At 35.5% G+C, this 70,660-nt stretch overlaps 8 protein-coding genes and 1 pseudogene across 10 annotated transcripts; 5 read left to right on the forward strand and 4 right to left on the reverse strand.

Annotated features, from left to right (window-relative positions):
* Positions 1-512: 512 nt before the first annotated feature.
* LOC145069170 (putative aquaporin SIP2-1) lies at positions 513-1,885 on the forward strand. The gene is made up of 3 exons (XM_079016125.1): positions 513-1,037; positions 1,202-1,462; positions 1,567-1,885. Exons 1-3 carry the CDS (start codon positions 756-758, stop codon positions 1,726-1,728), a joined length of 705 nt encoding a protein of 234 aa, XP_078872251.1. The 5' UTR covers positions 513-755; the 3' UTR covers positions 1,729-1,885.
* Positions 1,886-3,634: 1,749 nt separating this feature from the next.
* LOC145070620 (Chaperone DnaJ-domain superfamily protein) lies at positions 3,635-5,438 on the reverse strand. Its single transcript, XM_079017577.1, has 4 exons — positions 4,853-5,438; positions 4,482-4,551; positions 4,053-4,196; positions 3,635-3,907 (listed from the first exon to the last, which is right to left on the reverse strand). Exons 1-3 carry the CDS (start codon positions 5,254-5,256, stop codon positions 4,134-4,136), a joined length of 537 nt encoding a protein of 178 aa, XP_078873703.1. The 5' UTR covers positions 5,257-5,438; the 3' UTR covers positions 3,635-3,907; positions 4,053-4,133.
* Positions 5,439-23,354: 17,916 nt separating this feature from the next.
* On the forward strand, positions 23,355-26,788 carry LOC145071283 (PQ-loop repeat family protein / transmembrane family protein). The gene is made up of 13 exons (XM_079018190.1): positions 23,355-23,504; positions 24,270-24,527; positions 24,597-24,639; positions 24,730-24,756; positions 24,851-24,943; positions 25,027-25,157; positions 25,252-25,399; positions 25,502-25,630; positions 25,713-25,835; positions 25,934-25,954; positions 26,091-26,149; positions 26,273-26,363; positions 26,500-26,788. The coding sequence occupies exons 2-13, from the start codon at positions 24,292-24,294 to the stop codon at positions 26,575-26,577; spliced, it is 1,179 nt and encodes a 392-aa protein (XP_078874316.1). The 5' UTR covers positions 23,355-23,504; positions 24,270-24,291; the 3' UTR covers positions 26,578-26,788.
* A 5,937-nt stretch (positions 26,789-32,725) lies between these two features.
* On the forward strand, positions 32,726-36,697 carry ZIGA4 (ARF GAP-like zinc finger-containing protein ZIGA4). Of its 2 annotated transcripts, none has more exons than XM_079014142.1 (12): positions 32,726-33,128; positions 33,836-33,897; positions 34,059-34,146; positions 34,230-34,291; positions 34,386-34,482; positions 34,562-34,981; positions 35,065-35,652; positions 35,734-35,823; positions 35,895-36,002; positions 36,082-36,168; positions 36,283-36,365; positions 36,446-36,697. In XM_079014142.1, the coding sequence occupies exons 1-12, from the start codon at positions 33,033-33,035 to the stop codon at positions 36,501-36,503; spliced, it is 1,839 nt and encodes a 612-aa protein (XP_078870268.1). In that variant the 5' UTR covers positions 32,726-33,032; the 3' UTR covers positions 36,504-36,697. The 2 variants fall into 2 exon arrangements, with proteins under 2 accessions (XP_078870268.1, XP_078870269.1); XM_079014143.1 differs by having other exon boundaries at positions 35,737-35,823.
* A 1,222-nt stretch (positions 36,698-37,919) lies between these two features.
* PS1 (Presenilin-1) lies at positions 37,920-40,030 on the forward strand. The gene is made up of 2 exons (XM_079015856.1): positions 37,920-39,531; positions 39,719-40,030. Exon 1 carries the CDS (start codon positions 38,080-38,082, stop codon positions 39,382-39,384), a length of 1,305 nt encoding a protein of 434 aa, XP_078871982.1. The 5' UTR covers positions 37,920-38,079; the 3' UTR covers positions 39,385-39,531; positions 39,719-40,030.
* Positions 40,031-43,387: 3,357 nt separating this feature from the next.
* On the reverse strand, positions 43,388-45,685 carry LOC145070186 (surfeit locus protein 1-like). Its single transcript, XM_079017127.1, has 7 exons — positions 45,531-45,685; positions 44,988-45,269; positions 44,747-44,841; positions 44,409-44,647; positions 44,155-44,338; positions 43,761-44,044; positions 43,388-43,678 (listed from the first exon to the last, which is right to left on the reverse strand). Exons 2-7 carry the CDS (start codon positions 45,172-45,174, stop codon positions 43,609-43,611), a joined length of 1,059 nt encoding a protein of 352 aa, XP_078873253.1. The 5' UTR covers positions 45,175-45,269; positions 45,531-45,685; the 3' UTR covers positions 43,388-43,608.
* Positions 45,686-46,244: 559 nt separating this feature from the next.
* Positions 46,245-46,365, forward strand: LOC145071827 (U2 spliceosomal RNA; annotated as a pseudogene).
* A 4,681-nt stretch (positions 46,366-51,046) lies between these two features.
* On the reverse strand, positions 51,047-53,350 carry LOC145068622 (RHOMBOID-like protein 1). Its single transcript, XM_079015616.1, has 6 exons — positions 52,879-53,350; positions 52,215-52,378; positions 51,948-52,111; positions 51,610-51,869; positions 51,402-51,528; positions 51,047-51,316 (listed from the first exon to the last, which is right to left on the reverse strand). Exons 1-6 carry the CDS (start codon positions 53,232-53,234, stop codon positions 51,194-51,196), a joined length of 1,194 nt encoding a protein of 397 aa, XP_078871742.1. The 5' UTR covers positions 53,235-53,350; the 3' UTR covers positions 51,047-51,193.
* Positions 53,351-66,878: 13,528 nt separating this feature from the next.
* On the reverse strand, positions 66,879-69,278 carry UNE7 (Core-2/I-branching beta-1,6-N-acetylglucosaminyltransferase family protein). Of its 2 annotated transcripts, XM_079015886.1 has the most exons (4): positions 68,583-69,271; positions 68,374-68,449; positions 67,838-67,953; positions 66,879-67,508 (listed from the first exon to the last, which is right to left on the reverse strand). In XM_079015886.1, the coding sequence occupies exons 1-4, from the start codon at positions 69,091-69,093 to the stop codon at positions 66,982-66,984; spliced, it is 1,230 nt and encodes a 409-aa protein (XP_078872012.1). In that variant the 5' UTR covers positions 69,094-69,271; the 3' UTR covers positions 66,879-66,981. The 2 variants fall into 2 exon arrangements, with proteins under 2 accessions (XP_078872012.1, XP_078872014.1); XM_079015888.1 differs by lacking the exon at positions 67,838-67,953 and having other exon boundaries at positions 67,305-67,508; positions 68,583-69,278.
* Positions 69,279-70,660: the final 1,382 nt, after the last annotated feature.

The following is a 70,660-nucleotide window of genomic DNA, read 5'->3' on the forward strand; positions in this document are numbered from 1 at the left end:
AATAAGAAAATAAACCAACTAAAATGGGATGCAGCATCACCAAACAATCTTTAATTCCTCGTTTTGGTCAATTAGTCGAATGTATGAAATCTTTAATTCCTCATTTTGGTCAATTAGTCGAATGTATGATATTTAATAGAATAATTGGAGGTTTAATGTTTAGTTGACATTCAATGGATTGAATTTAACCACCACGATTCAATGACCATTGAATTTTTCGATGAGGGAATAGAATTCTATAATACAAAATGATCGACAATAAAAAAAATGTTTAAATATGTTTTGTAGAAATTAAATACAAATTCAAATGGTAAAATTATATGAAAATGAAATAATAATGTAACAATCTACCGTATATTTTTAATTGATAACAATCATTATGGTTATGTATTTTAACCTTTTATAAGTTGTTTAGATGTTTAATATATTTTTTTAGATTATGAATTATGAATTTTTGAGGGTTGTTTCCACAAGTTCTTGAATGGTAAATTCATACAGCGGTTACAATTGTAATGGTAGAAATGGGATCAAATCCTCATCTTAGAAACGGAAAACGACGATACTTTCCGGTGGTAGCAGCAATTTTTTGAAGAATGCAATTTCGCCATTTTTCCTCTTACACCCACGAGCCTTCATATCACATTTTTTCAATGTAATCGATAGAATTCACTGAAGCTACATACAATTCGTCAAACTGAACCCGTTTTGAGGAAAAGAAAAGAGGGTTGTCAAATCGAAACCAACCACTTCTAAAAATGGCGGGAATGGCGCAGCTGATGATCACAGACATGATAATGTCTTTCATGTGGATTTGGTCAGGCATTATCATCAGATTAATTGCTCACGTTGTTTTAGGGCTGAGCGGTCACGCTTCTGAATTCGTTAGGTCTGTTCTCACCATTCTCAACATGTTCTTGTTTACTCATCTGGTTAAACTCACCGATGGCGGGGCGTACAATCCCATTGTTGTCTTTACATCCGCCATCAATGGAACTTTTACCACCTTTCTCTTCAACATCGCAAGAATCCCCTTTCAGGTCCGTTACAGTTTTTATCATTTTCTTCTGATCTTTTGCGATATGAATTAGGGTTCTGCCAATCCCGTTTTCCTGGTATCGACTCAGATTGATCCTGTCTTCGGAATGGGATTAGATTTTTGTTAGTTGAAGGTGGTTTATGTTTGATTATGAACGAATGACAGGTGGCTGGATCGATTGTTGGAGTGAGGCTTATCATTGAGACATTTCCCGAGCTATGGCGTGGGCCAGCGCTGGTGATCAACCTCCATCAGGGTGCACTGACAGAAGGATTGTTGACATTCTCACAGGTGCTCATCACACTTGGTCTTGACAGAAGCATTAATGGCAGTTTCTATATGAAGACATGGATTAGTAGCATCTTAAAATTTTCTCTTCATATACTCGGATCTGATTTAACTGGTGGATGCATGAATCCAGCTGCTGTAAGTATTAGTATCCTTTAACTTCAATTCTTGTCCCATTAACTTCAGTCTTTTTCTTCAACTTGACAAAAATTGACAGTTATTAGCTTTAATAAATCTTTTAGGTAGTTGGATGGGCGTATGCATTTGGTGTTCATAAAAGAAAGGAGCATATAATTGTTTATTGGTTTGCCCCAATTGAGGCGACTCTATTGGCATCATGGACATTTAGGTTGCTCACGCGACGTTCAAAACCAGAGAAGAAAAAGAAACAGAAGATCAACTAACCAGAGTTTTTTTATTTTTTATTTTTTGAGGTTTGTAGAAAATCAATCCTTCTATTTATGATGAGAATTCATCTATACAAGTACATTTTAGATTATAGATTTTCTTTCTTCACATTTGTGTTGCCTTTATCTAAGATTTAGATAATTTGACTTTTTTCTAGCCAAACAAGTATTATTTGGGTATTGTCATTACCAGTTAGTGTAGAATCAATTTTTTAATAAATTTGGGTTTTGGTTTGTTCCAATCAGATTCCTTCGCTATGAGCCTATGACACCCGTACATATAATACATAACTACGTATGTATATACACATATACATTAATACTATCTTATAAAAAACTCTTAAAGTTTAAAAAATACAAACTATAAAACATTATTTGTGTTACAACCTTTGAATATTTGGTTTTAGTTTGGTTTATTTTCAAAATGAATAGTTTGAAATTTCTAGCCAAAAAAAGGATGAACAAGTAATTTTTTCTTTTAAATACGTATGCTTCTATTGGTTCATATACTTGAATTAAAGAATCAAGGGTTCATTTTGTTAGGGAGGGCATTTTAAAATGACTTATTACTTTATTGGCTTTTCAAAAAGTCAATAAATTTAAAAAAAAATGTTTGACAAATAGTGATTTTATAGGTAAAAAAATGGTTTTTCTAAAAAGTCAGAAATTTTTGGTTTTTTCAAAAAGTCAATAAGCATTTTAGGAGGTGTTTGTGATTGTTTTTATGACAAAAGTCATTTTTTATTTTTTTGCTTTTAAAAAAAAATAGTTTTAAAATGTGTTTGGTTCATCTTTTAACTTTTCAAAAACTAAAAACTTAAAAGTTGCAAAAAGTCAAAAACTTATTTTTGTTCTTGCTAAAAAGTTATTTTAAAACAACTCCCAAACATCTTTTTTTAACTTTTAGCTTTTTGGAAGTTCTAAAAGTTATTTTAAAAGATTCATCAAACATTGTCTTAAGAAGCAATTGGTTTTTACAAAAAGTCAAAAAGCATTTTAAAAAGCAATCACAAACAGACCCTTAGGCTCCTTTTACAACACTTTTTTACAACACCCAAGGGGTGGAGAGATAAAGAAAGAAGAGAGAGAAAAGGGGCACTCCCAATTCTTGCCACGCTCCCAAACCGCACTTTGAAACCGTAGGGAGGGGGCGGTGTTTCAGTGTCACATCAGCTGAAACCGCACCCCACACCCTCCAATCTTAGTCAAATGGTGAACCTAAATTGTTGGGAATGATTAAATTTTTGGATTTTCCCTTATAAACTAACCATTGTTTTTTAATTTTAGTTTAAAAGACATTTTTGTTTGGTAGCCTCATGGTGGGATTTTTGCAAAGCTAATATTGTGTAGTGTAGAGAGTAGAGTATAGACTAATAAACCAGTAATTGCCATATCAAACTTTTCATATATCTGGAGTTGTTTACACTTTAAAGATATCAGTATCTAGTGTTGTTTACACTTTCATATATCTGTTTATGTGGAGGATAGAGTCTTTACATGGCGTGAATTCAATCATCATTTAAAGATTTCACCTATGTATGCAATTTGATCATCAGATTTGTTTGTCTTGTTTGTTTGTATTTGTCACAAAAATTCATAATCGAAAAAGAATTCTTCATTTATATTCGTGAACAAAAGTTATTGTTTATTTATCGAGTCTCACCTTTGAGATATTGTTTATAGGTTTTGTAAATAAAACGGTTATTTATATGCTTGATAGAATATACAAATATGGAAAGAATAACGAAAAAATCCAAGTGTAAAATCGCATCTTGGTTATCACAATAACCAAAACCTGTAAGCGTTTGCATTAGTGAAGTTTACAATAAACAAAATTTTATCTCTGTTGGTTCCACTACACAGTTATACAACTAGTAATATACATAAAACATAGATAGATCACTTATTGGTTAAATTCAACTTCTGTAATATATCATACTCTTACACTTTATTTGAATTGACATCAAAATAACATAACCAAATGCACATAAAGCCTCATAAGTCATAACATACACATCAATGTCACACCTACACCTACATTTATATTTATATCTCTATTCATTTTCTTTAGATACATTTATATAACATCATAGCTAAAAATTGTTGTTGACCTTGTTAATTATTTTTGTACAACAAATATTGTCCACTTTTTCTTTTGCAATAAGCTCCCTCTTGGCTATTTACCCAAAAAAAAAAAGGAGGATGTTATTCTTGGCTGAAACGATTATACTGGATTCCAAAAAGTAGAGGTGAATAAAATTTTCCAGAGATAAAAACTAAAAAAAAAAAAAAAAAAAAAAAAAAAAAAAAATACAACTTACATTTCAGATTCAATGCACCATTGATATTTGTGTTCATCTTCTGTTACTTGTGTAGAATCTGGAGAGTATTACACCTCCTCATTATTCCTTTTCCTTCACTGTTTTTGTCTTCTGTATAGATTCCATTGCTTCTTCAAATGATTTCTTCACACAAGAAAATGCACAACTGTCAATATCACTCTCACCCATTATCCTGTTTATGCAACAAACTCAACCACTTGCCAATTTATGCATGCATACATTCACATTTCACACATTGGTAAATGTTGGCAGCATAAATTTGTAAGAAAGCCACTCCGTTGTGTATTTTGTTGCATAAATAAGTCACAACCCCAAATGTTAAAGCAGAATGATTTTCACTTCTGAACTGTAAATTTTGGGTATGCAAACACTTGAAACATAGTAAGTTACAAAGGACAAGTAACATACACCTGGATTCTGCATCTTCCAGATTGCATCTCTGCCTATTTCAACAACCGCTAGACCACTTAATATAGCCCTGCAGAAAGTTTCTATATCACTCAGTTAATCATCATTTGGGAAACAAGTTTGAGCATACATGCAAGTTAAGATCAACATCACGATTCATGATCATGCATACTTTCATGGTCTTCAAATTTACAGAGAAAGACAGGCATGTGAGATATTGAACGGGAAGCAAATAAGATGTGGGAAGTGATCGCATTATCATGCTTTTTCGGAAAAGCGGTAATCATCAAAAGAACTAAAACCTAGAAACATGATTAATTTCAATTTCAAAAGCAATCATGATAATTTTAGTTCAAGAGACAGAGAAATACCCAGCAAAAGCAACATTGAGAAGGAATGCACGACTGTTTATGTATCCAAGGGCGATCTGAAACCTAGAAACGGATGCCTTCTTGCTGTAGTAATCATAATTAGATGAACGGTTCTTCCTGCTATCATATGTGTACCCATATCCATACCCGTACCCGGAACCACTTGGGCCGCCCTGATTGCTACGATTAGAACGGAGATTATAATCAGCGCGCTTGTGATCATCGACTAAAACCTCGTAAGCTTCGGATGCTAGCTTGAATCGGACGGTGGCACCGTCCCTGACGGATTTCGGAGACGCAGAGTGCTTATCGGGGTGGAATTTCTTGGCTATATTCCTAAATGCTTCTTTGATTTCGTCTTTGGTAGCGTTGCTACTCAGACCCAGCACCTTATAATAATCCATGATTCAATCGATTGACAGAGAGAATTGGGATGAATTTGACATAACAAAGACCAGAAGAGGAATCAACAGGAGGTTACTTGAGTGGTCGGGAACACGATCTCGTGGCCAGGGTACAACCATACATACATGGCCGCAAACCACCTCGCCTAAAACTTACTACACTAGGCTAGAGCCTACGAGGTGTTTGGGAGCCTTTTGAATGCTTTTTTTTAGAAGGGTGATGCTATTAACACATTTTTTAGACATTAAGTAATTATTTTTAATTATTTTTTTAAAAAACAATGTAATTTTAACCAACAAAAAAACCTTAAAAATTATATGAGGTGTTTAAATGGTAAAATAAAATATCCATTTAACCAACCTTTTTAGAATAATGTTTATTGGTAGGTTTTCTTTAGGGCTTTTTGTTTTTCTATTTAAATCTACATTTTGATTTTTAACTTTTCTAAAAAGTTAGAAATGTTTAAAAGTTGTTTGTTAAATAGAAAAGTTTTTTTTAAATCAATTTTTAGCAAATCACAAAAACTAGTATTTACAAAAGTCATACATGCTGATTTTTTGTCTTTTTGAACTTTTGAGGCTGGAAAAATAAAAAATAATCTCAAACACTTTTTAAACAACATCTTTTGAAAAAAACGTCTTTTACAAAAAAATCTTTTACAAAAAGGACTTTTCCCTTCGAAAAAGAATCCCAAACACCCCCTTAATAATATTTTTTTAGAAATTGTTTTGATTAGCTTTTAAGCGGTAAAAGTTAAAAATTCAATAAATTATTTTTAAAAGTTTTTTAAAAATATTTAACTTAGCTTCTACCTGTAAAATGACAAAAAAAAATGGCATGCTTTCATATTAAACTTTTTTTTTTTTTGCAAAATATATAATATAAAATTTTTTAAACATTTTTTTACCATGATAATATTAAAATTACGTCCATACAAAAGTAGAAAATAAATTCTAAATAATTCATAAAAAATATCATATGTTACGTCATATTGCATTCATCTCCAGAATTTCATTATATATTGTGAAATAATATCTCGTATCGATGTCATATACGAGTTATCATTACTCGTGTGATGTGTATTTGGACCTTCTTCGTCACCTTCGCTACTAGTACGATTGTGTGTAGGAATGTAGGATTCTTGTTGTGCCCTATTAAATGTTTCATCAAACTTACCAGTCTTTATAATATAGTTATGGATCGACATCGATGCAATCACAATACTCGCTTGGTGCATGCATGTCTCTTAATAATGCCCACCTAACTTTCCATACTTCAAAAGTCCGTTCAATGATATTTTGCAATGATGAATAGTAATAGTCAAAAAAAATCGGTCCACGTGGTTCACACATAGCAACAGTATGTCCACGTCGAAAATCCAGTATATAATAACGAATATTAGTTGCTTTATATGGAGTAAGATACTCTCTAGTATTTGGGTATCCGACATCAACAACATAATATTTATCTATAAAGAAAACAAACATTTGTTATTCGTTTCAAACAAGTATTAAAAACTTAAAACTCGTGTTACCAAAAATTTATACTAACCACCCGTTGGAAAATGGAAAATGAAGATCAGGCATCTGCCCTAACTTGTGTCTTGTCTATAGCACCAATGCAATCCTACAAATACTAAAAAGATATTATAAATAAATCATTTGGGGAAGTAATTGAACACTGGATAATACCTTGAACATCGGATAATATCGATGATTGTTTAATATATATTCAGGAACTTCATCATTATAGTTTGCGGCTAGCATGATGATGTCGATACTCATCTTAGGCACAGTTGCCAAAACTGTATGGAAATGCATATGAATTGTTTTCCCAGAATGATCAAAGAGTTCTTGCACAAATCTATTGCTACATCCATAGGCCAAAGTCATAAAGAATATTCTTACTGACTCCTCGATAGATATAGTCCGTAATTTGCAGCAATATTTATGCATAGTTGTCTAAAAACTGGTGCATGCAGTCTAAACATCTCGTAACACCGTCTAGGATGGTCATTTAATACTTCATTAATAAATATGTTCCCCATGCAGTCTAAAGTGTGACATGCCTGCGTATGTTACAAGCTAGTATTATCCTTATCATAGCTAACCCACATAACATTTCGAATTCTCTATTCTCTTCCATCCAACATTCCTCATTATCGTCAGATAAATTAGAGTCATCACTATCCATCCTAAGACGGGTAGGAATGGGCCACGCGCACCCGTGTTACTCTGACGTGGTACGGCACACCACCCCCGACTTGCGTTTTTCGACGATAGGGTATTAGGAGTTACGGTGACAACGGGTGGAAACGGGGCTGCATCCAATGGAAAATTGCATAACGGTAACTATATATATAATTTCGACCGACTATATATATATATATATATATATATATATATATATATATATATATATGTGTGTGTGTGTGTGTGTGTGTGTGTATGTTGGTTCTCTTGAGAATAATAAAAAATTAGAAATTGTGAAATAGGTGGATAGCCCTTTGATTTTATGATCTTTATTTGTAAAATCCGGCGGTGGCATAATTGTAAATAAATAGTTAACTATTCAAATTAACGCCGTTAGTAACCATGTTTGGGTTGGTATTGTAATTTTACAAACAATCATATTAGTTTTGCAGATGCTATGATATTGTAACTGCCTATATTCTTCTTTCCTTTTTCGGTCAAAATCTCACTTAGAAACTCTCACAAAAACCCTCTTTTTCTTTCTCTATCGCATTGAGACCTAGTTTTTTCGTTTGTTAGTTATGCAAATTAAGTTTGAAAAATCAGTAAATGTCTTCAAGAGAAAATCTAAACGAAGTCGCATCTTCATTAATTGAAATGAAAGGTTAGAATGCGAGTAATTTTTCATTTTATTGATAATGCATGTTTGGTTTAATTAGGTAACTATAGTTCTATGGTGATAATGATGATTTTTTGTTTTTGACTCTGTAACGTCCCAAAAATACGAGCCAAAAATTTCATTTTTAAAACATATAATTAGCAAAACATTAGAAATAAAACATTCACCGATTATATCATTTCATCAAAGATGTGCGTGTCTGGAAACCAGTTTATAAAAACATAACAACGTCAAAGTACAAATCCCCAGGAAGATCTCATAGTGCGGAATACAAAGCGTGTGTGTGATGTGCCGCTACCGCGCCAGCTCCTTCCCCTTCGAAGAAGAGGTACCTGAAACCAAAACTGAAAACTGTAAGCACGAAGCTTAGTGAGTTCCCCCATCATACCACATACCATACAATCACATATCATACATACTTTCGGGCAATCCTAAGGCGCTCGACCTACCCGGTACGGCCATTCTGGGGTGCCGACCTACCCGTGTCAAGCCGTTCCGGGGTGCTAACTACCCATGTCAAGCCATTCTGGGGTGCTGACTACCCATCGATCCTAACAACCGATCCTCGGGGACTATTTCACCCCCTACTGCTACTATCACATATATCATAACATAGCATGTAAACATATCATCACATACTGTCAGACATATCTGAGGTATCTGACCTACCCTTCGTTCCTAACAACCGAACTCTACTACTATCACATATAAATATCATGCCAGCATATAACATATCAGGTAGTAGCAAACCTAGATGATATCACAAAGACAATCATCTAACATACAACTCCTACTGGTGGGCCGACATTTTGGCCGTAGACCCACCGCTACTGGAAGGTAACTCACCTCGTAGTAGCTGTTGATCTGCGTGGGAACGGTCTGTCTGCTGCTGCTGCTCCAGAAATCTTCCGGCTGTAATTCCCACCAAACACTTAGTCAAATGCTGCTAATCGACCTCAGGGTAAATGACCATTTACCCCTAACCAAACCAAGAGTCAAATTCAAAGTCAACTTCCAGTTTACCCGACTCGTCGAGTTGGCCTGCCAACTCACCGAGTCCCTATCCCTTTGTCTGACCATTGTCCCGTCTCTACTCGTCGAGTTTGACATAGACTCGATGAGTTTTCCTTCTAAACTGATGACTAAACGTCCTTCATCCTACTCGCCGAGTTGTATAAACAACTCGTCGAGTTCGTCTTCATCCAAAGAACACTCTATGCTGAGACTCGCCGAATTGTATGAACAACTCGCCAAGTCTGTTCCTGAGGCAAGAAGATTGCCTTGAACTCGCCGAGTCATGGCATTGACTCGCCGAGTTACTACATGAGTGAGTCTGGCTTCCAACCCACTGAGTCACACCTTATGACTCACTACTCCAACCCGCAACACAAAAAGGGGGAAAAACTCGGGGACTCGCCGAGTCAGATGAACGACTCGCCGAGTCTGCCACATTCAAATACTATACACGTGATTCTGCTTGAATCCAGCTCATACCATACATAGATCTGGGTTTCTAGGGCCTGGTTAACACGTAAAGTTTCCAACTTTACATGTAAATAAACACCAATGAAGGTTTTAAGGCTCAAAATGCACTAAAAGGGTAGATCTAGGGCTTTCATGCAATATGGCTCCATAAAGGCAATAGATCCAAGCTCCTGGAGCTCAATCATGCATAGATCTAGAGGCTAAACAACTTATTACAAACCCTATTACACAAACAAGATTGGGGAAAGGCTCAAGAAGGACTTTCATGTAGTTACAAGGGACAATAAGCAAGAAAACAGAGGGAAACCGAGTTATACCTCAAGGAAATCACTGAGATAACACAAGGATGTTTGGCCTCCTTCTTCTCTTCTTGATCTACTCTCCTTCCCTCTCCAAATCTTTGAGAAAACACACCAAAATGCTTCAATCTCACAAGGAACAAGGCTTGGACGAAGTAGAGAGCTCTGAGGGTGAAGGGGGCGAGCTTGGGGGCAGATAAGAGGGTTTAAATAGGGTGAAAACCCTTGAAATTTAGGGTTTCATCAGACAGCGGGGACTCGCCGAGTCCATAATGTGGACTCGTCGAGTCGCCAACTTAAACGTGCTCCCAAACCCGTCTCTACTCAGCGAATCGGGCCTACCACTCGCCGAGTCTAAGGCCAAAATGAAAAATACTTAGGTAAATTTTTACGTACCAGGAACCAGGTGCTACAGATTCGGTAGTTTTTTCTTCATTTTTACTTGATTTTGATGATCATTTACAGTTCATCTGTTTTTTATTATGTTTGTTTGTGGTGGTTTTTTTATCTAAGTAGTTATTTATATTTTCACATATAAGGATTTCAAAACAAACTATGTTCGAAAAAAGTTCAAAATCAATATATATATATATATATATATATATATATATATATATATATATATATATATATATATATATATCGAAGACGGTAGCAATGGTGTTATTTTCAAAGGTATAATTCAAAATTTTGTTGTTCAAAGAGGTTTCTGTAATGTTTTTTGTCGCATTTTCTTCTATTATTTTTTTATTCATAATCGATTATCATATTTTGTGGTTTTGTATTTCTATATGTCAAACGTGAATATGAAGATCTTTCTAACGAAGTTAAAAATAAAATTTCAAATAAAATAAATGTTTTAATCACAACTGATTTTGTGATTTTTTTCAACGAATTTATCATAATCTTTAGTTATATGTTTATTTCTAGTTCTAATCATAAATGATTTCATACGTTTATTTTGTTTTCTTTTTTATTAACACTATTTTTCTAATAAAATTTGTAGTTAAAAAAAAAGTAATTTTACAAACATGTATCAATAGACTAAAAATTTCTTTTTAAAACATCACTAAAACCATATTTATAAAAACGTATCATAAGTCATAGCATAACTTTTGAGTATTAAATTCAAAACATAATCTCATTATCAGAGTAAAACATTCCCCAGGCTAACTGACTATGGTGTGTGCACTACAATCTCTCCGAGCTCCTCTTTTGAAAACTGAGTACCTGAAACCAAAACTGAAAACCATAAACACGAAGCTTAGTGAGCTCCCCCAAACTACCACATACCATACAATAACATATAAAACACATACTGGGCCTTGCCCACTGCATCGGACCGAGGTCCGGACTAACTGGGGCCTTGCCCCTTGCATCGGACCGAAGTCCGGAAACTGACTGGGACCTTGTCCCATGCATCGGACCGAAGTCCGGACTAACTGACTGGGACCTTGTCCCCTACATCGGACCAAAGTCCGGACTAACTGGGGCCTTGCCCCTTGCATCGGAACACCCTGGTCTAACTAATCTGCCGATATCTGGGTTACCAGACTCCCACCGATCACTACACCCCATCGTAACCTCTTAGTCGCTTCCAGCGACTTCTGAAGATACTCTGACTATCTACAACTGTTCTATCCACTCTGTCATTCATACTGAATCGATGCTGCTGGAACCAGCCTGCTTATCTCTCATCTGACTACTCAACTCCCAATAACTCGAGCCTTCCATCCTGAAAGAAAGGCTACCTGCCTAATTATCCGTGCAGATCACTTATACTTGGCAGATGATTCAACTGGTCCTGCTGTGAGAGACTTGCCATTTCCAAATCAACCAACTATATTGTCAGCACTTGCATTCCAACACGAATACTGATACTGTCCATAACACTGAAACTATCTGAAACACTGAACTGCCTGAAGCACTGATTTGCCTTATGGCCGTTTCCCAAAATATCTCGAGACCTTCTTGGTCTCCAATCATTCATCGGTTATCTACAACACCGAGTTCCAACTCAACTGTGGAGTCCAAAGACTCATCACTTAGTCTCTCCCACGACTTCTGAACGAATCTTTCTCTGGAACTAGTTTCCACTAGTTATCTTGTCGTTGTGGCTCTATCAACCTCCCAGTCCAACCGACTAGGTCCACGTCGAAACCTGACATTATCAAATCCAAGACTACAAATGATGGCTCCCAGACTAACGGTAGCTCCTAACATACATGAACCCAAACGGTCCACTGCTACCCTGATCTCATAACTGTGGTGACGATCCAACTGACGAATCGCCGACTTAACCTTAACTGAACCATTTGGGAAATCCAAAATCTAACCCGTGGATTCCCATATCCTTACTGCTTCACCCGAACTGGTGTTGGATTAATGTCTAAGTCCATAACTATATTTGGTATGTACTTGACCTGACCCGGCATGGTCCATTTGGGTTGCACTTCACCGACACAATTTATATGGATAGTCTTTTGAGAATAGTATATTTATGATTTATATTAATATATTATAAGTTCTAATATATTAATATGGAATCATATTATTTAATTAGTATTGATCAAGACTCAATTTAGAATTAATTAAGTGATCAAAATGAACTAATTAAATATGGACTCTTATATATATGGATTGGGCCAAGTTCATTTAGGTTGGGCTAAGCTTTCATGGATAGTCCATGGAGTGTTTAACCCATGGATCATATGAAATGAAAGGTGATGGGTTTAACCCTAGTCTCCATACTATATAAAGATGTCCTTGGTTAGTGAAATTGGCACTAGTGGGTACACTAAGAGGGCTAGCCAATTTCACTAGAGAGAACCAAGTATCCATATTCTCTAAAGTCTTCCAAGGTGTTTTGGTGATTTGTGATTCCATTTGAGGCTTCCACACTATTGGGGCTAAGCTCTTAAATCTTGAAGACATCAAGCTACACCAAAAGGTATGTCATCTAACTAGTCTTTGTAGTATAGTTCCTCATAGTATGCTAGGTAGGATTAAAGCCTTGGAAAGTTCTTATTTGCATGTATAATAGAGAAAACATAGATCCAAGGTTTATAGGGTTGCATGTACACCATAGGAGTGTTAGAATGCTCAAATCCCAACAACTGGTGGGTACCACTGCTTCCCCCCGCGTCCAAACAACGCGCTCATGCTCTCTACTAATGTGACAAATGCTACGGTTACATCCGCAGACTTACAACTCCCTAATATTATCTGGCTGCTAGTGAATGCTACGGCTACCCCCGCATACTTACAACACTCTACTACTATCTGACTGCTAGTGAATGCTATGGCTACCCCCGCAGACTTACAACACTCTACTACTATCTGACTGCCAGTGAATGCTACGGCTACCCCCGCAGACTTACAACACTCTACTACTATCTGTCTGCTAGTGAATGCTACGGCTACCCCCGCAGACTTACAACACTCTACTACTATCTGAATGCTAGTGAATGCTACGGATACCCCCACAGACTTACAACACTCTACTACTATCTGTATGCTAGTGAATGCTACGGCTACCCCCGCAGACTTACAACACTCTACTACTATCTGACTGCTAGTGAATACTACGGCTACCCCCGCAGACTTACAACACTCTACTACTTCTGACTGCGAGTGAATGCTACGGCTACCCCCGTAGACTTACAACAATCTACTACTATTCTGAGGACATCTTGTCTATCCCTAGTCCTGCTAGTAATTCCTCATCCTGATTTCTCAAAACCAGCCCTCAGTCATCGAATACTGCACCAACCTCGACATCTTATATCCTTGATATACTTAGCGTTCTGTCGAGGAATTCTTTGGTTTGGTTCCCAAACCAACCGTCTACTAATCCGGATACATGAACTATTGTTGGGAATTTTTAAAACTCCCAACTCCTGAATCTACATAACCCTACATGCTGTCTCTGCCACTGGCTATTAACACTGAAGCATCTCTTGCTAACCTTTCTCAAGATCCTCATTTCCGACTCACTAGAGTCATATAGACGATCCTCCAATCCTAGATTCCCAACCAGCTACTAACCATCTCAATATCATGAACTAATTGTTAGGAAGTTCCTCAACTCCCAATCCTGAACTCCTCAATACATCCATCGTTGTGCTACTATCTTTTCTTCTTAGAGGTCGCGTACTCATTTTGGGTCTACGTGCTCTTATCCTTGTATACTCGGAGGGTTCTCCCCCACTGGGATCCGGCTAACTCCTTACTGCTCACTTGTTGAAAGGATTTCCCTATCCTTCCTTCCATGAAAAGGGCGATCTGCTGACCGCCAACGTTTACCTTTGTCGGTGCTCCAACTAACTTTTACCAAATCCGAACCATTCTTGCTGTCTAACTGAGCACCCTTCAATCCTTAACTGTGTTTGCTTTAGGGACTACATCATGAGAACCTGCGTTTGGGGTGCACATCCCCAACCCACTTCCCTACTGTCCGTTGGCTACCTCACTAGAAGCTCTAGATTGTCACTACTAAGGATCTAACTGATCAATCCCGAATGGCACCTTTCGAAAATAGCGAGGCATTACTGATTCTTACACATACATGCTACAACTGCTGCATTCGAAGCAACCTGATTTAGAGGGGACGACCACCAATTTGCCATTCTAATTCCAAGGTATGCAGATGGCATAAAACTCCGACACAAACATATAATATAATACTCACGGTTACATGCTTACTAACATCGATGCAGTACCATAATAATAGAGTTACTACAAAAGGGAAGAATTCAAATTACATACCTGCGATCTAGTGCGACTCGATCTTGACTTTTTGCGGAACGATGGGCGCCTGACCCTGAACTCTCTCCATCACCAAAACGGGACATCGAGACTTGAAATGACCCGGCTGGTGACAATGAAAACATCTCTGATCCTGCTTACAATCTCGATACACATGTCCCCTTTCTCCGCACTTGAAACACCTGAACTTGTGACAAGCAAACCCATGAGTCCCTCCACACTTACCACACACCTCTTGGTCCTCCTGACCTCCAGTGCCCAAGTCAGTTGAGTAGGACTCTACACTTCTTCCCAATCTCCTTGCAACACGCGCCCACTTCCTTTTTCCGAGTTGCCCATCCAAACCACTCTCCTGCTCTCGAGTGACCCCGACTACTCCATCAACCGTATGAACACCAGTTGGCTGTCCCTGGAACTTAGCGTTCAAACGACCAGTGACCCGCTCAATGATGTTGGGCAACTCCTCACGAATGACTAGCGAAACCTCATTAACTACCCAATCATGCAAAGGTCTCTCCTGGAGACAGGGTGCCCCACTCACAATTGTTCCCTGATGGTAAGAGCTAGAAATGGGAACTCCCTTCCTGATGAATCCCTAAACTCCATAAGCATCAGGCTCTAGACGAGCCCCAAACTGTCCTGAAACTATCCCGGCCCTAAAGGCCTCAAGATGACTGTCCATAAGCTCCATGATGGCCTCTCTAACCGAGCCGAAAGTCACTGGAGTCTGATCAATGATGTTGCGCATAATCTCTGCGGAAATGAAATCCCTCATCTGATCATCAAGCTGCCCGACTCCAGAGCCCGAGCCAGATCCCTCCCCGGTACCTGAACTGCTAACTGGTAACTCGCGCAATGTCGCCATGCTGAAAATATAACACTTCCTGATCAATATACACACCGCTGCTGAGGGATCTCTCACACACTCTAAAAGTTCCTTGGTCTTGTCTCGACCCCTCTTGGTTCGAGTACGGATCCTCTACTTTCAGTAGTACGGGCCCATACTACCTTCCACATCTATCCGTACTTTCCTCAAGAGTTACCTCAACACCACCAAGTCACTCTACTGCTACTGATCTCTGCTACTACCTTCCTAGGCTTACCCTAGGAAAATTCTGACTCCACCCAACCAGTCCTCATCTGCTGAAGGCCTCCTTGTAATGCCAATTAGCCACCACCTGAATACCATCACATGCAATGAGGCTCGGATAATCCTTCGAGTAAAAGACTCATCCTTACAACGGTTGGACTCATACAAGAGCTGCGCAATAGGGCCAAATCCAACACTCTGAGTTTATTCAACCCTGCTCACATGTGATGTGATGTATTCACCTAATGGCTAACTCTCATCACTCAGAGTCCCACAAAGCAAGCAACATTCGGACACAGGAAGTTACTCAAGCAAATCTATTCTCATAACGAGAAGCTGTACTAGCATACATTGCTAGGCTCATACTATCAGGCATAACCTAAACAATCTATCCTACTACTTCTACTCACTACTAGCATGCAATTCTCATAAGGCTGAAACATATAAGCAGGCACATAAAGCATCCTCCTAGATCCTTAGTCCTATACTAGCATGTTGTTCTACTGAAGCTGAAACTGAATTGAAACTGGAACTAAAACTGATAATCATAAACTTGTATAGGTAATTTGGCAGTACTTACTTGAGCTCGGCTGATTGCATGCACCACACCCTTTTTCTCTTTTCAAGTTATTTTCTTTCTAACTATTATTTTCACTTTTTCTAAAACTCTTTTTCTTTTCCTCAAACTCCTTTTTACCAAAAATTCCTTTCGAAAATGTTTTTCTTTTGAAAACCATTTACCGTTTCCTTAGTTTGAGTCCAGACACACTCTCAAGTATGTCCGAATCCCTCAAACCAAGGCTCTGATACCAACTTGTAACGGCCCAAAAATCATGACTAAAAATTTCTTTTTAAAACATTACTAAAACCATATTTATAAAAACGTATCATAAGTCATAACATAACTTTCGAGTATTAAATTCAAAACATAATCTCATTATCAGAGTAAAACATTCCCCAGGCTAATTGACTATGGTGTGTGCACTACAATCTCTCCGAGCTCCTCTTTTGAAAACTGAGTACCTGAAACCAAAACTGAAAACCGTAAGCACGAAGCTTAGTGAGCTCCCCCAAACTACCACGTACCATACAATAACATATAAAACACATACTGGGCCTTGCCCACTGCATCGGACCGAGGTCCGGACTAACTGGGGCCTTGCCCCCTGCATCGGACCGAAGTCCGGAAACTGACTCGGACCTTGTCCCCTGTATCGGACCGAAGTCCGGACTAACTAACTGGGACCTTGTCCCCTGCATCGGACCAAAGTCCGGACTAACTGGGGCCTTGCCCCCTGCATCAGACCGAAGTTCGGAAACTGACTGGGACCTTGTCCCCTGTATCGGACCGAAGTCCGGACTAACTGTGTCGGACCGAAGTCCAGAACTAACTGAACAGAACAGAACATAAACATATCAACTAGCATGAACACACATATACTACATACTGCATCGGGCCGTAGCCCGGAACACATAACACATAAATCCTGTCTGAGCCACGAAGGCATCAAACATACTAACTACTGCATCGGACCGAAGTCTGGAAACTATTGCTAGCTAAACGGGCCGACATTGTGGCCTTAGACCCGTTCCTACTGGAAGGAAACTTACCTCGTGATGCTGACTGCTGAACTCCTGAATGAGAAATCCCCGACTACTGCTCCGGCTGCTTCCCAGCTATCATGGGAAAATAAAATACTAATTCATAATAGGGATTCTCCTATGGGTAAAATGACCATTTTACCTCTGCTATGGCATGGGTCACAACATGGCCCAAAAACCCTCAATTCCTTCTAAGCCCATCCATGGCCCCACTAAAGGCCCACTAATGGCCCAATTTGCTCCTTTGGGCTCAAAGCCCTTTATTGGACCTTACTCAAGCCCAATGCTAAATCCTTGGTCCTTAACAATTGAATTCTGATGGCCCAATAAGGCCCAAGGACCCTAAGTCTCAACTCAGCCCACACTGAGGCCCAAATTGCAATAAGCCCAACTGACTGTGCTACGTGGGGCGTACTCTAATGTACGCTTAGCGTACTGGCCTGCTAGAGAGTACTCGGGGCGTACCTGCAATTACGCTCGGTGTACTCATTCTATTAAGACACTTTTCATTTAAGTGCTTAATACTCCGACTCAAGAGCCATAAACTTAAATCTAGGTCTTATTCCATGCCCTAATCCATAAAGTTGCTTACTTTATGGCTTCCATGACTTACATAAGTCCCAACTCCAAAACCCAAGTTCTAATTCCATGAAAGAAGGTCTTAACTCATGCATGAACTTATTTGGACCATAAAGAGCATAACTTTACTGCTTATGGGACTCATATGACTCTAAGGGAGGCAACCATGGTCCTAGAAACGGGCTTAAGTCATAAAGTCCCAATTTTGGGACCAAAAAGGTCCATAAACTTGTACTAAAGAGATCTAAGAGGTTAATCATCAAGCTCAAGACTTTTTACCTTGCAAAGGTCCGAAATGAAGCACTTATACCAGATCTACAAGCTCTAGCCTCAAAGGTTCCTCCTTGCCAACCTTCTTCTCTTTGCTTCCAAGCTTTAATCCACTAAAATGGGTTCTCCAAGGTCAAGATCTCATAAAATGAAGGTAGGGACATTCTATGGTTTCTTCTGAGGTTGGGGAGGCTCATATGGGGGCTAGGGTTGGAACCATAATGTCCTTTATATAGTGCTCAATCCAAAATTAGGGTTTCATAACTTTTAGCGTACGCTGGGCGTACGCCTTGGACATTCGCGACCAAGCTGCCTCATTACGTTGGGCATAACCCAGCTTACGTTGGGCGTACCCACGCATGTTCCAAACATGCATCCAAGGCCTTCCATGCAAACTTTTCTCTATAAGGGTCATTCTTGCCAAATCTTCAAAGTGTCATAACTCTTTCATTCTAGATCCGTTTCTGATGAACTTTATATCGACAGAAAGGTGGTGAGAAATCCTACGCTTCTAACAACATAACCCGACCAGAAACTTCTCGAATAATAACCCCAAATTAATAAAGGACTAAAACGCCCCTGGCCTTGGCCTCTGAAATTCCATAAACGAATATTTTAGAACAGGGTGTTATATGTTAAGTGGGCCTTAGTTTTCATTTTACATATATATTAGGACTAGAACATATATAATCTCATTCCTTTTGAGCCTAAAGGTAAATTACATGCTTAGTGGGCCTTAGTTGTCCACTTACATGTCCATCGGCCCTGGAATGTACCTTATATGTTTCTTTTCGCGTAAATTCGATTAAGGATCTAGTGAGACGTGTCGGTTGACACCTATTGAGTGTACAATCGTAGCCTGTAGTTATAACCAGAATATCTTGGAGGGAGAGCGAGGGTTTGTGTATAGATCTATACGGGAATGACACTCCACACCCGAGCTGTTCGCTACAGCTAAACTAGATCCGTCTAGAGTGACAAAAACCTTATTCTATTTTGTCGGCGTCCAACAACGCCATGATAGGCGAAATTGTCATTATCTAGTATGGTTATAATGACTCACTTAGAGGAATTAACGTTATGAAATTTACGGGAAAACCATTCTCTTTTCTATTAGGGTTACTTGGTAAACATACTCGCGTTGGTACTCAACCTCGGGGTTTGAGATACCAAAATTCTCGTTCGCAGACAACATCAGGTTTTCTAGGTTCATTCTCTTTATATTCTCTTGGTTATTCTCTCCATACTCTTTTTACACTCTAGCAAACATTAACACACATGCATTAATACAAGATCAAACACAAACATATCAAATTGTTTTTCAGAAAATATCAGATTTTCTGGTGTTTACAAAGTAATACAAATCATTTTCTCGAACATGCTTATGAACTCACCAACATTTTTATGTTGACCTTTTTAAATTAACTTGTATTCTCAGCAAACCGTTGAGCAGGTTTGACAGAAGGAATTTATGGATATTTTGTTATGTTTTGTTTCATCACATTTTGGCATGTAATATTGAAATACATTATTTGATGTAAACTAATGACAGTTGTAATATTCTATGTGTGGTGATGATGATGTTATGTTTCAATTATATACACTATAATTATACTACAAGAATGAAGTCACATCAAGCCCCCATATGTTTCCGCCGTCTGGTTCAGGGGTGTGACAACGTAACTTCGTACGCTGGCTGTACGATGTGGATCAGCTCGGACGCGTCAAGGCTATGACACGTGGCTCTCATGCAAAGGAGTAGGGGGTGACTGACTCCAGAACACTTACACGAGTACGTTGGGTGTACTTCTTCGGACCAACCTCGAAGTTTGCGCCCAAAACTTCAAAAATTCGTAACTTTCACATACGAACTCCGTTTTTGACGTTCTTTATATCCATGCGTAGGTGAAATTATGCACTGAAACTTTCGTTTAGACTCCATCGGCTAATTTTGACTTTATTTTTAAAGTTATATTTTTAACAGACCGGGACAGAAAAAGTCCGTTAAAAATTCATAACTTCTTCATACGACATCCGTTTTCGTCTGTCTTTTTACCGTTGAACTACTATCAACAAGATCTTCGATTCTCTTTTAGGTTGTTTCGGCTAAAAATCACTCGGTCTAAAATTCGAGTTTCGGCCTGCATATTGCTAAGCCGAAACTTAGAAAAATCATAACTTTCTCATACGAAGTCAGATTTGGGCGTTCTTTTTATGCACACTCTCAGTTTAACGAACACTACGACTTTCGTTTAGATCGTCTAATTTTTATTTTTGACACTTATTTTTATCCTTAACTTGTTAAATTATAATAATTAAGCATAAAACACATTATAATCAAATAATACATCTTATTATTTCAAAACAAGTTACAAATGTTGGCCTAGACTATTACATCATCATTAATGCCTATCCTAGAAACACGGACGTTACAGATGCAGAGGGGGAAAGTGATAGCATGTGCATCAAGGCAGTTGAAGCCTCATGTGACGAGGTATTCCACCCACGATTTGGAGCTGGGGGCGGTGGTGTTCGCCCTCAAGATCTGGCGCTACTATCTGTAAGGAGTCCGGTGCACCATATACACGGACCATAAGAGTCTGAAGTACCTCATAGATCAACCCAACCTGAATATGAGACAGAGGAGGTGGTTGGATGCAGTAAAAGACTACGACTGCGAGATCTTATATCACCCAGGCAAGGCTAATGTGTTAGCCGATGCCTTAAGTCGTAGAGAAAAGAGTGCTCCGATTCGAGACGTGTGTATGAGGATGACGGTGATGACTCCAGTCCTAGATACCATCCGAGAGGCTCAGATGGAGGCTGTGAGGCCAGATAACCTCAAGAGGGAGCGAGTGATCAGACAGGTTTCTAAGTTTAAGATGGATAGTCGGAGGCTTATGACTTTTTGTGGGCGGATTTGGTTGCCCCATACAGGTGGAGCTCGGCACATACTGATGGAGGAGGCACATAGATCGAGATTCTCGATCCATCTAGGAGCCACAGAGATGTATTTGGATCTGAAAAGGGATTATTGGTGTCCCTGTATGAAGAGAGATGTGACATGGGTAGTCGAGAGGTGCTTGACCTGTCATCAGGTTAAGGCGGAGCACCAACGTCCACATGGCCTGTTGTAGCCTCTAGAGATTCCTCGGTGGAAGTGGGAACATATTTCCACAGATTTTATCACCAAATTACCGAGAACCGTGAGAGGTATCGACGCAATATGGGTGATTGTGGACCAGTTGACGAAGAGTGCTCAGTTTTTGGCTACCAGTGAGAACTCTTCTGCAGAGAAATCAGCCGAGATTTATGTGAAAGAGGTAGTAGCACGGCATGGAGCGCCTACATCGATAGTGTCGGGATCGAGATGTGCGCTTTACTTCCAGGTTCTGGAAGAACTTTCATGAGGAGTTGGGTACCCGGTTGCACTTCAGTACCACATACCACCCACAGACAGGGGGGGCAGAGTGACCGGACGATTTGGACGCTTGAGGACATGCTGCGTACATGTGTTATGGACTTCGGTGGAATTTGGGACACCTATTTTCCCTTGGCTGAGTTTTCGTACAACAACAATCATCATTTCGGTATTGTTGAAGGTTATATGAGCGGTCCAGATAGTTTGTAGGCTGGTGCGACTTTCCAATCAGGCTGAAGGCTTTATATGCATGTTGTTGTTTGTTATGTGTATGTGGTGATACTTTCTGGGAACTCACTAAGCTTCGTGCTTACAATTTCAGTTTATTATTTCAGGTACTTTTGAGAAACCGTGACAAGGCGAAGGCGTGACCGTACACATCCTTGGTTTTATGACTAATTGGATCTTGGGAGACTCTGATTTTAAATAATGTTTTGAAAATAATGGTTTTGTAGACACTTCTTTTAGTAAATGGGTTGTTTTGAAAAGTTTAAAATTTGTGTGATTTTGTGATGTTACGTTTTAGAGGAATGGAGGTTGGTCGTAAGAAGGCCTGATGGGGATTAAGATGTTTAAATAGGGGACAAAACCCTAAAAAACTAGGGTTTAAGGACTGCACGAGTAGGCCGGCTATACCCACATGTACGCCTATCGTACTCCTTCTCCGCTATGACTTTCATGCTGACTTACACCCGACGTACAATCCTGGTACACCCAACGTAAGGGGCTAAAATGCAATAATTTAAAATACTAAGGGTTGAAATGGAAATACCTGAAAACGGGTGTTACACGATAGCAAAGGAGTAAAGAGGAGTGAGAGTAGAAAGACGATAAAGACCATGGATTGGTGGTACCGCACATGACTTAAGCTACAGACAAGGCACAATGTTTGTCACGACTGAGTTGGCAAACCGTAGGCCATACCACACTCATCCCCCCCCCCCCCCCCCCCCCCCCTTCTGGCCTAACCCGTAATCATTAAACGATACAACATGAATACTTAACTCATTAATGTTAAAACAATTACCAAATTTATTAATAAAAATAAATGAAAATCATAACCAAATACAAGAAATACTTAATCTTATACAACAATCATTAAATAAAATAAAAAGTTATGAGAAAGCTTTAAACCTCTCTACTAAATTAAAACTTTCAATAACATGGTAAATAAGTAACATGAATAGTAATAAAACACAACTAATTAATCAATCGTTATAATGACAAATTTCAAAATATAGTAACTTTTTAAAATAATAATAATATATTAATATTTAAATATAAAAACTATAAATTACTAAAAATATAAATTAAAAAGTTTTTTTAATTATATGATATCGAACTCTTGGATGATATTTTTAGGATATATATCTGATATTCATAATTTAAAATCTTCAACAAACAAATTTGAGACTAAAATTTATCTCATAAATTTTCGCTCTTCATCTATTATTTTTCCATAATTATAGTTATTATTTTTTTATAAATATAATAATATAATGATAAAAGTATATATATTGGAATCATTATTGAAAAAAATTATGAGCGGAATCACTATAAAAATGGAGAAGTTATTTGAGAAAATAAATAAAAATAAAAATATTAAATACATTGTAAAAATTTATAGCAAGTTTTGGATTGAGAAGCCCATATTTTCACTCGAAGACTTGAAGTGGGGTCGCCCTAATGGCAGGCAGGGCAGGTGGCTAATGATATAAAGCAAGCAAAGGTGCGGCAGAAAGCTGACAACTCCTTGTAAATTGCACACCATTATGCTTTTTAGTTTTTAGCCCTTGCAGTGGATTTCCTTCCATTCTCAAAACAACCGGAGAAGTTATTTAGTGATGAATTGAAGACTATCGAGTAATCACCTACGCTATGTTTTTACAATTCTTATCGTTTACCTGAATCGTATTTTCGCTTTCTTCTGCTCATATGGTTTAAGCTTCACATCATCCGATTCTAGTTTCTGTTTTGTTTATACTTATAATGCAGCAGCATCTAAATTCGAACTGTTCTTATTATGGCTACTAGATTTTTTTTCGTCGTAGTTTGAATTTTTCTGTTTTGCCGCGAAATTGTAGGAATTTTTCGTTGGATCGAGTGATTAGTTTTGTCATTTGCTTGGATGTTCTGGTAGTCGTAAGTAATATAATGATGAAAACATTATATACATATATAATTATTAGTTTTCCAAGGTACCCTACCCTGAATTCAATCCGCTGTTCGTATAGTACAGATCCCCTGGGCCATTGAACTCTTGGTTCCCTATATTTAATTAAATATTAATCTATCACAAAAGTGGAATAAACAATTTGTTTGCATACAGTATGTGTTAAATTGATAAAACAGAGGTTGTTTTTGTGATTCTTTTCGCCACAAGGTCAACAGATAGCAACAAAAAACAAAAAGTCTATTTCAACAAAATTAACAATCTTGAATAGTCTTACTACTTTGAGGAACATGTACTTTTTTGACTTTTATGATCAAAGGAATAACCTTTTAAACAGAATTGATCCTTTATTTTTCTAAACTTAATAGAAACATCTTTTAATTTGAATATTTCAGATATCACTTGATACAATCTTGAATCTCCTGATAATAATGTAACGTCATGTTCTTTTATAGGTACTACAGCTTGCTGAATGCCATGGAACTCTTGAAAAGTAATATGCCAATGTGTCCTGTAGATCAACATTGCTCACAATGGGCTAGGAATTACATGAAATATTGTCTTTGCACAAGGAAGGATTGGATTTCACTGATATTGGGATTAATTAGTGTTATGAGTTGGGGTGTTGCAGAGGTACCTCAGATCATCACAAATTACAAACAAAAATCTTCAGAAGGCCTTGCTATGTGTTTCCTTTTGACATGGATACTCGGGTAATAATAATATACTTGTATTTACTTTTCCCTTTTTCCCTTTTTTACTTTTCTTTTTCTGTTTGGCAGAGATCTTTTCAACGTCTTTGGTTGTTTGCTTGAACCAGCTACAGTGAGTTTCTGTTTCTGATTCTGTTTTGTTATTTTTCTTCTTCTTCATCGTTTTAACTATGGTGTTTGGCTGTATTCTCTTACCCTGCAGCTTCCAACACAGTATTATATGGCAGTGGTAAGCACTTCTTAACCCACGAAGTGTCTTAATTCATTTTTCTGTTTTTATAAGTTGAATTTGCACTTTTTATTGACTTTTGGGTGGGTTGTAGTTGTACTTGGTGACTACCTTAGCTCTTACTTCCCAAGCACTTTACTATGGTTACTTCTGTCATCAAAATACATCCAAAAGACAAGATCATAAGGTAACAATTTTCCTTCTTTTTTTTTTTAATTATTAATATGGTAGGTAGTTCTTAATCCATAAAGTTTCCTCATTTTTTTACAGATTGAGTCAGCAGACAAGAAAATAAAATGCAACCTGGACGACTCAACAGCTCCTATGCTATCAAAACCCACTCCAAGTTTGCCAATTCCAGCTGCTGATTACGATTCTGCCCCTGAGAGAGTATACTACACGTAATGTTCTTCCATTGAAGCAATTACTTTATAATATATCTCCATGTTTTTTAGTTTTTATTTATATATTTATCTTTCTTGACGATTGATGCAGCTCTGCTAGATCTTTAACTAGAAGTCACACTCCTACGAATTTCTTTCAAAGAGCAACTACCCCTGTATCTATATCTACATGTGATCAGGGTTCTGTTCAAGAACCCTTGCTTTTGGGAAAGTCACAACCTAAGACTATGCTATGTGTGGTGCGTTTGTTGTACTTTTATGCAATTAACTTCTTCATTTGAAAGAAAACTAATAAACTTTTGTCACTGATTTTGCGATAAATATGGTGTTTTATGATTCAGGTTTTCACTGTGGCAATTTTCTTGTACACATCGAATCTCAAACTTGAAAGAAACAGTTACCTTGATTCTACTTCTTCTGTAAAACCACATGAAGGATTTGTTATTCAAGTGGGAAGAAAGCTTTTACAGGCAAAGATTACTAATTTGGTTCTTGTTATTACATTTATTACTGCATTTTAGTTTAGGTAATAATTATTAATTATAACTGCAGGTAAGTGGCAGTTTAGTGGAAGGTAATGAGGGGAGCTCTCAGAGTATTGGAATCGGTACCTTCCTTGGTTGGGGAATGGCAGCTATTTATATGGGTGGACGCCTCCCACAAATTTTCTTAAATGTAAAAACCCCTCCCTTTTCTTAAATTCAATTTTAAAAATTAAAATAAAATAAGTGTATTAATATGTTTATATTTGGATGTCCTTGATTTCTGCACAGATAAGAAGGGGACATGTTCAGGTATATCTTTCATATTCTCTTTGTTTATTATTTCTTTTTTGAGTGGGCAAATTTTTTTAATAAAAACATGTATCTGTCAAATGTGTCTGCATATTGAAATTAATGCTTCAGTTATGTTATTCTCTGAAATGTGTAGGGTTTGAATCCACTGATGTTTGTCTTTGCACTTGTTGGGAACTCTACTTATGTAGCAAGGTTAGTATATATGTGATATCATAAAAAAAGTATGATTATAATTTAGTTAATGAATTGTTTAAATATATGTAAAATCTGTAAAGTATTTTGAAACGTATGATCGATGTTTATGTATTTGTGTAGCATACTTGTGAACAGCCTGGAATGGTCAAAAATACACCCGAATCTTCCATGGGTGGTGGAAGCAAGTGGATGCGTGATGCTTGATACTTTTGTATCCTTGAAAACTATGTTTTTTTTTTTTTTTGCCTTTTATAAAAATATATCATTTGAGTTTTATAAAATATATAAAGTTTTTTTATTTTTATTTTTCATAAGACTGTTGATCCTTAACATGCATGTGATGCTAGATTCTAATTCAGTTTATCTACTTTCGCTATCGGAAGAGTAGAAGTATTGACACGAGGCATAGGGAGTTGGATCCATGATTGTTGACCAACAAAAGGAAGTAGAAATTTGTTGTTTTGTTCACCACTCCTTTGATTTATTTCTTATCTTAATTTAATAGAAAACATTTCATACAAAATGTTTCAACGTGTAATATGCATATGGAGTGGAAAGTTGCATGGTTGACGCTGTTTAACATTGAGATTCTTTTGTTTCAAAGTGGGCTCTAGTAATGACAAAGAATTTCAAACATTTCGTTGATGTTGTATTAAAAATGACTATCACGATTATAAGAATACATAAGATGATTTCCCAAAATGCAAAACAATAAAATTTATACATGATTGATGATGATTCAAAATGTTATTTTATTTCATCTTGCCGACCATTTGTAATTTTTCAAAATATAAGTATAACATTTGTAATTCTTCAAAATATAAGTATCACCTATTAATACAGGCTTGTTTGATAGACATATTTTCAAAGATCTTTCAAGTTGAATGAGTTGGAAAGACTGTTTGATTTGTATATAAAAAAAGTTTTTTTCGGTAAGATAACTTTTTTTCATAAAACTCAAAACTATATCTTTTTGGCTAAATTGGCCGGAAAGACAATTGAGCCAAAAATCTCGCATCTTTCTTTCTTATCTTTTCACTCTTCATCAGACAATCATCGTCTCCTCACAAAACTCCCTACTTCGTTGCCACTAGAGCCACTAGATCCGCCCCACAATCATCATCTCCTCACAAAACTCCCTACTTCGTTGTCACTAGAGCCACTAGTTTCGCCCCACAGGTAACCATATCCTTTTTTTTATTTGTATCATTTAGACAATATTGCAAAAATGTTCATGTGGTTGGCAAAATTTTGTAATTTTGGGCTAAAAAATTTTGATGGTGCACAAATGGTTTAAAATTAAATCTTTTTATTGCGTTTGGTCCATATCCACTTAAAAAGACGATTATATCCTGCTTATTTGTTTTTTTTTTCTTTTTTTTAATTAAGTTTAATGATTTTAAGTAATTAAAAATTATAAAATGGCCCACTTTCCCTCTGCCTTTCTCTGTCTTTCACTCTCTCTCTTTCTCACACACATAGACATATATTCTCTCTCTCTCTCTCTCTCTGGTGGTACCTCCCATATCTAATATCCCTCTCACGTCTCTTTCGCTCTCTCAAGAAAATACACTCAAGACCAACCCGAATGCCACTACCATTCGCCTGTACTGTTTGTTGCCAGATGCCGCCAGAAACCTTCAGATGCTATTGATCTGTTTGTATATCGGGAAAGGAGTGACGAGCTTTGTCAATAGAGACAGTGGGGGAGTTTAAACCCAAATCTAATCGCCTACCGCACATCAAGCTAAGCTTCCGGTGGTAGGAGATTGGTTGTAGAATAAGATAACAAACTGGGTCAAGAAATAAATTCAAACTCCAGTGGGGACTTTAGATCTCCACCAGATGTAAGTTTCCGATAGCGGGGGATTTTAAACCTAGATCCCTAGAAATTGAAACCTTCATCGTCTTTTTCCTCGTTTTTCATATGTTGGTCAAAACTTGCATCTCCTTCTCAAACCCAATCCCGGTTGAAAGTATTGATGAGTGGTGGTGAACGATTTGATGGGTTTTGGTCATAAGACATCCTATGTGCTCATACAAACCCTAATGCTTGGATCTAGGTTTCTCTATTGTACATGCTTTGAATCCAAGACTATAAACCCTAATTCTAGCATATGGAAATCAATATTAACATATAATTAGGTTTAAGATAGTACCTTGATTGTTATGAAGCAATAACAATCCCAATTCCTCCTTGAATTGACTTTGGAAGGCTTAGAGTCACAAGTGTCACTCCTCTAATGGCTCACAAACACCATAAGCAAGAGGATGAAGAGGAGAGAGGTTAGAGGCTGCCCAAAAACGTGTGAAACCCTAGCAAGAAGCTTCCCCACGTTTTTTGAGCCTTAAGGGTTCTATATATAGTGAGGCTATTAGGGTTATCTAACAAGGAAACCCTAATTTGGTTGCTTAAGCCCTAAGCAACCCATAGACTCCTTTAATCAAGCCCATGGATGATTTCCTTATGGGTTTCCCCATAGAATTCGTCCACCCCTTGATTCAAGGCAATCCATGGCCCAAATTGCAATTATCTTATAATTACAATTCTAGTCCCTTAAGTTTAATTAATCTCTTTTAGTCACAAAACTAATTACCAATTAATTATTGACTAATATTAATTAAAAAATATGATTTCTCCTTTAATATATTATTTCCATAATATATTAATAAATCATATTTAATCCTTTCTCTCCATAATTCATCCTATCAAGTTGCTTTGGTGAAGGCAACCCAAAAGGACCATGCACCATCGGGTCAAGTACATACCAAAATGGTTATGGACTTAGACACTAATCCAACAGTCTCCCACTTGGATAAGTCTAATAACTATTCTGCGTATGACTTCAGATCCTGATCTGCAATCGTAGCTTTCTAAAGCCGCTGTCAACTCTGATCCTATCAGATACGCGTGTCCTTAGATAAGGGATCATATATTCCTCCATTCTAGATATCATATGAGATATGATTTCAAATCATTCTCTCTGTACTACTTCTCGATTTCTGATTTATGACGACAGACTAATTGAACAAATCAAATTAGCCCTAGCTCGGCCGAGAATTTACGTTTGTCATCACTAAACCATCGAGGTGACGCTGTGAGTGGCTTGGAGGGCCACTGAGACCGGAGATGTTTCCCCGACGAGTGCCGACGAACCCGAGGCACGCTGAAGAATCGATCGTCTGCCTCCTAGCCTCCACCGTTCTCATTCTTCTTCTCCTTCTTTAACCGCCGCATGGACCGACTGCCGCCTATGCCGTCAGTGGAGCCGCAACATCAGTCGACGACGAGGCTGCGAACCGCCAACTGCCATTGTTACCTTGCTGCTGCCTCCGTCGGAGAGCTGGAGCGTGGCTGCCGCTTTTGTTCGATCATTAGCCGCTACTGCCACCTTCGTGGGTCTCTGTCGTTCGTGGAGTGCCACCATGTGGGTGGCTGCTTTCGGGGTCCGAGCATAATGCATAGGGGTCGCTACCCTAGTCCGCCGTCGCTAGCCACCGGAGAAGGTCGTTGTGCATGCTTTGGTGTGTGTGGTTTATTGCTTCAGTAGAGTGGGTGTTGTGTGGATGTTGGTTAGCCGGAAACTATGAAGATAACCACCATGCGCCGCCGCCGGCCACCATTAGGTGGTTGTATGTGTGTGTTAGTATTAGTGTGAGTGTGTGTTATTTTGAGATTTTGCATTGTAACTGTAATAGTGTCAAAATAATGAAATGAAATCTCAAACCACCACCGTAGGGTGGTGGCTGCCGCCACCGGCTGCTGTGTCGGGTGGCGGTGTGCTTGTCTTGTGAGTTGACTCGGTTGGGGATGCTAGAAACCCTAATGGCCCTTGTTAGCCTAATGGGCCCAATGAAGCCAAATGGGCTTAGTGAAAACCCTAATGAGTCTAATGGACTCTAATTGACCTAATAAAACCCTAATGGGCTCAATGATATTTTAGTGGGCTTAATAGGCCCAATAAAGCCCTAATTGATCTAAAAGCCCAACAAATTAATTAATGGACTGGTATTGGGTTGGTAACCCTAATTAGGGTTTGGAAAACCCTAATGCCATGAAACCGTAATTTTGGGGAATTAATCGAGACACACGAGAATTATTTAATAATTTGAGATATTAAATAATAAACTTTGGCGAAGATGAATCTAAGCAATATTGGACTTAACGAATTAAGTCCTTAATGGATTAAGTCCTTAATGGGTTAAGTAGGAAACTTAACCCTAATCATCATTTTATGTGAAACCCTAATTTCACTTGGGTATATTATTGGGCCTTTATGTTGGGCCTAAATGATTGAGATAATAATGGGCCGTCCAAGAGCAAGCAATTGAACTAGAATAATTTAATGGGCCTAGCGTAAGGCCCATGTAATGGGTTTAGGCTCAATTTGGAAAATTGGGCCATAGTTTGGGCCTTAGAATGAGACCATGTTTAGGCCTAGGCCCAATTTGGAAAATTGGGCCATGTGTTGGGCTTTGATTTCTAATTGACTTTGGGCCTATGGATTGGGCATTGGGCTTGAATAAGCCAAGTTAGGGGTAATGTAGTAATTACCCAAAGGATATACTTATAGTTATGTATTGGGACCCAATTATTAGTTAGGTGTTATTTTGGTGTTGATAGTTCGGGAATCTGTCAGCCAACAGTTGGGGTCGAGTCTGCGGGACTTCAGCAAGTGTGGGATGGTGTCTTTGGGACTTCAATAGTGTGAGGTGAGTTACCTTCCAGTAGCGGTGGGTCTACGGCCACAATGCCGACCCACGAGTAGGAGTTGTATGTTAGATGATTGTCTTTGTGATATCATCTAGGTTTGCTACTACCTGATATGTTATATGCTGGCATGATATGTTGTATGTGATAGTGGTAGTAGGAGGGGAATAGTCCCCAAGTTCGGTCGTTAGGACTGAAGGGTATATCGGACACCCCATATATGTCTGATAATATGTTATGTTATGATATATGTGACAGTAGCAGTAGGGGGTGAAATAGTCCCCGAGGATCGGTTGTTAGGACCAATGGGTAGTCAGCACCCCAGAATGGCTTGACATGGGTAGTCAGCACCCCAGAACGGCTTGACACGGGTATGTCGGCACCCCAGAATGGTTGTACCGGGTAGGTCGGACACCCCAGAATTGCCCGCCAGTATGTATGATATGTGATTGTATGGTATGTGGTATGATGGGGGAACTCACTAAGCTTCGTGCTTATGGTTTTCAGTTTTGGTTTCAGGTACTTTGTGTCTAAAGGAAAGGAGCCGGTTTGATCGCAGCGCATAACACTATGGTTTTCCGCACATGAAATCTTTGGGATTACACTCTGATATTGTTTTATGATAACATGTTTGATTATTTCTACTTTGGTTTTGACATGACATAATACTACATATGTTTTATTACACTGTTGGTTTTATAATAACGTATTTAAAAATGAAATTTTTGGCCTGTATTTTTGGGATGTTACAGAGAAACATTAAGTAAATGTGAGTGGGTAGGTTAGAAGGAGGAGGGGTGCGGTGGGTATAGTATAATTTGTCTTTTTTGGTTTTTAATTAAATATATATAGAGAATATTTAAAAAGAAATTTTAAAAAAAAATTAATGAAGGGAAAATTCATCATTTCAAGTTGGGTATGGACCAAAACCACAAAAAATGCCTACTATAGGAACTAAAACCACACAAAGTATCTAAAATTGAACTAGTGATGAACAACGAAATCTTTTTGTACCACAAACACATAATTTTGGCAAACACATGGACAATTTTTGCAATTTTGTCTGTCTTCTGATTGGAGAATATCAGACGTGAACCTTTATCTGTTTCATCTTACTTTCTTTCTTTTGATTTTCGAGCATAGGATTTAGGAGGACCATTTCATATATAAAGTTTCAACCAGAAATTATGATTTTAACATACATTTTGTGTAATTTTGATTTTGTATGGCAATTTATACTTGGATTTTTAAATGATTATCGTATAATTTTGATTTTGTATGATAATTTGTATGTTTTTATAATTATTCAATAACCTATTACAATATAAAACAACAAGGTAATATGTTTATTTTTCATCATTCATCGCAATGAATCAGATGTACAATCAAATAACATGATTCTTTTCCCGGTCAGTAAATTTTTCCACATAACAGTTTCTCAGACAACAACTATTAAACAGACCCTATAACATAATTTATAAGATTCTATCGGTCGAATATGTAGCTTTGTTTGACACAATCATATCCAACTCAATCAACAACTATCAAATAACCTTTAATATAATTTAAATATCACATGACTCGTCAACCATCATTACGAATGATTTTTCATTTTAAAAAGGAAGAAAAGACCAACAAAATGTGCGCCGTATATCAAGAGCGTAGCATTACTCATTCCGGTAATTCATAATTGGTTTGGTTGAAGTTGAATCTCTTAAGTCAATATGAGTTGAGACACAATATTTCATAAGTTGGAGGGTTGGAATGCTTTAAATCAATAATAAGGGGGTTGACATGCAAATTTACCACGTTTTGACTGGACGGGGAGTATAGGCAGAGCATCATGTACTGTAACGGGCCAAATTTGAATGGATATTGGATGGATGTGCACAACTACACTCTACAAATAATGCATATATAATTGAGCCTAAAAGCTAAAAAGCACAATTTCAAGCACTAATTTTTGTCGTTGCGCTGACGAGATAGCTAGGAAATCGAGCAAGAGTCGGGAAGAGGGATACCGCTGATTCATTCAATCCCTCTCTTTGAAAACCCAAAAACCCTAGATTCAGTTATCCTCTATTTGTGTTTATTTTTTCCTATTCAGATTCACAATTTGAACAATTTTTAGGATAGGAAGCAGTTTTTCTTGAGGAAATCAATACAAAAATGAGCAGCAGGAAGGAGGAGGAGCGAAATGAGAAAATTATAAGGGGTTTAATGAAACTTCCCCCTAATCGAAGATGCATCAACTGCAACAGCTTGGTATGTGTTTCTATGTATATACCTTTTTAAAGTTTACAGTTTCTTTTAGTTATACTAGTTTTATGTTTGTAGTTTTTGGAAGTTTTCACACATGTTGTTCATCGTTGTTCGAGTATTCATGAATGTTGCTGATAGAGACCGAATCAGTTGCTTACCTAATTATGTTAGTTCATATGACTGGAAGTTGTTTCATTGTAACGATGAGACTCCCAGTTACTTAACAACATTGCATATAAATAATCTTTTTGCAATGGAAACAAATTAGAATAATAGGTGTTTCAAAAGTTGGAAACCTACCTTTTCTACTTGAAGACATTTTATCTACTTAAGTGAGTATTAGCTCACATAAGTCTGAGTGTTTTCATAGTTGATTTCCTAGAACTGAATCATTTATTCATAATGGGATATCCGCATAGCTAAATGAGTATGCCATATTGATGATTAGATTCTTACTTATCTCATAAAGTGACAGATTAGTCTTTGCATTCTTCTAACTCCATGGGAGGTCCGAAGCACAAAGTGTCATATGCTCCTGTTAATAATCAACTATAACTTATAGCTTCATTATTTATGTAAAGCATACTAGTCTGGGGTTATAGCAAGTTACTTGAAATAATAATTGCATAACTTGTTTATTTTGGTGATAAAACTTATATTGCTTCACCCTCTTCCCTGACCATATTTTAATTTTAAAATTTGATTTCCAGGGACCTCAATACGTGTGCACAAATTTTTGGACGTTCATTTGCATGACATGTAGTGGGATACAGTGAGTTTTTGTCCCTAGTTGAAGTTCTTTCTTTCAATGCTATTCAACATCAACAATGTATGTATGTGTTACTTAGATATACATAAAACAATGTATGTATGCTGGGTAACCTAGTAATCTTTTTCAACATCATATTAAAGTTACCTCAATGCATGTTGCAGCCGTGAGTTCACTCACCGAGTTAAATCTGTGTCAATGTCCAAATTCACTTCACAAGAAGTGGAAGCCCTTCAAGAAGGTGGTAATCAGGTACACGTGAAACATGATACTACCCAATGTCTTTTTCTCCATGGAAGCTATTCTGTTTTCTGACATTATGTTTGCTTCTTCAGCGTGCAAGGGAAACATTTCTTAAAGATTGGGACCCACGAGAGCAAAGACTCCCAGATAACAGGTGATACACACTTTTAAATTTTTACATGTGTTTTTTTTTTTTTTTTTCCGATAAAAATAGACTTGTCAGTTGTCATGCATGGTCTCTGTTACAGCAATGTGGAGAAAGTTAGAGAGTTTATAAAGAGTGTGTATGTGGATAAGAAATTTTTCGCTTCAAAGGCCTCTGGAAAACCTCCTAGAGATACACTGGTAAGATACAACATCTTAAGTCTTAACAAGTGAGCTTGTTTTGTTTTGGTGTGTGCTGATTTGGTTATAAACTTATCAGAGCCTTAGAAACCATGAAGATGAAACAAGAAGAGCTAGTTCATATCATTCTTACTCTCAAAGTCCACCATATGATTATCAATATGAAGAACGGCGTTATGGGAAACAGGCTCCTGCACTTACTAAAAAGCCTGGATCAGATAGAGGAATGTTAAGGTTTTTGAGCACCAGTCGTTTAAGTGATCATGGGCAAGAGGATAGTTTTGCTAATGAGGTGGCTAATGCTCGGGTATCAGATTATTCAGGGAGTAGTGGAGCTGACCCGTTTAGATCTGGTACCCAATCGCCTCCCTATCAGAAGGAACTTGGATTCAGTAGTCTCAGTAGAGAAATGTCAAGAGATAATTTAACTGAAGATGTTCAGCAGCAGTCTTCAGTCAACACATTCTCCAGTCCAAATGCTAAAGGAGAATCAGATCAGGTTGATACTACATTATCCCTGTTGTTACTAAAAACTATATATTTTGTAGATTCTGATTTTTATTTTATTCTGTGTTATTTTAGAAACCTGGTCCTTCAGGCACCACATCTACAGCTTCAGCTGAATTTGGAAAGTTTGATGGTCTGGACCTATTTAGTGCACCATATGCACCTCAATCCCAATCCACCACAACATCTGCTGAATCTGAAAAGTTTGGTGGTTTAGACCTTTTTAGTGCACCATATCCATATGCACCTCAATCAACCACACCTGCTCCTGCGATTGCTCCTTCAGTCATTGACCTATTTGACTTTTCAGCTTCAACTTTGTCCATAAATAATAATACTTCAAGTGTAAATCAGCAGTTCCAACCTTTTGACCCCTCAGCTTTGGATTTATTTACTGTTGTGCCACAACAGCAGACAACCACCCTGAAAGTGAAAGATATAGAAAATGAGGGATGGGCCACATTTGACATGCCTTGGCATGCACAACCTGCTAAAAATTCAACCACCATTGTGCCGGAAACTTCTACAAGTGAAGGGTCTTTTGGGAAATTTGACCAACCTCCATCTAATTCTATGGACAAAAACTCTCAATGGTCATTTCATCAAGACTTTGGTGTTGATGATACTGGGATCCCACTTGGAGTTGGGGCTCAGAATAATCAGGTATTGCAATAGGTTTGTGTTATCAACTCAAACATAATTACATGTATTCTATTCATTTGTATCACTCTTAATTTTGTTTAGCAGTCATCATGGAGTTCATTTCAAGAGTCTAATACACCTTTTCAAGATCCTTTACCTGTTGATCCGTATTTGGCATGGGGGATATCAGAGGTAACCCTTAATTTTTAGCTACAAATATCATTATTAGGAAGCAAATTGTTTTATTATATATTTATTTACAGAATATGAAGATGAAACAAGCTGATGTGGATGCCAGACCTGCTTCTTTTCTTAACACAACACCACATGTCATTGGATCATTAGACTCTTCAAATCAACTCCCTGTCCTGGTAGGATGCTTTAATTTATTTATAAACACATTATAATTATCATTGTTAATTTATTTTCTTATATATTTGATTGTTTCAGGATGCAGCACAATCACATGGAATTGATACAAAATCTCGCAATCCGTTTGATTTTCCTAGTGATGAGGATCTTGAAGCTAGCAACATGGTAAGTTTTTCATGTATATAATTTTTTTTTTCATTTAAAAAAGTTCATACCAGCATACTTCTCAAAATCTGTTTTTTTTTTTAAAAATAAAATAAAATAAAATTCCAAATGCAGTTCTTGGACATGAGCTCTTTGCAATCTAGTCTGCCAAATCATAATTGGTTTCCTGAAAGTGCAGCACCAGGCATGCAGATTCCGTAAGTGTCTCTGTTATTTTTACATAATTTTACCTTATTAGTAACATAATTTATTTTAATGTTTTTGGGTCATTTTGTAGGAACATTCAAGCTCAGGGACCTGTGGCTTCAATTGGTGGTGGGAATCCGTTTGGATAGGGTCTATTCTTTTGTGATTTTGTTTACATGGTTATGTTAAAAATTGTTATTCTTGTTTCCTTGTAAAAATAAGGTGTGTTTGGGTTTAATGGTATTTGGCAATTTTAAAGCAGTCGGTAGGTGGCATGTATAATCTTTTTAAGGAAGGAATGCTAGTTTATTCGTAATAAAAACACAGGATTTTGAACGAGTCATCACTGAGTAACATATGATATGAGTTGCGTCCAGAAGCCGCCTGATTAATAAAGTTATTTGCAATTAGGTAGGTGCAGTCAAGTCGATTAGTTGATTTTAAGTTTTTCACCTGCTTTGGTATAAAACAAAACGTTTCCCGATGGTCTACCTCTATATAATATTCTTTGAAATCATACATCAACTCGGTTTATGGATTTCTATTTCTTTTGGAATACAATGAGCAAGGAAGAAGTTTTTGATTGAGATGGTGTTTGGATATTATTTATCATCAAACTTGCTTTAGACACGATCTACCTTCCCACCAACATCATCCTTCTCCAACAATAAACGTTGTTTTCTATCATCATTATAATCATCTACACCACTACGAAAATAATCTAAATTTCCCTTAATGGATGTGGTTACTGATGGCGGTGCTTCAAGAAGAAATGAGATGGAAAGAGATGTTTAGGTAGGATGGTTTTCACAAAGTAGCAAGAAAAGAAGAGGAGCAGAGAAATTTGTAAGCTTTGGAAAGATGGATGCTTGATAATAATAAAAGGAGGGGTTGGGAGCGTTTTCACCTGAGAAGATAATGATGAGATTGTGCGTTTTGAAATTGTGTTGGCCAAAAAATGATAATGGCCGGAAAATATGAAAGTAGATTTCCAAAAAGTGATAATGGCCGGAAAATATGAAAGTGGCCAAATTTGTACAGAAGTTAGTTTAATAGTAAATTATGTATAAAAATATAAGTTTATTTGTGTTTATTGAATAACAAATATAATTTTAATTGTGTTTTTTGAACCTGTAAACTGCTAGACATGTAATAGTCGGTCAAAATGATATTTTTTATAATCAACAAACATGATTTCAATTGTATGCAACAAATAATATAAATATGAATATATAAAAATTAATAGTTAATTACCCTATAATTTTTTAGATAATAATAATAATTTTTAGTTGGACAAAATATGTGAAAAAAGCAAAACAGATTCAATATTTTTTTTCTTTTATCTTCTTTCGTCAATTTTATGCAATTAATTATTTCATTTGTACTTTCTTTTTATAATCCAAAAAGTTTGCTAATTAGTTCAATGGGATTTTCTAAAAACATTATTATATTAAGAAACATACTCAAAAGATGTTTGCACTTTGCACTATAACTTCTTTAAATATAAATTTTTAGTTAAAAGTCAAAAACTAAAATATATTTAACAAATCCCAGAGTGCCAGGTCAGACTCCGGTAAAGAAGTATTATGTTCGAGAACGGTTCAAAGACCGTTTTGTAAAATTCCCAATTACTTTACTTCACCGGAAATCCGTAAGAACCCTAGAATTTGACGACAGTTTTACCTGGAAGTTGCCCTTCGAAAGCCAAATCGGAAATCTGAAGCCATGGATGGGAGTATCCTGGAATCAATCGGAGTGGAAATCATCGGCGTAATGTCTCCGGTCTCAATTTGCATGCTCCTAGTCGTCCTTATAGTCTACTCTCTCACATCCTTCTCCTCTTCGTCTGGCGAGCCCATCCGTACCGCTGCTAATCTCGTCTACCTCGAAACACCGACGGATTCTACATCCGAGAAGATCGAAGGCTCACTACTCAATGCTCTTGTCTTTGTCATCCTCATCGCCGCTGTAACTTTCCTTCTTGTTCTCCTTTATTACTACAACTTTACCAATTTCCTCAAGAACTACATGCGTTTCTCTGCATTCTTTGTGCTTGGTGTCATGGGCGGTTCCATCTTCATTTCCATTATTCGACAGTTCTCGATTCCGATTGATGCCATCACGTGTCTCATTTTGCTTTTCAATTTCACAGTCGTCGGAGTTCTCTCGATTTTCGCTGAGGGTATACCGATACCGATATTGTTGAGGCAGGTTTATATGGTCCTTCTGGGTATAATTGTGGCTGCGTGGTTTACTAATCTGCCAGAATGGACCACTTGGACTCTGCTTGTAGCGTTGGCTCTCTACGATTTAGTTGCGGTTTTGGCTCCTGGTGGACCTCTTAAGATCTTGGTTGAATTGGCATCTAGCAGAGATGATGAACTTCCTGCTCTGGTTTACGAGGCTCGGCCAACAGTTTCTCGGAACCCTAGAGGATCTGGTTTTGGGCTTTTGGTTGGCGGGGTCTCTTCTGAGTCAGTGGAGGTTGAGATGACCCGGCATAATCCTAGTGATTCCAGGAATGGTGGTGATTCCGATGAGACGATGGAGGAGACTTCCCCATTGGTTCCAAGCCTAAGAGATAGGATGAGGTCTAGTTCAAGTGGCAGTAGTGAGTTTTCTTCTACTGATCGCATCCATCGAACTGGAACTGATATCATTGAAGACGAAGAAGTGGATTTGTCACCACTTGGTGCGATTCTGGGCATGGGGGGGAATGAATCTAGAAGAGGCAGGGAGATTATTGATGAGGAGGAGACTAGTAGAGGCATAAAACTTGGGCTAGGTGACTTTGTTTTTTATAGTGTTCTTGTGGGTAGAGCTGCAATGTATGATTTGATGACAGTGTATGCTTGTTACCTTGCTATTATATCTGGATTGGGGTGCACTCTTATACTGTTATCAGTGTTTCGTCAAGCTTTGCCAGCTCTCCCAATTTCTATAGCACTGGGTATCATGTTCTACTTCTTGACCCGGTTATTAATGGAACCCTTTGTGGTTGGGACATCCACAAATCTAATGATGTTTTGACTATACTCTCATAGAGCCAGGTTACTTCAAATCACTCTAGAGGGGTAGGGGATAACTTTCACCTTTTGGCTTTTGGGTTGTAAAATTTTTGCAAGTTGATGGATGAATCATTCCATGCTGCAAGTATCTTTCATGAATTCCAATCCTGTAAGTTTTTATGATTTTCTTGATTCAAGAGTAAATGAGATCATGCCCCAAATTGTAACTCATCGTCCTCTCTGGTACTATAAATTTTCAAGTAACATACATGTTTATGCCTCTATCTTGATGGATTGCTGTAAATTTAATAATTCAGCTTTAATATTTGTCATACGTGCTGATTATATTTATACAGGATTCACATGTGGAGAATCATGTATGGCTAATGGGTCTATGTAGAGTGGATGACAATGACATTTTATTTCACGCAACACAAATATGACTGAGTTAGTTTGCAGTATAGGCATTCTTGTTGTATGCATATGAAATTATCAAAACTGTGGTTAGGCATAGGCATAGGCATAGGCATAGGTGTAGCTAGTTAGTTTTGAGTCTTGTCAAATATTGTAAATTCATGAATTATCTTGGGCTGATGGAAATCTTGTGATTTTCTGTTCAGTTTACCACATACTGCAGAAAAGAATTTGGTTTTTGGTTCATGATTTCAGTTACTGATGTAGTGTTCTTAAGATCTTTCTAATCTTATCACCAGTTGTGCGACAATGGCCTTAACTCATTTGTAATTCTCACGACAAAGAATAGTTATGTGCAGTTTTAGAGTAATCTCTATAACTCTACGAATAATAAAACATGCTAAAAGAGTATAATCATACAAGAAAATATGGACTTGCATTTACCCATCAAAAGGACCAAAACATATTTTATAACACCAAATGCCACAACTAATAGAATAATAATAATTAAATAAACAACTGTATTATTCCCGCTCTTCTAGAAGTCTCATCCCTATACTAAGTGCATGCTACTCCTTGAATAACCCGATTGAGGGGTTTAATAAGGGAATCGACAATGTTGTCTTTGGTGGGTACTTTATATATTGTGACAGCACATTTACCAACAGTTTCACAAATGAGATTTTTTTTTTTTTTTTTTTTTTTTTTTGGTGTGTAGTTAAACTTATTGAAATTGTCCATGTGGTTTGGCAACATTTTACATTTGGTCCCTATCTTCTTTTTATTTATTTATTTATTTTTACATTCGGATGGATGGTATGATGTTGCGGTTTTAGTCCTTCGTAGACTTGAAAAGATTGTATTACCCTTTATACTTTCTTTTTTATTTATATATAAACTGTTCCTTATTTATTAATTAAAAAAAAAAAAGATGGTTTCACCCAAACCTTAACCTAGACCTGACAAACGTGTCGTGTCGTGTCGGGTCAAGACGTTAAACGGGTTGAAAGGGCTTGACCCTAACCCGACCCGTTTAATTATCGTGTCGTGTCGTGTCAACCCGTTTATTTTCGTGTCGGGTTTTGCGTTAAGGTTTATGCCTTGTAAATATGTTGTGTCATGTCGTGTTGAAATATTTTAAAGGTTGGAAAGTAGAAGTTGTGGAGAAAAAAAGAAAAAGTGAGACACTTGAGTTATGAGATGGAATGACAAAATTTATATTAAGTTTAGAAGGAAAAATGAAAAGAGTTAAAGTTTGGGAGCAAAAGGAATAGATGGTGAGGATGACTAAAATTAAGTAACTTTGAAAATATGAATTTACTTCTAATTATTGAGTTTGGCCGACTAGAAGTCTACAACATATAATATATTTATAAAAATATAAAATTTATAATAAATAATATATAATTAAACGGGTCAAATTCGAGTCATCTTTGAGTTGAAAGTCTTGACCCTAACCATACCCGTCATCGTGTCGTGTCGTGTCAACCGGTTTACATAAACGTGTCGAAATCTCTGATCCTAACCCGCTAATTTCGTGTCGTGTTCGTGTCGGGTTTTTTGTGTCGTGTCATGTTGTGCTAGGTCTAACTTAACCCCACCATGTAATCGTCCTCTCTTCCTTCTTTTTATTTTCTCTCCACCATCAAGAACATCTTCCCTCTTAGCCACCATAGGTCGCAACCACCATGTTCTCCCTAATTGACTGCCAACGCTCATCACCGCTGACTGCTCTTCTTTTGCACAATGACAAATCTTCTTCTGCATATAAAGATCAACAATCCTCTGCGCCACCTCCATTTCATCTCTACTTTCTCCGATCAACCCATCCACCTTCGCCTTCGGCAGCCTCACCTTTTATCCGAATTTATCCAAACAGAAGCACACTCTTCCAACCTACCACCACCTTTTTCCCTAACCATTTAAATCTCAGGCAAACCTCTGTGTCAGCATCATAAGCTCCAACCTCTCCTTCTCCTTCACGTTTAAACCATGCAATACCCTTTTAATTGCCACCGACTTCTCCACCGTCTCCGACAGTTTGGGTAACTTGACTAGGAAATAGACCTTCACAGGTTCAAGATTTTCTTCTGGATTGATGGGAGTAGCTCTGATCCCATTATCTCATAACAACCTTCGATTCCAATAGAACATGGCTGTCGTAATCCTTAATCATTTCAAAATCTTCAATGGGTGTTTGTAATTTGAAGATTTCGCTATCGATCTTCATCATTTTGGCTTTCTTCTTCCCTCCTCCAACACCTCATAAACTGTTCCCCAATTGCTTCTTCCGACTTCTTTATTCGATTTAAGCTGGCAATAGTGACAGCCAATTTGGATATAGTGGTTGTGTGTTCAGCACATCGCGGCAGCTTCAAAAAGACGATGGCCGGTTACCAGTGGTGGTTCTAGAAAGAGGCCGGACAAAGGGAAGTTGTTTTATGGCGGTGGTGGGTAGTGGCTGGTGACCAATGGTGGGAGTGGGAGTGCAAGTGGGTCCCACTAGTTAATTAATCAATTAATTCATTTTCTTTAACTCAAAAACCTAAAAAAGGAAAATGTAAAAGATATCATAGGGACTTACACCGTAACAAAATTAAAATCAAATCCGAGTGCAAAATAAAAGATAAGGAATCAAATCCAAAATTTTGACAAACCATAGGGACGACAAAAACCGGATCGTCCAAATGTTTTCCCTAGTTTTGCATTTTGTTATGCTTCCGTCTTATATAACTTCAAATATGGACGGAACTTGCATTTGAGTAAATGACATGACTATATTTGCAATGAAATATCAACTTAAAAGTGACATTAAGTGACATTAGGACAAATGTAAACTGTAAATTTGGTCCATGGGCTGCTAAAAGTTATGGATGATTTTCATGGTCCAAATGCTAAAACATTTTATAGGAATCAATTTAATATTTTTATATGAGAAATTAAATTACCTCCTCCCTTTTACGCCTACAACTATTCGTACCCATTAAAATTATACCATTCAATTTAATTTTATTTAATATATTCCTAATATATAGCCTTAATGAGTTAGTTAAAAAAATAAGGAAAAATGACACTTATCATAATCTTATTAGACAGAAACATTTATAGGCATAAAAGGTAGAAAACAATTTAATTTCTCTTTTTATATTTAGAAAATAAAAATATCCCATCCATCCCCTACGTAAACATCTCCCCCTCACTGTAGAGTACACATCACCTTCATCAACTGAATTTCAGATTTAACTCACACACACAATGATGAACAAACGCCTGCATATCAATGACTTTCAGATTCAACACACACACAATGATGAACGGACACATCTTGTACAAACATTAAACCCTCTCTTACCTCATTACTCACCGAAACAAAATTGATGTACACCCATGAACCTAGAAATGAAATCAATTGACACCCATGAACTCAAAAAAGAAAATCCATGAACACCTATTATTCCATTTCTACTGAATGGGCAAATATAATAATCAGGTTTTCTCAACTGCTTACACTGACATGAACATATATAATCCTAATATACGTGTTTGCAACTGCTGGATGTGCAACAAACACCTCACTTCAATTTTGGGTTATAAGAAACCAAGCAAATATATGAAATCAAATATATTATATATTAGCTTGTATGTTAAAAATAACAAATATTTTACTGAAGTAATCAAGTATTGTGATTATTAATAACAAACTAAACAATGTGTCAACTCAAACATAAAAAAAGAGCTAACAATGTTGTGTACCTAGCCCGAAATTTGTCAGTTTTCAAAAGAGAAGCAAAAACAAACACAAAAATATGATCAGCAAAAGCACCTCAAATTATTATCTCATTCTCTTCTTAGGCTGTAGTCTCTTGAAAGCCATAAACGTAACTGCTGCTGATAAAGAATACCTGCATCATAAACAATTTTAGTATAACAAAATCCTAGTAAAGTAGAATCATGAAACAAAGGATTAGACTTTAGAGCATATACCAAGTGATTGTATAGTTGAGATGATCCTGTGGCATTACTGAACTTCGTATCAATGCAGTGTTATCTTTTGGAATTGGGTATGGATTACTTGGGTTCACATTTTCATTCACTGCTTCAATGTATATCGTGTTCTCAGGAAGCCCACAACAACGAGCAATCCCAGGAACATCAACATAAAACCATTGAAATGAATTCGGATCATTTGCTGGAACAAAAATACTAGGTTTCTCACTTCCACGGATAACTCCAACAACCTCATCCACCATTAACTGTTCGTCCTCTTCCTGTACAAAACATGTGTAATAGTTTCTTCTCAACATCATCATCATCATCCATATTTTGATTTCATATGTTCTTAACTCTTAATTATTAAGCATACACATTACACACACACCTTTTCTGTAATATCAGCCTTCTTAGACCAAAGTCTCCACCAAGAACTGCTCTCTTGTCTAGTAGTAGATTCAGATTCCATGTTTGTAGGATGCTCTTGTTCATCCTCTTTTAGAATTTTCACAGACTTGTCTCTCCAGCTTCGTGGGACCCATCCTCTGTTCACTAAGATAGGCATCTGCAAGCTGCAGTATGTTTTCCACAAATTTAGAAAGAATGGAGTAATGTGAATATAAACAAAAATGGTGAAACAACCTTTCTGGACTGCTTGGGAGGGGCATAAGAGGGGTAATCAGGTAATATCCGTTTTCTGTCACTCCTGATATGCTTCTAGAACGTGGACCAACATATATGGATTTTGAATCATCAAAAACTCCTCTGCAGATCACCCTTCTGAACTCTAAAGAGTCCAGATTTTCACCTGAAGGGGTGATGTAGTTGCAGTTAATAGGTTCCATTTGTAATCTGCTCTGTTTGTACTCCAACATTTTCACCTACATGATCTCATCATTTCAGGTAGTTATATAACTATATCTCACTATGTATGGTTGTGATTTGAAGATGAACAATAAGGTTCAAAGCAGCATTTCAACCTTTTCTTGTCTCCTGAAGATCTGCCAAGAGCCTAATCCAAAAGTGATAGCTCCCGGAACAAAAAGCAGGAATCTTGTCCATCCTTTTTGCTTCTCTGATAGATGATAAATGTTTAGATCAAGGTCCTTTAAAGATGTTCTCAATAGCTTTAAACTAAAGCATAAAATAACACAAGCTAATTCACTTTCTGTACCAAATTTAAGAGTCAAACGGACAGATATTTTGAGAGAAGAGAGGAACCTTGAGATCGAGAAGAAGATGTTGGTAGTGGAGGTGGAGGTGGAGGTGGAAGTGGAAGTTCAGCGGCAGCAACGGCGGAGGAGTATGAGTAAACAAATGAAGAAGATAGCTGTTCTGGGACCCACCTCGATGAAGAAGCTCGAGCAATTCTTCTTGCTGTTAAGAAGCTTTTGGAAACGGAAGCCATGGGAATAATGACAAACTTGGCATCTATTGTGAAGCTTTATCCTCCTCTTCAGAACCTACTTGGCCAAGCATACTGAACAAGCGCTTGATCGCAACCTGGCAATGAGAGAAAATAAGATATCAGAAAAAATTAAAAATCAAAACAAAACCAGAAATTGGAATCTAAATAGGATGCAACACTGAGCCCCCGTTAATCTTGTATTGATGCATTATTGTTTACAATATATCTGGTGATCTGGGCCATGATTATACAATAGAAGATTACCAACTGAGAGATCTAAGAATAAGCGGATAGCAGAACACAGAGAGAAACCATGATCATGTTACTACCGAGCATAAGACAGAAATTCAGCATACCTGTATAATAATTAAGTGACGAGGGAGGGATTGGAGATTTTAGCAGCAGAACGAATTCTGGTGGCTAGGGTTTATGCCACTTCGCTACTACGAAGGCGATTAAGGGAAGGACCGAAGGAGTGCGTCGATCAGTCGGTATATGATTCGACTTACTGTTAAAGTAATAATAATGGGTTTAACACACAAGTTTGACTTAATTCTCAAATAATTAGGTTGTTTAAATAGAAATCTCATTTTATCGAAAAAATATTATAAATAGTTGATTATAGATTAATTTTTTTATAAAAATGATAATAGGTTATTTAAGGGATGTGTTATTAGCAACATTATTTTTAAAAAGCTAATAAGCTAAAAAAATGTTTGATTTATTAAAAGTATTTTTTAAATAACTTTTTGGATAGCAAGTTAAAAAACCTATAAAATCTTAGCTTTATGATGGCTTTTAAACTTTTCTTACCATTTTTTATCTCTAAAAGTTAAGTCAAAAACTTTTTAAAACCAACTTATTGACTTTTTAGTTTTTTCAATACAAAAACTAACTCAAACACTTTTTAAAAACTTCTTTTTCAAAAACTCATATCTCATTAAACACTTTTACCAAAAACACTTTTAAGATTAAAAAGCACTCATAAACACACCCTAAGTTTGAATCGTATTAATTAATTAAAGTTATAAACTATTAAACCTTTTTTTAGTCACTTGGATTACCGGTTAAACCTTTCTCGGCCTTTTGGCTAAGATCAAGTGTAGTATCTATTCTTATCAGTGTAATAAACATTGGAGACCATCGACGACCACACTTAGATAACTTTTCTTTTCCTCCTCATCACCGTATCCGGAGACCATCACCACCCACCGTTCACACATCACCTTTCTCTCTCCTTACCCTCCGATCGACGATAATTTCATCTCTATCTCTTTGTCAAGGCGACCACAGTTAGTCACCCTCTCTCCAACGACACCTCTTACCTTTAGTCTCCAACGTTGAAACCTAACGTTGGAACCTACCGTACTTTGTCTCTCCCACCTCCTAGTACTCTGTCTCTCCCACTTCCTTGTACTCTGTCTCTCCCGCCTCATGCTACATTCGTCGACGACCACCTCCTTCATCACCATATCTCTCTACCCTAACATACATGAAGTTGCCGAACATCGTCATCTTAATGAATCTCTATACTATAGCGGTGTCGACCACCTCCTACTACCCCTAATGACGTTTATTTTGATTTTAGATTTAGGGTTCCCATTTGGTGGTTATGATGACATTGATAATCAAGGGGTTGTGGATAATTTTCATGTTGGTGGTGGGTTAGGATTTCAGTAATGGTGGTGTTTTAGAGTTTCAGTGGTGTGGTGGTTGGTTTTCTTCCGATATTGGGTGGCGATGGTGGGTTGGTGTGGTGATGTTGGTGGTTTGTGGTTAGGTTTTTGGTAAAAATGTGTAATGGTGGTGGGGTCCGGTGGTGTTGATATTAGTGGTTGTGATCGTGATTTGTGGTGTAAGGCTAACCGAAGTGGAACGAATTCCACACATGAGAATCCCAGGTGGCACCCCAAGAGACACGTGAACACCGCCCCCCATGGTCGGTGGGTTGGGTGTGACGTGAGTGCTATGACGGATAAAGACAATGCATTTAATTGGTTATGAATTAGGTCCCTCACATTTTTTCTCATTCTCTCTCTCTTTCTTTTTGCCCATTCATTACCAACCCACCGGTGAACACCATTTCCACAACCTAGTAGGTTGGTTGTGGAATGATAAAAATACTTATGTGGCGCTGAGTTGGCTGGTGGTTTTGTTGTGACCACTCCCCACAGCCTAACGGTGGTGTGGGGATGGGGTATGTGGGGTCTTATATATATTAATTAAGATAAACATAATATTAAAGGTAAAATATAAATACAAAAATATAGGCATTTTCGTTATTTCATATGTACCCGACACAACATCTTAGACGGTAATATCCTTGGAGATTATAGGTGCATTTTTGGAAACTACATGGATCAAAATTATAATTTACTCTTAAAATAATTAATTTGATATTTTGATATTATCGTTAATACTTATTTCCAATTATCGACAATGGATCACAAAGCTTGCAAATCTTCGTCACAAATTAGCAAGATGTACACTTTATTTGACAACCTAACCGCAAAAGAGCATTGCGTCCTGCAAGTCATTTGAGCATCATTATTTTTCTAACTTAACTGCACACTCACAAATGATGTTCACGAAAGCCATAAAATTCACATTCACTCCACGAAGCGTCGAGACTTGCGAAGGTCCATCATTAGACCCATGAATATGATTTTTGAGCCTCCATGACTTTTGTTTTTGAGCAGTCACAATCGAAGGTTTAGAACCCCTATTAAAACGAGTCACATTAGGAAACAAATGTAATCTCCCTATCTACACAATACATAATTTCAAAAGTAGAGCTCCTAGATTGTCTCCTTTGATAAAGCAAACAAACATGAAAGGTTTACCATGTTTGGCAATATCCATAACAATATCATATCGTTCACATGTCATCGACGATTCACGAACATTCACGAACAGGGAACTGTGAGGGAAAGTTTGAGACAAATAAATTATTGACAATGGATGATCGTCCGCGTTTGTGCCCACCGAAGAAGAGACCGCCTAATTGACAATTGGTGAACGTCGGTCAACCTTAATGTGAATTATTTTTTCCTACTTTTCTATAATATTGTTATTGTTATTATGATCTTAACCTATTTTTAATCAGACTCTATCGTGGTGGATCACTACCAACTAAAATACCTAATTTTATTTTTAAAGAAATAACAGGAGCTAAAGAAGACAACTGAAACGACTGAGAAAAGAATTAGATACTTAATTAACGTGTAGACGTTCTCTTAGTATAGATGAAAAAAATTAGGATGGGTAACAACTACTAAAAACAATTAAAGTTGTAGAAAATGTGGATAAATGGTGTGGATAAGAGGATTGACATGCTTATGGCGGAACGGGGCCGTATTGCAAATGTTATTAGAATTAGGTTGTATTAATCGTGATAAAATATAAATATGTTAAATAACACCTCTAACCACATACAAACAAAGCTAACACAATCACAAATTTTACATTGTTACGATAGATTGTCTAGAAAACTAGTCTTCAACTACATGTAGGTTTATTACCCTTCAAGGCTTCAACTTCGATGTCTCTCCCCCCTAACATTGGTTTTATTACCCTTCACAGTAAGATTTAAGTTGAAGTTAGTTTACCATGAAAATATACAATAGTCGATGAACATTGTATTTGATATCATTCTCTCTCATTTTCAATTGCTTCACATTTATTACCCTTTAATGGTGTCTCTTTCCCCCTTCATAGTCTTATAATTTGAGTTGACAATGGGTCGATATAGGTTGGGTTCGGGTTCAACCCATTTATTAATTGGGTTGAAAATTTCAATCCAACCCAACTTATTTATTTAATTGCGTTGATATTTTTAATTCAACCAAACCTTTTGATAAATGAATTGTCATCGGATTGACATGTTTATGTAGTTTCCAACCAATCTATTAAATAAATTGGTTAAACTTGGGTTAATCCATTTAAAATAAAAAAGTAAATAAATTAACTAAAGATTTTACCACTTTAATTAGTTTTAATCCTAAACATTAATATGTTTAAAGTGAAGTGATTTTGGAAAGTGACTTGTGTTGTCGGTGAAAAAAAAGGATGAAAATTATGATTGCATTTATAAAAACATAAATAATAACACAACATTATAATTTATAAATTATACTTATATTAACACATGATAATATTTACATAATTATTAAATTAAATATATATTAAAGTTAAATGTGTTAGCGGGTTGAAAACAGGTTGATAATATCTATCCAACCCAATCAACCTATTAATTTTCGATTGGGTTCGGGTTTGGGTTGGTGGATTGGATCGATTTTTATCGGTTCTACTTATAATTGTCATATCCGAGTATATATAAATTTCTATAAATATGATCACCATGGATACCTATACACACACAAAAAAATCATTATAACTAAACAAAATTTTTCCATGCATTTAAATCATTTGCAACCAAAAGTTTTCATGGTTTGACAAGCAAATTGCCTTGATGCTCCATAAGACCACGCTCCAATATGCAAATAAGACAAACACAGATAACATCTTCGGTGTAAAAGATCAAGCTCTCAAACAAGTCAAGTAAATCCTTAAAATATAAGAGCTCAGTAGGATTTTTGTCCAGGAAGCCCCATGATTTAAACTAGAAAATATCGTTCTCATCCACCCGTGTAATACTACCAAATTGTAGATCGGATATAAGAATAAACTAGTCACATCCAGAAGGCAACTCATATCATTTAGTTTGAAAACGCAACCTATCATCATTTTCAAGATTGATTATTGAAATCAACATTATATGGATGAGAAGAGGGTCCTTATTCATATTACGCAACTCCACCCGTAACCAAAAACATGAATTTCTAAATAGTGTCATTCAAGCTAGAATAAAAGAACATCTCCCTTATTTCAGTCATAAAGCTTCAACTTTCTGGTCAATAGGGTTGGATAATAGTCCCGGATCAAATGGTATATTAGACAATGTTATCGAATCACAAGCAAAAATACAATTACAAATTCGCACACATACAGTTAGTACAATGTCAATGTGAATAATTTAAACCATTCCCGAGAGTTTCATTGTTCATGTTGGTGACGATTCCCTTTAAACTACTTGCAATTTCGTTCAAGGAAATGATAGTCTATGCTTATCAAATCCAAGTAACTAAACAACATTACGTAAAACACTAAAACCTACTTACCAGAGCGTTCTTATATGAATAAAAAAGAAAGTTGATTGATTGCTTACTTTGCATCATGTTTTTTCAATAGAAGATACACAAGAATAGACAAAAACGGTGATCTTTGCTTCTTTTCTACGGTGAAGGAATTGGCAGACGAAGATGACAAAAATGAACTTTTGAACAGTGGAGACATGAAAGACCTTTTATTTTAGCTTCAGGGTTAGCAAATTCTTTTTTCGCGGACCTCATGGTCATTTCGTTAAAGATCAAAAAATGGTGGTTACCCCAAAATATACATTTGAAATAGATGGTCATTTTATAAATAAATCGAATAAAAATGGAATTTATATTCATTGTTTTTTAAATTCTCCTATGAGTTATATTATTACAATACTATTTGGATATTTTATCAATTAATTCATGTAAAAACTCAAAATCAACAAATTATTCGGTTATATAATCTCAAACAGACACAACAGCTGTTACATTTCAACATTTTATACAACACAAACACAAGTGTTTTTTAGTTATAAGATATATCAATTTCCCATAATTTTCTACAAAAACCATCCATAACATTTAGCTAAAAATTCATAAAAACAAATATATCATGCTGAATCATAATCCATTTCAGTTATAGGCCTTAAATCATATCATGATCCATTGCCTAAAAGATCATATAATGGTTAATAACATATGTGTATCATAGATTAGACGGCCAAAAAAAAAGAAACTATAAATCAAATCATTACAATAAATGCATAAATGCTGAGTTGCTATATTACATCCATCAAAATAACCCAAAAAAAAAATCATATTACACATATATAATGTCCGTATACAAATGTGGCGTACATCTATCTACAAAGCTGACTACAAAGACCACGTAACTGAGACGTATTTGGATCCGTCAATGTGTATGTACCATTTTTACCGCTGTCGGAGCACGTCAATGTATACTGGTTATCCGTTTGCTCAGACTGCCACATCATCACATCTCTCAGTTAGCTTTTATCACTTAATACAGAAAGAACGACTTAATAGTTAAATACAGAAGAAACTCACCACACATGACACGGCTGATGTGTCACAGCTCCACCTAGACGTAGGTACACAACTCATGTAATGGCACCAAGAACAATGGTCATTCAAGTTCACTCCACGAAGAAGTGCAACAAGCCCCACAATCATCCTGTTAAATTTACTATTATTTTAATTATTTGTTGTAAATGTAATCAATCATCATATTTAATAAATACATGTCTTTTCTTACCCAGTCACCACAAGGATCAATGAAAGGACCCACAGAACTCGCTGATATGTCTTGTATTTGGGCTTATTGGCTCCAGCCCTAGAATAAGGTGGGGCGTATCTTTGGCTAACCCATCCGAATTGAGGGCGCATCAAGAACACAAACCCTAGAAGAAAACCAGATGAAAATCCACCAAGATGAGCGAAATTATCGACATGTGGCAGAATCCCAACCGCTAGATTGATTGCAATAATGATCACAAGTGTCACTAATGCTGCCAACTGACCATAAAGATATATAGAAAGAAATGGGTTAAAGCTGATTGAATACAAATGAAATAAGAAGATTTGGCTAAGTACCTTGTTGGCATATATTGTCCAATTGGTTATGAGTTCTGATAGCATTGCACCTAGCAACCCAAAAACTGCACCAGAAGCACCAACTGATATGTTGGATTGAAGGAAAAGAGCAGACAATAAACTGCCACCAAATCCAGATATGATATAAAGCAGCCCAATGCGTACTGTAAATAAAGAAGCAGAAAGGTGTGTTGGTATGTATGTATGTATGCAATTGCACATTGTGACATTGAAATAAGTTGTGAAAGTTGAAGTTGATGTGATTACTGAATCCAAATTCTTGCTCCAGTCGAATGCCAATAACTAAGAGACTCAGCATGTTTGCTAATAAATGGAGAAGTCCACCGTGTAACCAAATGCAAGTAATGAGGCGCCACCCCTGGTGATCATCAACTACTTTATTCACATCCAAAGCCCCCATCTTCTCTAGCCTAAGAAACACAAGTTGCAACTGTCAATTTTATGTTTTTTCAAGAAATGAATGCTTTGTACACAGCTTATTTTGATTGTCATGTGTATAAGTCTGGTTTTGTGGCTTTGGGAGAAATGAAATGAATCAAGAAAAAGAAGGTGATTACTGATTAAAAGTCTAGTTTTGTGGCTTTGAAACTGAAAACAGGTATTTGTTTTCTATATAAAGGCAAATCTATAATAGGGTAAGTTTTCAACCTCGAATTGAATGCGGATGAAGTAAATCATATCCTATTCTCAATATTTGAGTCTAATTTATCAAAACCATCCACAGATTCAACTGCTCTTCGTTACAGCTTAGAAGAAGATCAGCATAGTATTTAATCAAAATCATGTAAATCATTGATTCAATACTAAATTATCAAGTGTAATTAGTTTGGAAACGGAACATCAATTAGGATCGAATAAGTGTCTATTATCTACCAATCGCGATATTAGAAAGGGAGATTTAGAGATTTACGCCGAAGAAGAAGGACCGAGGAGGGGATTCTCTTTGAATGGCTGAAAGGAAAACCTCCCCAAGAAGGTAACGATGCAAGTAACCGAGTTTTTGGGGCAATTGTTGACATACATCGTGATTATAAACATGACGACATCTGCTATAACAAAACTAGGAATCAACCATGGGAACCACTTCTTAAAATGCTTAATCTCCCGGAAAGGAGATGGGGTTTGACTTTGATATCCGGCGCGTTGTGCCGCCAGCAGAGGTGTCGGTGATGACTCAACTTCAACAGGATGAATTACATTTCCAACGCCGAGACCGCGCCTAGAATTGACTTTGAGTTGGATCTCCGGCCGATGGGTTTCCGCCATTTTGCCGGAAAAGGAAATTGGATTCTGGAATGAGGAAGTTCGTACAATGGGAAGAAGAATCTCTACCGAAGTTTGTAAAATTTAAGAGAGAGAGAGAGAGAGAGAGAGAGAGGGAGAGAGAGTGTGTGAAAGGGGTGGGGGTTGACAATAATAAGATAAATTTTCAATAAACCCCCTAATATTTGGTGTTTACTCGTTGTTAACCCATTTAAGTCGATGTTGTCTCGATAGTCACTAAACATTAAACAATCTCGATTGAAGGGACAAAAGCAAGAATACGGTTTTTATGTAGTTTACTTAGACTAGTGGTTTCATATCATATTTGACCAAATTGTTTTTTTCATTGCCATATTATTTTTCTTCCGATCCATGGTTACCATACCATATTATTTTTAATCGAACAAAATATAATTTAATAAAATATAATTATATAAAATTAATAAAAAAATACTTTATTAGATCAATTTAAAACGATTATATAGCTAAAAAAAGACAATTAAATTAAAACAATACATAATAGTATGGAGCTCCACAAACTCGAAACTCCCTGAATGTCATCGTGTGTGCCCCTATCATAACCGCCATCTTGGTGTGGAATGCACCCAACCTCTCATCAAAAATCTCCAGAATGCCCTCTTTGACCGTACTAAAGATCACATGAGTCTGGTCCAATATACTGTGTGTGATCTCAGATGAAATGAACTCCCTCATATGATCGTCGAGCTGTCATGCTCCAGAGCTCAAGCCTGATCCCTCATCGGCGCTAGAGTTGCCAACTAGTCTAGTGTGTAGTGTCACCATACTGAAAATACACCATAACAAACATTTGAATACTCATCATAACTCGAGGGATCACACACACTACAAGTTCCTTGGATTTATCTCGGCTCTCCTTGACTCGAGTATGTATCCTCTGCTTTCAGTAATACGGGTACATACTACATTCCACATATATTCATACTTTCTTCAAAGATTGCCTTAACTCCACCAAGTCTCTTTCACTACTACTGGCGCTCTTCTCGCTAATCTCATCCTAGGCTTGCCCTAGGGTAATCTCTGACCCACTCTCCGCTACCAGCTGCATAGGAAGTCTCTGTTATCTCCCCCTAACTAGCTCGCAAATATCGTTACATATTACTAAGACTAGATAATTCTTCGGATGAGAGGTCCCTCCCTACAACGATTGGACTCAAACAAGAGCTGCGAAATAAGGTAAGCCTAACCTTATGAAATTATTTAGTCCTCGTAATATGTAACTTAGCGTATTCGTTTGCTAGTTAGTTAAAGATAGCTAGAACTCCTACAAGCACAAAGCAAGCAACATTCGAGCATTGAGTAATCATAACCAAGCATATCCTAATCAGGCCATCATATCACTGACTAATCAGTACTAGCATGCAGTTCAATAAGCTCATATAGTAGGCATACAAGGCATCCTTCCTAGATCTTTAACCCTAATCTAGCATGTAGTTCTCATACACATATAACAGGCATACAAGGCATCCTTCCTAGATCCTTATCCCCAATGTAGCATGCAGTTCTCATAATCATATAATATCATAACAAACATGTATGGGTAATTTGGGAGAACTTACTTGAGCTTGGCTGATTACATGCACCACACCCTTTTCTCTTTTCAAAATCTTTTTTTATAAAAATGGTTTTCTTTTGAAAATCTTTATACCAAGTCCTCAATTTGAGTTCAGACACACTCGAGAGTGTGCTCGAATCGCTCAAGCCAAGGCTCTGATACCAACTTGTAACATCCCAAAATTTAAGACCAAAAATTTTATTTTTAAATTATTAAATAAAACCATAGTTATCAAAATATTCTCATCAAAATGTAAATCATAGTATCTCAAACATCATATCAAAAACACATGTCAATATATCAGAGTAAAACATCCATGGCTAAACATAATGGTGTGTGCACTGCAGTCATCCCGAGCTCTTCCCTTTGCTACCGGAAGTACATGAAACCAAAACTAAAAACTATAAGCACGAAGCTTAGTAAGTCTACCAAACTACCACATACCATACACATAATCATATAATCACATAATAACATAACATGGGCCCCACCGGCTTCATCGGGCCCCGCCCGGCAACGGACAATGTCCGACATCAGGCCCCGCCCGGCATCGGACAGAGTCCGACATCGGGCCCCGCCCGACATTGAGCAAATCTTGGTATATATAAACATATCAACAAATACACATAAAATAATCACATAACATAAACATATAAACATTTCTCGGGCCCTGCCCGACATTGGATCATAATCCGGAAACATACAATACGAGCACATGCAAGAATCACGAAGACATCAAGCATACAACATTCCTCGAGCATTTTCCAGCATCGGAACACAATCCGGAAACATATAGACCTTCATCGGGCACTGCCCGACATTGGACCTTAGTCGAATACATACTAACATACACATACGGGCCACCATTGGTGCCTTCAACCCGTTCATACGGGAGGAAACTCACCTCGCAAAGCTGAATGCAGAATCTCACGGCAAGGAATCTCTAATGGTTGCCCCGATGACTCCCCGAGCTATCATTACCAAAGAGCACTTAGTCAAAATAAAATAATCCTTCTTAGGGTAAAATGCCCATTTTACCCCTAATCTAATTTGGTCAATGACCTAGGCCTAAATCCATAACATGGAAGGCCAATCCTAGATAGCTTTTCCAAGCCCATTAATGGCCCACCAATGGCCTAAATTTCTAAATTAGGCCCAACTTCTCAAATGGGCCTTTCTCTTTGGCCCAACATAAGATATAGTCCAATAACAGCCCAATGTTCTTATTTATTTGATTGTAGTTTTTCTATTTTGATTATGTTTATTTTCTATTATTTTTTTGTTGGATAATCCTATATTTACAAGATAATATTTAAAAGATAACATAATTTTTAACATTTGATATGTAATTATGATGACTTATCATGATATATTCTTCATATGAAATTAATTTGTCCATATTACTACGACAAGAATTACGTATGACATTTACAAAAATATATATTATATGTGATTTGTTTAACATATATATGCACCTATGTATGTTATAAATTTATAATTAAATATCTTTATGTTTAATAATTGAAGGGATTAAAATGATGCATCAAAACCAATTATTTAGACAATAATAATAATAATAATAATAATAATAATAATAATAATAAATACACATTTCCTAGTACTGTATTCATTTGAAACTCATGCACACAACAACTCAAGAGTTTTCTAATTTATGTATATTTATTAGTTACAACTCAAGAGTTTTTAACTTATGATTATTAATTAGTAATCAGTAATCACTAATAATTTTTTATTTTCCTTTCTTTTATAAGGTTGTAAAGTTTTGCTCATTAATGTATTTGAAGAGATTTGTGATTTAAATATTAAAAGTTAATATATATGTTATAATAAATGTTTTAGTGTTTTTATGTTATTAAAAGTTGTAGTGTTTATTTTTCATATTTTTTATTATTCGTTGTATATATATATATATATATATATATATATATATATATATATATATATATATCTTTTTAATACAAATGTTATAATAGATGTTTTTGTATTTTTATGTTACTAAAAGTTGTAGTTCGTATTTTTTATTATTTATTTGAAACTCACACTACAACTCAAGAGTTTTCTAATTTATGTATATTTATTAGTTACAACTCAAGAGTTTTTAACTTATGATTATTGATTAGTAATCACTAATAACTTTTTGTTTTCCTTTCTTTAATAAGATTGTAAAGTTTTGTTCATTAAAAACATTAATGCATTTGAAGAGATTTGTGATTTAAATATAAAAAGATAATATAAATGTTATAATAAATGTTTTAGTGTTTTTATGTTACTAAAAGCTGTAGTGTTTATTTTTCATATTTTTTATTATTCGTTGTATATATATCTTTTTTAATACAAATGTTATAATAGATGTTTTTGTATTTTTATGTTATTAAAAGTTGTAGTTCATATTTTTGTTTATACATTTTGTTACCCGTTATATATAGATTATCATGCGTTTGATATATAATTTACGCAATTTTAAACGGTTTATAAAATTATCAAATAATTGTATATATCACAATGACTGAAAAATTAAAACTATAATCATCATATCATACTATATTATAAAGGAAACATTTTTTTTCACCACATTCACTTGAAACTCTCAACTTTTCATATTTCCATACAATATACTTAATTTATTAACTTAAATATGTTTTTAGTTGTAAACATTATCATAAATGGAAGAATTTGTGACTTATAAATATGATAGACTTAATTTGTTAACTTCAATATATAGTTAAATAAATAACCTACATTAATATATAAAATAAGCTTAAAAATTTAGTGTAAAATTTAAAACCTAAAGTAAAATATCAAATATTGTTTAAAAAAAATCAATATATATTTTTTTAACATAGTTAAAAGGAAAAAAATTATATATAATAATAATAAAAGAACCTAAATTGATGAATCAAATTAGCTAAAAGGTGTCTGAAAACTATATTCTAACATTTTTAACCTGCGTCGTGCAACGCGCGGGAATTCGTCTAGTTTTGCGGGAATTCGTCTAGTTTTTTTATATATAACTATGAAATCAGATTCAAAAAAGAAATCAATAAAGACATCTTATTCAAAAAATGGCATAGAAATCGAAACTGACCTGAGTCGTCGTTGCCTTGCTTTGCCGGAGTAGAGGCGAGGTTGCGTCAGTGAGTAGAAATCAGTAACATCATCGACGAAGTAGCGAACATGGGAAGCAGTCTTTTGAGGCGTGTATATGACGAGTGGAGTTGATGAACCATAACCACGATGAAATGTGAATGTCGGCTGCAAACGGAAGAATCGAAGTTGAGAATTGGGATATACTCTTAGGGTTAATGGGTTAGAGTCATAAAGGGCAAAAATGTATTTTCATATATATATATATATATATATATATATATATATATATATATATATATATATATATATATATATATATATATATATATATATATATATATATATATCGGAGCGGGTTGCACGACGCAGGTTTCGGGTTTCCCCGTCGGGTTCCGTTTTTTTTGCCATCCCTACTTAGATCTTGAAATTTGAAAGGTTCATATATGTTTTCACGTTTTCAACCTTCTAGATGTTCTCGTTTTAACCTACATATCTCTCTCTCTCTCTCTCTCTCTCCCTCCCTCTCTCTCTCTCTCTCTATATATATATATATATATATATATATATATATATATATATATTAGAAAAATTTATATAATAAGCCTTTGCAAATTTGTGGTTTAGACTAACAAAGAGATGTATGGAAATTTATGATTAATTACTATATTTTTTTTACTATCAATATTATTTTAATTTATCAATCGTGTGGTAGTTGAGTTTTAATATTATATGTATATATATATATATATATATATATATATATATATATATATATATATGAGTTGGGTTCAAATATAGATTGATATCTATTGTGTGGGCGTGTGGACAATGTTATTTTGTAAGAATGACAAAGAATATATGTTGTTTGATAATGTGGATACGTTCAATCTTACATAACTATAGTCATTATTTCGCATTTTCACTAATTAGTCCGTCTATAAGGTTAATATAGACTTATTATTATTATTATTACTCTCATTCTATCATAATGTTATCATAATTTTTATTGAGTCTTATTCTATAAGAATGAAAATAAGTGAAAAACGATGTGTGAGAACAAAAATGAATAAGAATTAGTGAGAATTCATGAAAATTACAATAGCTGTGTACGGTTGAACGTATTCACGTTACTAAACAACCTACTTTCTTAAAAAAAACAATTTTTACTGTTACATTCTATAAAAATACAATGTTATTTTTTGAATTTTTTCCACTTTCTATTAGAATACAAGCTTTATAGTGATTAATTCTTGAAAAAAATTTCATACTAAAAGAATACAATGTCATGAAATTTGTCTCTTAATTTGCATCCATCATTGTTGTTCTAAACAACTTTGTTACATTCTGAGTGGTCCTGAAACACAAAACATACAAATATAAGAATCTATTTCATAAAATATGACTACAAGAATACATTCACTTCAAAATACATTTAACAAAATAGATTATAACCCCCACCGCTACCACCACCACTACAAAATATGGGTGTAGAAATATGAGTGTAGAAAAAATGAATGAGTGAGATTTAGAGAACTTACATAGTGAATTAAAATTGATTAGTTCTAATAAAAAACAAATGAAGACAAACAATAATGAATCAAGGTCTCCATTCCTTCGAAATCTATGATTGCATTGAGTTAATTATAACCCCCACTGCTACCACCACCACCACAAAAAAAGAGATTATTGTGTTCTAATAAATGAAGCAGCAGAAAGCCAATTCTTGGCCAAAAGTATCATATTAATTTTTTTTAACAAAAGCAACACATAGAGGACTAAATGGAAATTTCCTATTGTATTTTTTTTTTGATAAAACACCACCATGTGAGACGAACATGTGTTCTTGTCTTTTGATATTTCAGAAGGATGATGTGCTTGTTCTTGTTCTTTATGGTAAGTCATTGCATACTTTTGAACATAAATAAAAACTAACAAAATAGTTACTAATTCTAGCTTCTTCTTATCATAATTTCCTTTATTTTGTGTTATTGTAAATTACTACGCATGATCTGAAAGCAAAATAATGGAAAAGCCATAATAATAAGAAAAACTAATAAATTTGTCACCTATTAGGAAATTCTACAACTAGAAAAAAATGAGAGCAATAGGGGAAATCAAAACAATTTAAGCAACTCCACTGTCGTTTGATTGAGATGACATTTTGTCAAACACTTGGTAGGCTTCCTTTAGTATAGTTTCAAATAAAAAGAGCTATCAATAGTAATATTTAGTCCACGGTGTCTGTAGTAATGTTCATTAAAAAAACGAAGTCAAAACTATGTGAGATTCACAAATCACAACTTAACATTAAAAAAAACAAATTCACATACTCAATCAAAATCATAAATCAATTTTGACTCCAAGTGAGTAAGTCTTGATTATTCAAAGATCAAACTTCCAACAAATCATAAATTAAGGTAGAAGAAATTGATTAAGTTGAATAAGAAATAGAGGAAACATAACTAACCTTTAGGCGTCTTGAGAAATAGAAGTCGTTTGAATTCTTTGCTACTAGTGGTGGTATTTTGATTATCATTCTCTCTCCCAGTCTTGTAATTTTTTTTTACTGTAGCAGGGTCATGGTCGACATGTGCATTAAAACTCAGTTGATGCGGCCGAACGTAGATGGAAGCGGGAGGATACGATTTTGTGGGTGTCGATGGAAGAGGCAATATGGTTTTAAATAAAGTAATTTGCCTAAATTAAGGGTATTTATTAAAATTAAATAATACTCGGCCCTTATTAATCCCTAAATCCATATAATATTTGTTCATCCACATTTGAACCTACATCTTTCTCTCTCTCTCTCTCTCTCTCTCTATATATATATATATATATATATATATATATATATATATATATATATATATATTGAGAAAATAAAAAAGATTGAGAATAAGTGAATCATTCTCAGCCAATCATTTATTTTCCCACAAAACGCTCCGGCATACCGGGCCGATGAAGGATGAGTAATATTTATATATGAATAGAAATATATGTGTATTCATATATGAATACACCATTTCCCTCCGCCACAAACCACCACCACAGCTAATCACCACCAACCACCGCCACCTCCGCCACCATATTCATATACATTTATTCATAAATGAATATACATATCCATATACGTATTCATATATGAATATGACATGTTCCGTCAACCCGGTACGCTGGAGCGCTTAATCGGCATATTCAAAATGAGTGGCTCGGATTCATTCTCAACTTATATATATATATATATATATATATATATATATATATATATATATATATATATATATATATATATATATATATATATATTATATTTTATATGTTGAAAAATACCATAAATTAAAAGCTTTTTCAATTGGTTTTCGAGAGTTTTTAATTATATTTTAAAACATACAAAACTAATTAAAACATATAAAATTATATATACATATATAGTACCAATCTAAATACATAACATACAACTAATCAATTCATGTGCATAAAATGGTGGAACGAGTTATCTAACCTGCTAAAGACACATTTGGAAGGTACCTCCTATCAAGGAATGGTGTTCATGGAGGTATCGACGTTACCTCCGCCTTTTTCACTTCACTCGTTCGACTCCCTTCAATCTTAAAGGTCGTTTAATCTTTTATTTCTTATTTGTTTTACGCTTTCACGTTGATAGATTAGAAAACTACAAACTAAAACACTGCATGATTGTGTACAATATTTTTGTTTTCCTTTCTGTACACATATTTTGAAAGTTGATTATTCGATCATGTAGAATTAGAATCACTTTATTGAACCACTAAAATCCAAATATATGTAATTTAGAATCATAATAATCATAAAATTTATTAAAAAAATACATATTGAACGCCTCCTTGAAAGATGTCTAATTTAAAAGGTATATCACATACGAATATGAGTATCAAATGTAGAGGGGTGTTTTAACTATTTTAATTATTGAGGGGGTAGATGAGAAATATAGCAAGGCTGCAAGGGGGGAAGGTGGACAGAGACAAAAACTGAACGTGTATAGAGCGGGGCCGGGGATCCCGGGTTAAGTCAAAAAAGCCGGGCCACCTAATCCACTCCACATTGCTTTTTTGGTCATTGGATTTGGATGGGCAGGTCGATATAGCTTAACGAACTACGATTTAATTTTATTAAATATTTTTGTTTTGTAATCAAGATATAAGTTTTCTCTTTGAATGACTTCTTCTAAGTTCTAATACATAATTTAACATATCTATTTGAGAAAATATAATATCTTATTTAAGAAATAATTTTATAAAAATATATGTATAATAATTAAACACATTACACAAGCAACAGTTTACACATTGATTATTAACGGTGAACCTATTATTTCAATATCCGCGTCAGATCTATGTTTTTCTCGTTCAGTTTCATCCCTAAACATTTTTCTGAGTGAAATATAAATCTTTCCTTTCCCTTTAGTCTCAAAACTTATTTTTAATAAAATATTTAGAATAAATAAAAAAAATTAAATTTCATTAATAAAAAAACATTACAAGCTTGAATTGAAATTGCATTTCGTTAGAAAATAATAATAATACTAAAATAAATAAATAAATACATTTTATCAATAGTTGTTTATATATTCAATGTGTGTTGGCTTAATTATATCGGCTTATGATTTACCACCACAACGTTTGATGTTGTAAATATCATTGATCTTGATGATTTCTTTTTATATTATATCGTTTTGCATTTATTTGATATTACGATCATCATTTACCATTTAGTTTATAAAATATGCTTGAAACCGATTCCAAAAAGTTGTTGTGGATTCACATTAATCTGAGTTTTTTGAAATGTGAACCCAACCGTTGGTAAACACAGCTTCTTCGTCAGTGCTCCATGGTCCTGACAATTTCTTTAGCTTAGGAATGTAGGTGTAAAAGAAGACGACTATATAAGGATGCGAGAATGATGTGAACATGAAGATTTAAAGATTATCTGTAAGGGCTTTCGGTTTTTTCACCCCATTTTATGGTCTTGTAGTTATTTATTTAATTATAGTTTTATTATATTTGAATGTAGTTTATCAATCTTTTGATAAAGATAATATATAGATTTTAAATAAAAATCAAATCATGTTTATCGCATTTTTTTCATTTTTTTCATAATTATCATGCTTAAGTAATCCGAATCACGTGCATCATATTAGTTAATTAGTTTACGAGATATATGATCAATAGTCAATAATCATATACTTATATGGTGATTAAAATTTATATGGTTCTGATGTTAGTGAATCCGAAGGAGCAAGCAGTGTAGCAGGGAGCGTATCACAGTGTTTTCGAGTTTTTTTCATTTCATGTGAGTTTTGCCTCATTATACACGTGGGTCGAAGGCAAGGGTGGACACAAGATTTTACAGTAGGGGTTGCACGGGAGAGTTAAGAGTTGCATGGTAGTAGAAAAAATAAAAATTTCAAAAATTTTCAAAAAGATTTTCACTGCGTCTGGAAAAGTTAGGGGTTGCCGGTGCCATCGTGGACCACCCCTAGGTCCGCCCCTGGTCGAAGGCACAATGTCGACCCACTAGTTTTGGTTATCTTTAGTAGAAGGTTGTCATTGAGACTGTATATAGTCATGTAGGATAGAGTGATGACCCTTGATCTAGGCTTTCTTGCCTTTTCCTTGTTTGGATGTGGCTCAAGAGTAGGATCATCTGTTCGAGTGTCTATCTCACATCTAAGTACATACGGTTATGCATTCTTTAGATTGTTGGTATTTTGATATGTTGCTATGTTGTAGTGACATGTTAGATCGGTATAATGGTAGTTGGTATGGTGTTATGTTGTAGTGATCTGTTTAGATCTATATCCTGGTATTTAGGATGTTGCTATATGGTAGTAGTCTGTAGATCTGTATGTGTATATGTGCTTGTTGGTTAGATCTGTATGTGTATCTGTGCTTGTTGGTTATCATCTAGTGGAGCGCCCTAGGGGTTGTATGTAGTCATGTAGGATAGCCTGAGAACTCTTGATCTAGGCTTTCTTGCATTTTCCTTGTTTGGATGTGGCTCTAGAGTATGATCATCTGTTCGGGTGGCTATCTCACATTTGGTTACTTATGGTTATGCACTTCATGGATGTTAGTTGGTAGCGAGACAATGTGCGGTGCGAGGACTAGTAGGCGGTAGTGAGTTGTATGATTGTTGTTTGCCTGTATTATGCGCTTACTTGATCCTTGATTGTTTATATGTCGACATATGGTGGTAGTAGGTTGAGGTGGTCTTACTTTGTGTTGTAGGCCAAGATACCCGGTATGGGCCAGCTATAAGTCGTAGGCACAAAAGGCTCAGGAAGAGTGGTATGGTATAGCGGTTTTTTTAATATTATGTATAATTTTTATTATATATTTATACAAAATTTATATATTAGATTATTAATACTATATAGAATTAATATCATAAAAATTTGTATAAAAACATCACATAATCTACATATAATATTCTAATATAGTAACATGAAAATTAAAAAGTGTCAAAATGTCATCGCAACTCAATCCGTTCGTGGTTTCTAAGTACTTAATTAAACGAGAAAGGGAAGTCGTCATTTGTTGCTTTGTAGTTTGTAATTAATTATATTTATTATTTGGACTTATTCAAACAAAAAGTGTAGTGGACTAGTTAATAATATAAAGATTTAATATTGAAATAACATACAATCGTTTTTTTCATTATCAAAGTAGCCTAATATGTACAAAATTGTAAAAGCGGGTGTAGCGTCGCTATAGCGTTGATAAGGTTCGCGGTAAATAGCGGTCAATAGCGCCGCTAATAGCGTCACCGCTATTTGTAAACGCTATTTCAAAATAGCGGTTCAGTAACACCGCAAAACGCTATAACGGCGCTATAGCACGCTATTGATAGCATAGGCGGTAGGCCAACAAACCCTGGGTATTCAGCCTGATGGTTGAGTGGACCCGATGCATGCTTGTATGTTTGTCGTATGAGGTATTTTGGAGGAAACTCATTAAACTTTGTGTTTATCCAGTTGTTTATTGTGTCAGGTATCATCGGTCATCATGGGAAGGCAAAGACGTGACTGTACACATTTATCAACAACAATGAAGATTTCGTGCTTTAATATTACTCTGATTTTTATAAATGTATTTGGAATAAACGGTTTTCTCCGTAATGGAGTTATAATTGAGAAGATTTTACTTAAATAAAATGAAAAATTTTGGTTGTGAAAATGGGACGTTATAAATAAATAGACCGATCACTTTGGCTTTGGACGAAATTTGGTGAATAATATGAGATTGAGTTTGTGTTTTGGGCGTTTCTTTTGATATTTTTTTGGACTTTTTGAGTTGGAAGGAGAAGCCATTTTTTCGAATAAATAATGTTGTTTGAGTGAAAAATTAAAGAAGGTAAAGTGTGATAAAATATGGTATATAGTAGTATTTATATAGGGTAGAAAGAGGGCAATTTTTGATTTTTTTTTTGAAAAAAACGGTAATATTTGACCAAAAAAACGGTCATAATTTTTTAAATAACCCAAACCCACACTCTCTCATCGGTAGATTTCCTCCAAATTGCCGAACCGAGCTCGGTATACCAAGGGGTTGGACCGGTATTCACCAATGCTATTGTCGAGGTCACTTCGTTCGGTCTTATTGAGTGGTGAATGGTGATCCACACCAAGATAATTAGAGGTGGACCCAAACCATGTGTACTATATTTGCTATCTAGCATTTTCAAACGGTTATCAAATTCTAACGTCTGAGGAGAAATAAGTCACTCATATAAAGTACTACAAACTTACGACAATATATAAGCTTGTTATCAAATTCTAATGTCTGAGAAGAAATAAGTCACTCACATAAAGTACTACAAACTTACGACAATATATAAGCTTGAATGGTTCACTTTCAAACCAAGATATGAGTTTAAACCTCTAGAATTATGTTGATAAAATATAGTGTGAGATTTTCTCTTGACAAGCTTGGATTTTAAAATCTTAAAGATCCTTTAACAACAGAGATTTTACATAATATTTCGTCAAAACTCCTTTGCCCAAAATCACTAAGGAAATTAATCCATATATAACGGACAAGATACTATCCATTATCCACCATCCAATTAGAATCCATTAATTTTCTCTAATCTATTAAGGATCGATTGAAAGGAGGATATTTGATTTCTCGATACAATATTACATAGACTAGTATATAGTGCTTTATGGCTTTTCATGTTATTCAGTTTATTGGAAATTTAAATCAACTCCTAAGAAGTATGTGTTATAAGTTTAATTAGACTATAGATTTAAAAAATTATGTTTAATAAAATAAAAATGAACTAGAACTATTTTAGATTTACTTTAAACAAAAGCCTTCTAATCCGGAAGCTATTTAAAATATGTTTTCGAATCTTTTAGCTTCTAATCTAGAAACTACTTTAAATAGCTACAATTTCCAGTTACTTTAAAATAGTGTAATTTGCTAATTTCTTTTCTAATGTTAATCTATAACTGCCGTGTTGTGTTAATACATGTATTTAATTGTTTATCATGTTTTATGAAGTTGTATTAAGTTGATACATGTTTTTATCATAGTGTTATCATATTTATCAATTTTTTTTCTTTAAAATGTGGAAAGCTAAAACACATTATACATGTATATTTAAAATATACGTTAAAAACATTATAATAGATGCCAATTTTCTTTTCTTTTTTTTTTTTATAAATATCAAACATATTACTAATATTTTAGATATATGAGGAATGGGATTAGATTTTGTCTTTTTCGATACCTATAGATAATAGAATATAGAATATTCAAGTCAAACTAGTTAAACTTCTCACTTCCATTGCATGAGATTAACATACCACCACTTCCATTGCCATCGCCGCCATGATCATTGATCATCACCATCTTTTTTTTTTTTTTTTTTTTTTCTAAAATCCATTATAAAAAAATAACAAATTCTCAAGGAAGAACTCGAATATTACATTACAAACAAAATTCTCTTAACTAACAATCGTGAATAACATCTATAAGCGATTTATTATATCATCAAATAAAAACCTCATCTACATTGGTGTCTACTAAAATTGGGATTAGAAGTCAACTTTTTTAACAATGTTGCCAATCTTCTACCACCTGCCCCAGGCTTCAAAACACCAAACCCATCATTATGAAACCTTGAGCACTTTTGATGCTTATCATCATCATCACTCTTCAAACACCAACCCCCATGAGAAAAATGAGTAGGATGACTTCTTTTGAGTAGTTCATGGTCAATTCTATCAAGAACTCCATTGTTGTGCTTGAATTTTCTTGCAAAAGGGCGACTACTTAGAACCATTTTTCTATAGTCTCGGGGTCCAAGCAACCTTGGATGCTGTTTTGGAGGAGTGTCCCATGAGATGTAATGAAGATCATGGTTGACTGTGGTGTTCTTGTACTCTTTTGAGTTGCATATAACAGTTTGAAAGTATCCTTCTGGAGATGAAACAAAATTCGTGTAGTAAAGTAGAAGTGTTCGTGGTAGGTTTTCATAACCCATTATGCAATATTCTGCAAATGATCTTGATAATATAGTCCATGCTGAACCTGTATGATAATATACATATTAATTTATATTTATATATATTATAACTACAAGTTTCAACCATATATTTGGATGACATAACAGGGTAGATTTCAAAGTGGTTAAAGAAAAATTGGGTGCTTTTTCAGAAGTTCACATGATATGTCATTAAAGTTATTACGTACACCTACAAAATAGCATGTTACATGGCCCCCACATGGAATGCCTCATTTTTTTCGCCCCAAAACAAGTAACTCAAGATTTGCTTTGGAGTTAAAAGAAATTGAACACGTTGATAGAATGAAATCAAGATTTGAAACATAATTGAAGAAGAAATGAAAGAAAAATTAACCTGTATACAACTTGAAAGCAGTGGGGAGAGTTCTTTGTTTGATTACCCACCATATATCTGATTTATTTGAACTGTAAAGACCTGGGTCGATCATTATTGGCTTCCCTCTCTTGTTCCTGCAAATAATTATTCAACCTAATATGATCAAGATTTGGAATTAATTGCATTTAAATTATTAAACGGAAAAAAAAGATTATGAATGTTGAAATAAATATAATATCATTATCAGGTGAGTATCAAATTATCTGATTTTGAATTTAGATGTACGATCCAAATGCCCTCTTGGCTTCATGTGACATGTGTTTTTCTTATCTTCCCCAATTATAATATGTCGAAAAGAGAATTAAATTACTCATTCAGCCGTATTATAATTGGAAAAAGAATTGACTTTTCTTGTAATTTAACACAAGTAATCAAAACAGCTACGATAAAAAAAAAAAGATCGAAAATCAACAATCAAGAATTGACTACGTTTTTCTAGAATCTAAAAGAGAAATGTAATTTTAATGGAGAGATGGAAAATGATGGCATCTTACAGTTTCCAACCCAACCGACTGCTGTGCTGGATGAAATTGAGATGTCTTGGCAGCACCGAGAAGGCAGATATCAGATCTGAAAATGGCGATCACAAAATCGAAAAAACATAAATCAACAATTAATTCATCAAAATGTTCATAAATAAGAGAATAATCTTGAGATAATCAAAACCCTGATTCCCTAGAAATAATGTAAGTACTCACCTTACCATCTTGAGTGACCAAAGGGTAATCAGAAGCACTGAGATTAATAAACCAATCCCACTGCGCATCTATCCTCAGAAGCATCGACATGGCGTGCAAAGTAGTCGCAAGCATCGTTGGTCCTCTGTACGTCACTCTATTAGGTTTCCCTACAATCATAACGTTCCCCACAAGTTGGAAAACATGATTATCCCTAACGAATCTCGCAATCTCTCGATGTTCATCTTCCGTAGCTTCCCGTTCCAAATGAATCAAGTACAAGTTCCCCGGATGGTAAAGCGCTTGAATCGTTCGTTTCAGCTTGGCAGTGTCGCCTTTGGATGCAGAGATCAAGTAGGCGAAGGAAACTGGGTATGGCCTGGAGTTGTTGATCGATTTGGGGATTAGGAGAGTTGTTGGGATTGATGATTGGTTTAGTATGTTGATATCAAATGAAGTTGAATAGGTGGATATGTAGAGCATTGTGAAGAAAAGTGATATGAGAATGAAGGAAATTAGGAATAACTTCAAACCCATTGTAGTTTGAGATCCAGGAGATCGATCTCCAACAAAGAGTTGTTGATTAAGATGAAGTAGATGGCTGTAGTTGGAGGTTAAATGTGAACAAAGATGAAAGAGTGCAGATGAGTTTTGTTGGGTGGGTTGCGTCCATTGGAAGGGGGTTAAACTTAAATACGAACAAAGGAAGTCACTCTCAAAGTTGGGTGTTACAGCCAGCCTACAAATTGTTTCTATGAATACGATAAAATTATTATTGGAGATATTATAATGTTTGGTGCAAATATATTAATATAGAATTAAAAAAACTCAATGAAAAAACGATTTTCCATGAAGAAGTGTAAAATTTTTACCATCCTAAATATGGTCGCATATTTTATAATATCAAATTAGACGAATCCTCGCGCGTTACGCGAGAATAAAATTATATAGTTAAAATAATATGTTTTATCAAATTATTATTTAATATTTCTACTTTGAAACAAAATGTTAGTAGTAAAGCAAACATATAGTTAACATATTATAGTTTAATTTTTAAGTCATTGTGATATATACAATTATTTAATAATTTTATAAACCGTTTAAAATTATGTAAATTATATATCAAATTATTGATAATATAACGGGTAACAAAACGTATGAACAAAAATATGAACTGCAACTTTTAATAACATAAAAAAAACATATATTATAACATTTGTATTAAAAAAGATATATATATATATATATATATATATATATATATATATATATATATATATATATAACGAATAATAAAAAATATGAAAAATAAACACTATAACTTTTAATAACATAAAAACACTAAAACATCTATTATAACATTTATATTAACTCTTCATATTTAAATCACAAATCTCTTCAAATACATTAATGTTTTTAATGAGCAACTATTTACAACCTTATAAAAGAAAGGAAAATAAAAAGTTATTAGTGATTACTAATGTGATATCCCCAAAATCACGGCCAGAAAAGACCGGTTTCATTTATGCTTTTAGAATAATTTCAGAGTAAATCCTTTTGATTTAAAAAAGTTATGGAATTTGTTACAAAAAACAAAACGTGATAAAATAATATTTACCAAAGCATTTCATAAAGAAATGTATTTTCATTATATAATCAAAACTCGGGATGGCATGTTCCGATACAGACCATAAAGCATAAACGATAACATTACAAGTCATTCAACATATATATACATATACAGACTTTTAAACAAAACAACTTGATGGTTCGTCCATCTTATGCCCTTGCGCCACTTCCTGTAATACAAATAAACTGAGTGGGTCAGGCTTGGGAGCCTGGTGAGCATATAGGGTTTTCAACCCATAATAAATAATTAAATTAATTTTCATCAACCAACAATAACTCAATTACTCATTCCCGTTATTCTCACTTTACGTCCCTAAAATAACTAACACAAGGGACCTAGTTTAAGAATATTTCATAAGGGCGACAACACATGTTTCGGGGGTTTCCCAACAATATATGTCAAATAAGGCAACCGTGAGGGGATGGAGTACATCGAATGAACACTCAAGTTTATTAACACCTACAGGTGGCGAGC

Source organism: Lactuca serriola, chromosome 8, assembly GCF_051521515.1.
Source record: "Lactuca serriola cultivar US96UC23 chromosome 8, Lser_US96UC23_V15, whole genome shotgun sequence".
NCBI lineage: Eukaryota > Viridiplantae > Streptophyta > Magnoliopsida > Asterales > Asteraceae > Lactuca > Lactuca serriola.

Excerpts from the sequence above, each read along its gene's own strand:
- LOC145069170 (XM_079016125.1), top strand. The coding sequence starts at position 756 with ATGGCGGGAATGGCGCAGCTGATGATCACAGACATGATAATGTCTTTC. Across the intron at positions 1,038-1,201 it reads TCGCAAGAATCCCCTTTCAG|GTGGCTGGATCGATTGTTGG; the intron begins GTCCGTTACAGT and ends AACGAATGACAG. Across the intron at positions 1,463-1,566 it reads GATGCATGAATCCAGCTGCT|GTAGTTGGATGGGCGTATGC; the intron begins GTAAGTATTAGT and ends TAAATCTTTTAG.
- LOC145070620 (XM_079017577.1), bottom strand. The coding sequence starts at position 5,256 with ATGGATTATTATAAGGTGCTGGGTCTGAGTAGCAACGCTACCAAAGAC. Across the intron at positions 4,552-4,852 it reads CTCAATGTTGCTTTTGCTGG|GGCTATATTAAGTGGTCTAG; the intron begins GTATTTCTCTGT and ends AACTTTCTGCAG. Across the intron at positions 4,197-4,481 it reads GGAAGATGCAGAATCCAGGT|AAATCATTTGAAGAAGCAAT; the intron begins GTATGTTACTTG and ends TCTTGTGTGAAG.
- LOC145071283 (XM_079018190.1), top strand. The coding sequence starts at position 24,292 with ATGGAACTCTTGAAAAGTAATATGCCAATGTGTCCTGTAGATCAACAT. Across the intron at positions 24,640-24,729 it reads GTTTGCTTGAACCAGCTACA|CTTCCAACACAGTATTATAT; the intron begins GTGAGTTTCTGT and ends CTTACCCTGCAG. Across the intron at positions 25,400-25,501 it reads CTAAGACTATGCTATGTGTG|GTTTTCACTGTGGCAATTTT; the intron begins GTGCGTTTGTTG and ends TTTATGATTCAG.
- ZIGA4 (XM_079014142.1), top strand. The coding sequence starts at position 33,033 with ATGAGCAGCAGGAAGGAGGAGGAGCGAAATGAGAAAATTATAAGGGGT. Across the intron at positions 34,147-34,229 it reads TTCAAGAAGGTGGTAATCAG|CGTGCAAGGGAAACATTTCT; the intron begins GTACACGTGAAA and ends TTGCTTCTTCAG. Across the intron at positions 34,292-34,385 it reads CAAAGACTCCCAGATAACAG|CAATGTGGAGAAAGTTAGAG; the intron begins GTGATACACACT and ends TCTCTGTTACAG.
- PS1 (XM_079015856.1), top strand. The coding sequence starts at position 38,080 with ATGGATGGGAGTATCCTGGAATCAATCGGAGTGGAAATCATCGGCGTA.
- LOC145070186 (XM_079017127.1), bottom strand. The coding sequence starts at position 45,174 with ATGGCTTCCGTTTCCAAAAGCTTCTTAACAGCAAGAAGAATTGCTCGA. Across the intron at positions 44,339-44,408 it reads CTCCCAAGCAGTCCAGAAAG|CTTGCAGATGCCTATCTTAG; the intron begins GTTGTTTCACCA and ends AACATACTGCAG. Across the intron at positions 44,045-44,154 it reads AGGCTGATATTACAGAAAAG|GAAGAGGACGAACAGTTAAT; the intron begins GTGTGTGTGTAA and ends TGTTTTGTACAG.
- LOC145068622 (XM_079015616.1), bottom strand. The coding sequence starts at position 53,234 with ATGGCGGAAACCCATCGGCCGGAGATCCAACTCAAAGTCAATTCTAGG. Across the intron at positions 51,870-51,947 it reads GGACAATATATGCCAACAAG|TTGGCAGCATTAGTGACACT; the intron begins GTACTTAGCCAA and ends CTTTATGGTCAG. Across the intron at positions 51,529-51,609 it reads TTGATCCTTGTGGTGACTGG|GATGATTGTGGGGCTTGTTG; the intron begins GTAAGAAAAGAC and ends TAAATTTAACAG.
- UNE7 (XM_079015886.1), bottom strand. The coding sequence starts at position 69,093 with ATGGGTTTGAAGTTATTCCTAATTTCCTTCATTCTCATATCACTTTTC. Across the intron at positions 68,450-68,582 it reads CCCTTTGGTCACTCAAGATG|ATCTGATATCTGCCTTCTCG; the intron begins GTAAGGTGAGTA and ends CGCCATTTTCAG. Across the intron at positions 67,954-68,373 it reads AGTCGGTTGGGTTGGAAACT|GAACAAGAGAGGGAAGCCAA; the intron begins GTAAGATGCCAT and ends AATTATTTGCAG.